Source organism: Lepisosteus oculatus, chromosome 13 (assembly GCF_040954835.1).
Source record: "Lepisosteus oculatus isolate fLepOcu1 chromosome 13, fLepOcu1.hap2, whole genome shotgun sequence".
Classification (NCBI taxonomy): Eukaryota; Metazoa; Chordata; class Actinopteri; order Semionotiformes; family Lepisosteidae; genus Lepisosteus; species Lepisosteus oculatus.
The window spans coordinates 37,034,333-37,106,421 of NC_090708.1; the positions used below are offsets into that span (position 1 = coordinate 37,034,333).

Below are 72,089 nucleotides of genomic sequence, written 5' to 3' on the forward strand. Positions count from 1 at the left end.
ATGTCAAATTACAGCACCATCTAATCTGTCTTACTTTTCACATGCATACATTTTTGAATAACTGAGCTTTTTGTGACGGAAATTGCCTTTCAAACAAAGCAGGAAATTAATGTTGAAAGTAATATCAATGGCACAAGCAGTCCCGATACTCCCATATTCCTGCAGCACATCCCACATCACATGCCAAGGGACACGGTCATATGTCTTCTCCAAATCCACAAAACACACGTACACTGAATTAGCATACTCCTGCGCACCCTCACGCAGATGCACCGGGGAGACAAGTATGTCGACTGTTCCACAGCCACATTGTTACTCCTGGATCTGAGGCTCAACTACTGGGCAGAGTCTCCTTTCCAGTACCCTGGCATAGGCTTTCCCAGGGAGGTTGAGAAGTGTGACCCCCCCTATAGTTGGAACACACCCTCTGGTCCACCTTCTTAAATATAGGGACCACCACCCCAATTTGCCAGTCCAAGGGTACTTTACCCGCCTTCCATGCAACATTGAAGAGGCGCGTTAGCCACACTACCCCAACAGTGTCCAGTGCTTTCAACATCAAATCAAATCAAACAAAATAAAATCAAATCAAAGTTTATTTATCAAACGCACAACAATACAGCGTGCGGCAGAAGTTGCTGGCAATTAAATGTCTTTTCCGCGAGCTCACAAAAAATCACAAGAATCACAACAACACAAAAATACAAACATCACTAAATTGAAGTTATGAAAATAAGGTTACATAATAATAGATGTAATAGAAATTGAATAAAACTCAATATGAGTAGAGCTGCTATGTGTCCATGGTGTATGCAACATATACAAGTAGTGTGCTTATGCTGAATACAGTGAAAACTGTGTGTCCATGTAGCCATTACAGGTGATTTGCTAAAGGAGCTACAGGTTGGCTATTTAGCAGTCTTATGAAGGTAGAAGCTGTTCCGTAGTCTGTTGGACTTGGACCAAATGCTTCAATACCGTTTACCGGACGGTAGGAGGGAAAACAGTTTGTGACTGGGATAACTGGGGTCCTTGAGAATGGACCTGGCCTTCCCAAGACATCTAGCTGAGTAGATATCCTAGATGTTTGGTAGCTCACAGCCAGTAATGAGCTGCGCTGACTTCACCACCCTCTGCAGTACTTTCTGATCCCGGGTGGAGCAGTTCCCATACCAGCCAGTGATGCAACCAGACAGGATGCTCTCAATAGTGCACCTGTAGAAGTTGGCCAGGAAATGTGATGGCATGCCAAACTTCTTTAGCCTACAGAGAAAAAATAGGGGCTGCCGTGCTGTTTTGACCACAGTGTTGGTGTGGTAGTCCAGGTTAAGTCCTCTGAGATGTTAACCTAGGAACTTAAAACTGCTGACCCTCTCCACTGCAGTAATGTAGATAGGTGTGTGATCTCCTCCCTGGTGTTTTCTATAGTCCAGAATAATCTCCTTAGTCTTACTGATGTTCAGAGAGAGGTTGTTCTCCTGGCACCATGTTGCCAGGGTTTCAACCTCCTCCCTGTGCGCAGACTCTTCACCATCTGTGATCAGGCCAATGACTGTTGTATCATCCGCAAATTTAATGATGGAGTTTGAGTTATGCCTGGCAACACAATCATGGGTAAATAAGGAGTAGAGGACAGGGCTAAGCACACAGCCTTGGTGGGCTCCAGTGTTTAGAGTCAGGGTAAAGATATGTTGGTGCCCACCCTCACCACCTGTGGACGTTCTGTCAAGAAGTCCAGGATCCAGTTACAGAGGGAGGTGTTCAGTCCCAGGTCCTGGTCCTTGATGACAAGCTTTGAGGGCACAATGGTATTGAATGCTGAGCTGTAATCAATAAACAGAATTCTCAAATATGTTCCTTTCTTATCCAGGTGTGAGATGGCAGTATGGAGGGCAGTGGCAATAGCATCTTCTGTTGACCTGTTCTGGCGATACGCAAATTGCAGTGGGTCTAGGGTGTCAGGCAGTGAGGAGGTGATGTATGCTTTGACCAACTGCTCAAAGCACTTCATGATAACTGATGTGAGTGCAACAGGGTGGTAGTCATTCAGGCAGCTGACTCTTGGTTTCTTAAGAACAGGGACAATGGTGGTTTTCTTAAATCAGAAAGGAACTATAGACTGAGCTTGAGAGAGATTGAGAGATCTCTGGTCAGATCTCATCCACCCTCGCAGCTTTACCACTACAGAGACCTTTGACCAACATAGTGACTTCAGCAACAGTGATGGGCTCCCCCACACCAGGTATGTCTGTCACTGCCTCCTGATAGGAGGGCATGTCCACCGGGTTGAGGAGTTTCTCAAAGTGTTCCTTCCACTGCTCAACAACTTCCCCAGAAGAGGTCAGTACTTCCCGTCCATGTTTAAAAGCCTGGGCTAGGTCACGCCATCCCCTCCTGAGGCGCAGAACAGTTTGCCAGAACAGCCTCAAGGCCATCTGATAGTCTTTCGGACTTTATTTGGCCCCCCATAGATCGTCACCTTGTTGTGGTGGTGGAGCTAATGTACCTCAGGGATGCGCAGAGCTATATCGTCTGGAGCCTTGTGCTCCTGGTAGGGTCTCCCTTGGCAAACAGGTCCAAGTTGAGAGGTCAGACAAAGAACGGTCCAAAAAAGTCCCTTATGACAGTACAAACTTAGGTCGAATGAACCCTTCCCAGTCCAGGCTTACCTTTGCCCCTGGAGCCAGCCTGGGGGAGGTGTTTGCCGTTGAGCACTGGTGGCCAGGCAGCCCACATAACCCCGCCATGCTCAGCCCAAAAGGGCAATTTGGGGCTGTCTTGTGGCCCCACCACTTGCAAAACAAAGGGTGGGTCAGGTGCGATGCCAGTCTAGTGACAGGCATAAGTGGAAAGGACCTAGACAGACTAGACCCTGGCAATGGAGAGTGACGTTGGGAACGTGGAATGTTGCCTCTCAGGTGGGGAAGGAACATGGTGCAAGAAGTGGAAAAGTACTGACTGGATATAGTAGGTCTCACCTCTACACATAGTAGGAGCTCTGGAACCAAACTTCTCAATCGGGGGTGGTTGCATTCCTATTCTGGAGTTCCTCTGAGAGATAGGCCCCAGGCGGGCTTGGGGATACTCACAAGCCCCTGGCTGGGGGCTGTGTAGTTGGAGTTTTCTCCAGTTGACTAGAGGGTTGCCTCAATGCGGCTGCATATTGCAAGAAAAACTCTATGACTGTTGTTTGTGCATATACACCAAATAACTATTCAGAGTATTCAGCCTGCTTGAAAGGCGCTGAAAGAGTACTGCCTACTGACTCTGTAGTCTTACTGGGGGACTTCAATGCTCACGTCGGGAATGATGAAGATACCTGGAGGGGAGTGATTGGGAGGAACGGCTTGATGGATCTGAACGCGAGTGGTGAGATGTTACTGGACTTTCGTGCTAGTCATGGATTGTCCAGTACAAACACAATGTTCGAAAACAAGTAGGCTCATAAGTGTACCTGGAACCAGAGCACCTTGGGACAAAGGTCAATGATGGAGGCCATATGTTTTAGACACTCAGGTGAAGAGAGGGGCAGGGCTGTCAACTGATCACTCCTTGGTGGCGAGTTGGATTTGGCACATGGGGCGCAGGCCGGACAGACCTGGGAAACTCAAACGAGCAGTTCCGTCCATGATGAGTTCAACTCCTACCTCTGAGAGAATTTCTCCCATGGTCAGAGTGAGGCCGGGGACATTGAGTCTGAATGGACTATGTTCAAGACTTCGGTTTTTGAAGCAGCTGCCAAGAGCTGTTGTCTGCAGGCAGTTGGGGCCTCTTACAGCGGCAACCCTAGGACCCGCTGGTGGACACCAGAAGTGAGGGAAGCTGTCAAGCTGAAGAAGGTGGCCTTCCGGGAATTGCTTTTGGGAGGTTCTCCTGACTCAGCCGAGAGGTACAGGCAAGATAAAAGGACTGCTGCGAAAGGCTTGGACATGGGAGGAGTTTGAAGAGGCCATGGAGAAAGAATGATGACCATAATAATCAATTGTTCCAGGAGTCAAAGATTGGGTCTCAGTGTGGCCCAGGTAAGCTGAACAGATAAGAATCTGTATTTCTATACATTAGGAAATATTAAGAAATAACGACTGTAGTTAATTACAGTCCCAAGCTGAGGAGCCTAGATTGTTTTTCCTCTGATCCATTAGTTATTAGTAACCATACAAGAAAGACTCATTTTTCACTTATATTCTACCCCAATTTTACAGACAGATAATGCCAGATGCGAGAAATATATAACAAAATAAATCATGTAATATTCAAGAAAGCCAAGCAAACCAACACAGTACTAAGAAAAGTGGTGGTGAAAACTGCCATTTTTCTTCACAATGCTTATAAATAGTGGCAGCAATAGTCTCAGAACTGTCAATTGAATCTATTTTTCACAACATCATTTTTAACTCAACTGAGTGAAGTAGTTAAGAGTGCTTCGCTAAGTGTCAAAGGCTTACATCACAATCAAGCTCCTGGGTGTAAATCAGGAAACAGAGGAGCAACAGCATTTCTTTACACAACTGGTTTTAGGCATATGGAACACATGACCTAGCAATGATGTTAGAGCCAAAATTCTGTCTTCTTTCAAGAAATGGTTATATAAAATAACTTGGCTACTAACTAGGAAACTAGTTAAATATGCTGAATACCCTCCTCTAGTTTGTAACCGTTTTCATATTATTATTTAGAATGTCAATCATCTATTTGATAAGAAAAAACATGATGCCAAGTCCATAGGAAAAACATTTTATTGAAAAACAATTTCAGTTTGTAACAGACTTGTGGAATGTGTTCTTTTTTGGCCTGGCCATTTGTAACTGCAAAGTGGAACTAAAAGCTAGAAACTATGACAGACTAAGTAAAAAAGGAAAAAGGGTGTAACTCAAGCATAATACTGTGTTACTTACAAACTGGACAAAAAAGTTAAATAAATATTTATGGTAAACACCTATGGCACAATTATGCAGCAGTCAGTTTGGCAACTTTTTTTTTCTTTTTTAAACAATTTTTTAAAACAGTGCAAAGGGGAACAGAATGACACTGCTTTACAGCAAGCTATAGCTAAAATACATTGCAAAAAATTCAGATTTTATACAAAACATCTCACTTAAGAGTTTATAAAAAACATTTTAATATTTACACAAGCTGGTTACCAAAAATTGTTTTGCTGTGTTTAGTTTTCTTCCCTAAAAAGGTGAATAAGGCTATTTTAACAACCCAGTTTCCACATACAATACACATGTTAACATATTTACATTATTTTTAACTAAATTTAAAATTTAAAAGTCAGGTGACTAGGGATGACCATACAAGCAAGGCATTTATAGTAACAACCTGAAGTTTTAATTTTGTTCCAGGTTTTAAATACGTTAATAGGATTGTCATATTCTGCACCAGTCTTCCATCAACCCAAAAGCAATTCACTCCCAGGTTGCTTTCCATTTACATTTGTTATGGTTTTTCACAGTAACCAAGTCAAAGGAACAAAAAACTGATATTTTGGAAAATATTAACTAAGAGTCACACAACCTTATTTTTTAAGTAAATAATTATCCGTGATTTAAGAATACTTTCTGTGGATGAAAAGAAAAAAATTGCATATTTGCAGCCATGGCAGCCTTTAACAGAGCCACAAATTGTACATGCTAGGGTATTCTTCTTGGGAGAGTTATATATTGATATATGATATTAATTAATAATAAAGGAAAAGTTCAAAAACCTAGATCAATTGCAACAGTGGAATCAATGCTGCTCCCTCTTTCCCACTTGACATACTTGCATATTTCCACAGTAAAAGTAAAGGTTTTAAAATTCAAAGGATGAATTTTGAAATTATATATCAAACAAGAAAATAAACGTGAGGGAAATATTAATGCATTAATTAATTCATTCAACATTTCTACCTTGATTTCAGCTATTTTGAGATCATATGTACTCTGTGAAGGACTGTTCTCAGACTTCCTCCAATCACCAAAGAAAGGCAGCTCAGACTTGAAGAATAACAAAATAGGGTTTTTGAAAAAGATAACCTAGCTTGCATAATGTGCATTTACCAGTATATATTATTTATTTATTATACTCAGTAAATTCTGTGCTCTATACGTAATTCATAAATAAATCTTTTATCTCCCCTTAAATGTACATTTTTTTATCAGAAAAGAAAAAATCTTGCAAGTTATTCCTGTGCTTATGTTGAACAGAGCACCAACAAACTGCTGTGAATCCTACAGCACCAGCACGGCAGGATGCTCACAGAACAGTCACTGAAGTACCTAAGTCTACTTAGCAAAAGTAGACTAGGATTCTTTAAATCATCAGTAAGGCAGTTTTCTTATTGCCTGTACCTACAGTTACATTTGCCATGGCAACACAAAGCCATTTTTTTCCACCATTCAGTGTTGCCTCTGGCTGTCCTTCCATTATGTTTCAGCATTTCTCCCTAGGAGATGCTTGAGAAATCCTGCATCTTTCAATCACAAAGTGTGGCATCCTCCACCTTTTGCCATAGTTGTAGCGGCCCATGTTGCTGCTGGTTGCACTGCATGGTACTGCAACTTCTACTTCTCTCATTTAAGTTTGCAACAGGCTACCACTTCAGAAGGCAGGAATCCTTTTTTGTGGTGAAATTCACAAATGACCTCCTAGTGTAGACTCCATTAATACACTATCGTCAAACACCATCTTCCTCATAACCCTCTGCATGATCTGATACTCTCCATTGCAGTGTGCCCATAGTGTGGAATGATCAACAATATGCAAATATGTGTTTTGTTCACTATTCAATTTTTGTGTGAAGAATACTGAAAAACACAAAACAAACCTCTAGATAACGTCACAGAAGTAAGAATAATGAAAGGAGGTAGTGGGTAAAGAGAAGATGAGGTTCAAACAAATTAAGCAAGACTGAAGAAATTAGTATGAAGTCCAGAGGTAAAGCATAAGGAGCTTGCAGAGCCTCATGTTGCTGTTTATGAATCACTGTTTTAAGTTATATTCCATCAAATGTCCCATGTAGAGAAGTGAATAACAATATTAATCAGAATGTGCTCATTTCTGTCATTATACCTTCCTTGAGCTTACTGAAGAAATCACAGAGATCCACTCATCCTCCCTTCATTTCTGAGGCTGTCTCATTGTTTAAAGTCAGTTATTAGTGCACAACAAGAGCTCAAATAGCTCATCTGGAAAGCTGCTGACCAGGAGTTCTTCAAAGTAATAATCCTCTAAAGAAAAAATACAATGACAACATCACCATGTTTCACCATGTGTCTCAAACCTTGTAATATATGTTTGCCGGACTCTGAGGAGGCATCTCTTGAACTATATACACTGGATGTCCATAGTCTCCGCTCACCTTCTCATAATGGGGACAAAACACACTGTCTGCAGTTCGTAGTGGGATGATGATGTCACTTGGCTCAGAGCCATTGTTGTTTCCCCCTCGCTTAGGTGTTGCCAGTGTACTGAGGGAAAGGGTGGCTGTGTGCTGCGGAGAGTGCTTCCGATGTCTCCGCCTGTACTTCAGCAGGAGGACCACTAATGTGATAATGATGACAATGAAAATGACACAGCCTGAGGTAATTCCTGCAAAAAGTGCTACCTCTGAGCCAATGATACTTGATGATTGTCCTTCCTTATCATTGTTGGGCCCTGTCCTGGGTCCTAGAAAAAACAAAGTAAAGAGCACATGACAAGCAATCATTCTCAGTCTCTCCAAGCCAGCAGAAATAAAATATTACTGTCACCTTGAATTTTAAGTTCAAGGATGTTGAACTTTGCATTCCCAAATTGAAGTAACTGGTGTGTCAATCACCAGGAGTCTGTTCAACTGTTAATTTAGTAACTAAAATAAGGGGGTCCTTTATAGTCCTCACTTGTTTACAAAAAGTACCACTACTTTTCCATCACAGTCATCCACTAAACTGGGAGAATCAGAGATGGCAGTTGGCAACTTGAAGAACTTTTATCTAAGGACAATTTGACTCTGTCCATTGTATAAAAACAGCTAGTACTGTTTTTTTAAATCTATGTGACTTAAGATGTCACAGAGGAGCCATTCAAGAATATTTAAGAAATATATTTTGCACATATTCCAGCAATAGTTTTTATTGCAGGATGACTGCTGGATTTCTGCATCTGGGTAACCTATTTTCATCTTCACAAAATGTTCTGCAAGTCCAGGAAGATCTGTAAAATAAAATTAAGGCTTTTTTTTTCTCTTAGACTGTTGTTGCACAGGAGTTGAACGAACCATAGTGTTAAGACTTGAAGCTCTAAAAAGGGTGTATTAGCATCTGCCTATTTGTTAGGTTACACAATTATTGTAAGAATATTTCACAAGATACTTCAAAAGACTAATTTAATGTGTTCTCACTTAAAGATGTCTGGGAACACAATGCCAAAATAGATTTACAGGCATGCTAGCACAAACTGTGAATGTCAGAGGAATTAAATATTTCAGACAAAAAACAGTCAAGGAATCTTTCTCACTTTTAGCATGCTGAGAGATTTATTTTTATGTTTAAATAAAGCTGTGCTTGAATGAAGTTACTAGTGAAAATTCACTTCTCTGTGTTATTAAAATTTGTAAGCTGCATCAACCAAGTCTCCGATAATTAAGGAGAAGTTTTCCTCAAAATCCACCTTAGAAAGGAAATTAAATCCTATTTGCAGTCTTCTGCTTTGCGCTCTGGCCTTGAAATCAGAAGTGCTTACTTCAGATGTTTTCTGTTCAGGTATTGCACAACCTAATATTTTTTATCAAACAAAACATATTTCATATACCACAGTCACCAGTTGTCAGTTTCAAAGTGTGAACTTCCTTGCTTTTATATGGTCTATGAAATAAGTTGATTTTTCCAAAATCATTTGCTTTCACCTTTTGGCACATGAACAATCTTGGTTGAGAAATTTAGATATCCCTTATGTGGAAGGGTTTTATGATTAAAGTGTCAGGGAGCATGTAAAAGCCAACCCAAAATAAATTATCTAGAGTGGGTATTGCCAAATAACTTTAATGAAAGTGATTCAAAGTAGGTAGATGTATATACACATCTCACACTCATATATACATCATCATCCATAAAGCATTTTAATAATGAATTACATATTTATGCTTAATAACACAAAGACAAAATTAAATAATTAATAAAAGCTTAAACTCTGTACAACTACTCTGTACTAATCTGAATTCATTTTTTAAAATAAATTGGATCCTTAGACCCAGATGTTCACTTATATGTAGATTGTTACAGTATGCAAGAAGTTGTGGAGCTGGTAGCTTCTGATAATTTCCAGAAATACTTTGGTAATACCATCAACACATTATTGTAACATACCATCATCTTGCATTAATCTTCCATTTCTAGCATTAAGCTCAAAGACCAACATTAAGTAATGGGTAACTTCTTAATTCATAGAAAAAATGCTCATACATATTCATACCTTGCTCATACCAGTGTTCCGTTAGTACTTTTGGGCACATGTTGGAGCAATTTAGCCTTTAATATAATAACTACATAAGGTAGTTGACTCTGCTCACTGAACATGCATGCACCAGTTAGTATTTGTATTTTAAGTTAATATACTGCTTGACTACCCTTTTTAATTTTCTTCAATCATAAGGTCAACAGATATGATAAAGTAGCTTGAAAAACAAAAGAAAATCCTTCTTAATCATTCTTAAAATACCTTATTTTAAAAATTGAGAACAGTGTTTCTTTTATTGTGAGGTGACGTAAGTTTCAAATGAGACACTACAGTGAAATAAGTTGGAGAGTGCTCAGTTTTGCAGACAGATTAGGCGGGGAGATGCATCAAAATACACTAAATGTCTCTTAACAAGGTATTTGCAGTTTGCACAAACTACAAACTGAAAATTTCTACATCTGAAGCTAAAGGCAACACCAGATACATATTATCAGTACATCATGAGACAGGAGTTATTTTAAAAATAGCATCACAGGACAGGTTGAAGACAGGAAACATACGGGTGGTACAGGATGGGACAGGCCTGAAACATCAATCCTTGTCACTAATGTTAATTTGAAAAACCCGCTCACCAAGGCATTTGCTTTTTGACAGTTTTCACAATGACATACAGGTGGTTCAGCACTGATTGGAGGAGAGGTACATTCTTTCACTAATAGCATTCCAAGCCAAGCCTTTCTTTTAATAAAATGCAACAATTATTTTTGCAACCTATTACACTGATGTTGCTAGTAATACTTCAGTATTCTGCTCATTCCAACAACAATAAACTTTCCAAATATTATTTCATATTTCTAGCAATGATAAGGAACACATTTTCAGTGTGCCAATGGACATTTTTTCAATCCAACTTAGCTTGCTGAAAATCAAAAAATGATTTAACTTTAAGAAAACTGTGCCTGATTAATTTTTTCACCAGGAATAAACTATTTTATGAAAAATAGCCATCTTTGTAGCCATCTTAAGGCAGCACTGGAATAATAATGATACTGATATACTGATAATAATAAAAAGATCATAATAATAAGAAAAATCATTACCATTACCAGGCTTGTCTTCAGCGTTGTTCGTTACTTCGTTTTCATGGTCTTTTTCACCGTCATGGTGTTTTGGTGGATTTCGAGTTGGGTAATCTTTTGGTGATATGGGTTCGTTAGGATCTAGAAAGAAAACAAACATTTCATATATGAGTTACTTAATAACTCACAGTTAGACAGTATAGGAAATAAATCTGATAATCTGAGCAAAATTTAGTACAATTTTGCAATTTTAGCCCAGAACTGACAGGCATGTCTCATATGCCTTCATAACGTAAATATGCTAATATGATGGCTATTTTGCATTAGTGTACAGGTCAGGCCATCTGCTACAGAAACAGGAAACCTTTCCGTATGACATGTCAATTTCATAAAACAAGCTGACATGCTGCAACATAAAGCTTGTGCTAGTCTTGCAACCAGGTTTCTTCTCAATTATATAAAAGCATTTCAAGATGGAGTAGTTTTATAATAATTATAGGTACTGTAATAAATGATAGCATATTAATAAGAACAAAAATAAAAACCAGCAACCCTCCAAAATCAAAGCAAAAAATTCAAAAGCTTGAACAAAATTCTTACCTTGCCCGACCTTCATTATAATCTTCATGGATTTTGTCTGACACACTCCTCCTTCTTGATTTTCTAGACCTTCCATTGTTCCATTGGATGTAGCTAGAAAAACAAAAGAAGAATGAGCTTCAAAACCTAATGGATAATGTAAAAAACTGGCATTCTTCATTAATGTTTGAAAAAAGTTTTAAACACGCAAACACCTTTGTAGCAAACAACTGTCTGAACAAAGCGCAGCATAATTAAGATTTCTACAAATACACCCGAAACGTTGTGTTTTCTTTATTCTTTTTTTCAGCATGGAATAAACCTATTACTTGTTCCTTTAACTTATAAAGTCCATTTGGTACATGTAATATGTAAAAAAAAAATGACCATTACATGGTAAACAAATGGTTATTAGATTGGATCCTGCAGTTAGACGGCTTCTTAGCCTGTACTATGATGCCTTGGAAAAATATGTTAATCTAATACGTACATTTATACACTGTTTATTTAAGACAATGTACATGATTCTGAAAAGCAGAATACATTTAAATCCAGGTGTATTTCCAAAGTATTGAATATGTAATAATAAAAATAATAAAGTAGCTGCATTCTATAAGTTATATAATTTCCACTTAACTGTACAGATTTAATTATAAGAATATCATTAGACCATTCTCTATTGTCATTAACACCAGCTCTGACAATCACCCTGTTTGTTCCCTTCATGTCTCAGTTTTTGCTGGGAGAGAGACTTACTTCCAGTTGCCCTTGAAAAAGAAAAAGTTCAGTAGAAGCAAAATACCTCCATACCAACAGACCGCAAGAGTGAAAAAACTAGCAATATTCTTGATCTCTGGAACACTGCAAACACCAGGAGAAGAGAAGATTGCAATTTCAAAAGCCGGTATTGGAAAAGGAGTGGAAATACTATCCTCTGGCATTAAGCATTCACCTCACATTGTACCAATCTCTTGATCCAACTGTAAGTGTATATATAACTTTGAAATTTTTAAAAAACTTCAATGCAAGAGTGACGAAAACAGCAACATCCATTTATCACATTTCCACACTGGACATAGATGTCCTGATAACTGTTCTAAATAAAAAGACCCCGTCCCACACCACCTCTACGTTAATTTTCAACCTCAAGATTTATGAGTGTTCTCATTAAAACACTGTACTTTGTCAAACACTACTGATTTACTGCAGTTAAGCAAAGAGTCCCTGTCCTTGGTTAGGCACAACATTCACCATTTTTACTTTAAAAAAACAGGAAAAATGTTCACAAATTGCAACTTGCAATTGCAAAGTTAGAGTACCAAGGTGAGCACTTTTTTCCCAAGTTTACAGTTAAGAGTTTTAATAATTATTATTGCAATTCCAAAAGCAACAGTTACAGAAAAAAGTCACCAGAAATTAATAACTTGGCAGCATTACCAAATTGTTCAGTAGCTTACAGGTAATTTCATGCTATGAAACACTTTTACAATTTATGACTTTTGAGTGAAACAAACAATAGCATTCACTAACAATGGCTTGATGGAAGACAGTTTGAAATTGCTTCTTAGTAAAATGCTACATAATCAATGGTATCATTAATATAGCAGAGACATTTCAATATAAGTGCAATAAAAAGTCTTAAGACTTAAAACACATTAATGAGAAAGTTTATTTTATTTTCAGCAGGCAACCCTAACAGATCCTAGTAAATACCTGTAGGATGTAGATGGTAAACTATCGAGGATAGAGTATGTACAGTGTAAAAACTGAAATGGAACAGTTCCTTCTTATATTTTGGGCAGATACATTTTTAACATGTCTTAATTTGATGGTTGCTATATAAAAAAATAAAAAAAAGCTGGGGTATGCGAAAAGACGAATTCCTAATGCAAGAAATTGTAGAGGGCTAATAAAGAAACATTATTAACATTATTATTACATTATTATATGCATCCCTGCATCCCTAGCGACTGTCGAACAGCATGCATTCACAGTGCTTATAGCCCATCAGGTCAGTAGCAGATCTAATCAGACAGAGAAAAGCGGAATTTGTCCCCGCTATTGGCCTTTATTCACTGGAAAAAGATAAGCAACTGAATCAAGGCTGCAGCTTCAGTCCTACTGAAGTCTTTTCCTTATCACTTTATTGGAAGAAAATATAAACCTGGTCCTCCAGGAGAATCTGCTCAAACCTCTTAAAATAGCAGTGTAATTTCTACCACAATTTCAAATCAAGAATGTCAATGCCCTTTTGTGAATTGCTAGGATAAAGTTTATTGATTGGAATGACCTACAACCATTTTGCATTTATATTCATTTTAAAACCTGGGAGGTCCAAATTAAGCTTGGATTTGCTTCAGTTCATTCATCTAGGATTCCATAGAATACTGCTATAATCTTGTGTTTTTATTTCTGCTGCACGTCAGTAAAGCTTCAAGAAAAAAAAATGTTAGCACTACGAGAAGCAGGACCTGTTTGAGCTTAACATCTTACTGCTCATTCTTAAATTCACTGCAGACTAAGCCCCAAAAAACACATTATACCAAACAATGACAAAGTCCATTTCCTCTTCATTAACCAAATTAGTTATACTGCCAGGAACAGATATTTGAGGTTCCCTTGGTACAGTCCTGTAAAAGGACTTTATAGTTTAAGTCACAGAAATTTAAAAATAATTAAATGACAAATGTAGTATTTCTTCTAAATTTACATCTTGCAATACATTTTTCAGTATTTTGAATTGTTCACAAATGAAACAGAAACAGAATACAGATGTAAAATAATATTTTGAGACTCATATGTCTAGAAATAAACTTTACTTTCACACACTTTAAGAAAGGATCTTCCAGTTTGTTCTGATTGTGGAGATTTACTTATGTAAGCAAAATGAAGCACAGGGGAAAGGAGCATAAAGTTAATTAAATTTCTGTCACTGGAATTGACAATTTCTCCTGAAAAATTAAGCACTAGTCAACACTTCCATGCAGCACATGGAACTTAGGTCAATAGAGATTACTCATAAAGGCACATACTGGGGTACAAGTATAATGTTTGGAAAATCATGGACATTGCATTACAAATAATACTCTTGATAGTCATAGTATATTTGATTAAAAATTCAGGACTTAAAATTCTATTTTGGTGGAAAGAATATCAGTAGATAAGTGTTTCTTAAATATATATTTATAATACTCCTTTAAACGTGTTTTAATCCTTCAGCTATTACAGGGCAAAACTCGGAATGATAGGAATTGCACCCTACCTGTCATTTTCAGTCAGGTTATTGCTTTTATTTACTTTGTTCTGAAATTCTGTAGTGAATGTTACCCAAATTAGTAATTCTAAAGATATTCTATTGTATTTTGCTACTTTCTTAGAAAAATAATTTTAAATCATATTTGTTATTGGCGATTACTAAAAATAGGAAAGTGGTCTTCTTACCATTTAAGAACGTTTTAAAGCAGGCAACAAACTCCACTATAACTGTATCCCATTAACGCTGATCTTTGTCAAGAGCTGTTGTAAAGGCAGTTAATGCTGCTGCCAACTGTCATGAATTAATGAGCAAAGTCTTTAAGGCTCCACAATTGTCTCTTTACAAAAATCAGCCATAAGACGTTGCCCACAGCAACGAGTGTGTGACAAGGACACCAGCTCCTTTCCATGATGGTTTCAACATGTCTGAGATTCAGCACATGACAAGTTTTTCACTGGGAGATTAAATACTGCAGCTAACTCTCCCCACCGTCTTCAAACCCACTGCATTTAAGGATAATAAAACCTTCAACAATCCACTATAACATATTTCTAACATCAACTAAGTGTCAAACATCTGCTTAATGCAATTCAGTACATAGGAAGGAAAAAAAACATTTTCACAAAGCAGTGAGGCATCAGGGGCAGCTACACAGAATTGCTTTATTAATTTCACATGGTTATGGTAAAATGTCAACTACTTTGTTTCTTACTACTAAACAGGATTTCTAGTTCTTTAAGACAAATACAAATGTTATCTACTTTAATGTAAGGTTTATAAATCAAAACTATAAAAAGCAGTAAAGTTTATCGATTAAAAAATGATTCCCTTATTTCCCTGGTAAGACAACTCAGAACAAATTCTTTTTAACAATTCTAACCTGGAAAGCAGTAAAGTACATTTGTTGAAACACTTTGAATGAAGGGGAAAACAGACGTTTTCCTTTGGGGATTTGAACCCACAACTAAAAGGTCTTGAGTCCTAAGTGTTATATTTTTACCCAAGTGTTACATACTATTTTGCCTACAACATTATAAACAATAAAATAATCTATTTTCATAATGAAAGCTACTAAAGCTATTAATAACCTGATAATTGCCCATAAATGAATATGAAGCATAAAAACATTACTGCTGGAGTTCATTCACGAGTTCTGACTTCACTACTGTCGGAATTAATCTGCTTCGAGAGTTCAGAATATAACACAGCAGAATGAGAAAATTTGTTTTATTATCTGCAATTTATGTGACCAAAATTCAAACACCACACCTTTAGGTATACATAACATTGTGGCCACTGAAGCTTATTTGGGTGTGCATGATATAAGAGAAGGGAGTCATTTGTGTAGCCAATGAGCAATTTTCCTGCCTGATTTAATAATACTGTACCTTCATTGCAACCCATTCACAAAACAAAAGAAACAGACTTGTTAATTTAGATCAGATCAATTTACCTTTCATGTACTATACAGTTGGACACTACACTGTCAAAATGAAAACTATGACATTTTCATTAAACCTTTTTCTAGCAAAACACCAGGCACCAAGCCCCAGTTACTTTCAGACATGAAAGCCTAATCTCCCACCACTTGGATAGCAATGAACAGTCATAAATATGGATCACTAAACAAGCAGGCAAGATAAATTTTTAGAATGTACAAACTGATACCAAGTGAAATTTGTAAGTAATGGGATACATCATGCAAGAGAGAAAGATCTTCTAACAATACAGTCCCAATACCAATTTACAACACAGCTAGTCTTGTTACATTATATTTTTCCTTGTAAGAATAAAAAGAAACAGATTTCCTTGTCCACAAATATAGTAGAAACTCTGTACTATTGAGGGTTGGGTGCCTTGAAGTCTCTGCAAATGGTGAATTTGCAAATTTGTATTTTTAATGAAGAAAATAGTGGAAACTTTAAAAATGCATTATTTTCCCACTGTAACTATTACTGCATACACAAACACATTAGATTACTGATTTTATAACTCCCCCTTTATGTATTTATGTTTTCATCCTTAGTAGAGTGTATTTTCTTTACTTCTTACATCTTATAATAATAATAATAATAATAATAATAATTGCTTACACTTACATAGCGCTTTTCTGGACACTCCACTCAAAGCGCTTTACAGGTAATGGGGACTCCCCTCCACCACCACCAATGTGCAGCATCCACCTGGATGATGCGACGGCAGCCATAGTGTGCCAGAACGCTCACCACACATCAGCTATCAGTGGGGAGGAGAGCAGAGTAATGAAGCCAATTCATAGATGGGATTATTAGGAGGCCATGATTGGTGAGGGCCAACTGGAAATTTGGCCAGGATGCCAGGGTTACACCCCTACTCTTTTCGAGTAGCCTGGAAACAGCCTGGGATTTTTAATGACCAGAGAGTCAGGACATCGGTTTTAAGTCTCATCCAAGCGATGGTGCCTGTTTACAGTATAGTATCCCCATCGCTATACTGGGGTATTAAGACCCACAGACTGCAGGGTGAGCGCCCCCTGCTGGCCCCACTAACACCTCTTCCAGCAGCAACCTTAGTTTTTCCTAGGAGGTCTCTCATCCAGGTACTGACCAGGCTCACACCTGCTTAGCTTCAGTGGGTTGCCAGTTGTGAGTTGCAGGGTGAAATATTATTATTATTATTTTTTACATCTTGGTTTTATTACTGTTATAAATGCAGCACTGTTGTACAGTAAAAAGTTAATGATCTAAAACCTCAAATTAGATAAATGCATTTGAATGATTATGGCTTAGGTGTGGGATACTTTGTGCTTACCTTTTCATTACTGAAGTGTACACAAAATAGTGTAAATAATGAAATGTTTAATTCATGAAATTATAATCTCCACACATTAACAAAAAATACATTTCAGATTAATACATATCTGTTTTGAAGAGAGGAAGCAATTAAGTACATGCTTCAATTACTAAGCATTGGAAAATAGTTTTTAATAAGACTGATATTTCTAGAATGCATTTGCACCCACTGCATGTTTTTCAAATATTCTCAACAATAAAGGCTTTAATATAGTTTTTAAAGGGGTAAGTTCTGCTTTGAAGTTACTTCTATATATATTATTTATCAGCAGGTAATAACACATGGTAGAGATCTAAAAGAAAATTGTGAATATTTCTAAAATTGTTCTTTCTCTAAGGAATAAGAGTAACAGGTTCTTAAAATAATGCACCTCCAATTGCCTGTAATTAATCCTTGTGTAGTATCATGGGTTGTGCACGACATCATAGTAAAAGTAGTTATATGCAGTCCCATCACCAATGTCACCATACTATGGACCATATGGACCAGTGTACTTCACTGTGCATATTAGCAATTGAAATTTTAACTGCTAACTAAAAAGGGCAGGGAACTACAAACAAATAAAGGCATGTTATTTTTAGTCTATCTTCACCAAGTCTCTCTCTACAGGTAAGAGGAGTTTTTTTTTAGGGAAAGCAGGAACACTTTGTAATTATTTGACAAAAGGTTTTTGTACACCTTTCCAAAGCCTTAGGCATTATCAAGCTGTTCCTCTTACTTCTATTTTGCAAAAGGATAATCTACAAAATGTAGTTTTAATTCAGTTTAAGATCCAAAGATTTTTTCACCTGTAAAAAATAAATCAAGTGTAAAACCCAAAATTTGCAAAAATTAAGAATTATTTATTTTTTCTTAAGAGAAAAATGAATTGTTCTTTTCTCAAGTTTTTGTTTTTCTTCAGACAGATTTCCACATTTATGAAAATCTGGTACATTTAACTTTATTCTTAAACTTATTCCAGCATTAACAACAACTCTAGACATTAACATTTATTTTAACCAACAACCTCCAGAAGGCAATGTTCTCTTTCAATCTTTCAACCTCGTTTTTGTGCATTGTACATCAAATTATTTATTCTGTAAATAAACACATATCTGCAGTCCTGTACTTTCTATATATTCTCATTACTACTTATTTTTTTATTTTCTTAAACTTCTCTCAAATGAAGCTACTCAAGAGGAGAAAATGGACTAGATATAACTGGCACCCTTAGATTTACAAGAGATTGTCATTTAATTTCTAAAAAAAAAGTCATTTGTACTATGTGGAAATCATCATATCATCCATCTAAAATTAACCAATTTACTTATTTGTGGGGACTATCTCACTTTCTGTGGCTTCATGGATAGTAATACATGTCTATTAATTTGCACATAATATCAGTTCCATGGTAATTGGAATTGTGCCACCATGCAAAACAGATGGCTTGTGCCTACTACACTAGCAAAGCAGCCAAGACAAGCAAAGAAGTTGGAAACCACTGCAAAAACAGCTTTAGGTGACTCCCCACCCACATTAAATTGTTTTAAATGCTTGAAAATAAAAATACTTACATATAATGAAATAGTCATGATTTCTTAAAAATTCCAGGCCCCACAGGTTTGGGCTAAATTCTTGAAATTTGAGAGTAAACTTAACATCTTGATCAGGCTTGACGCAGTTCAGTAGAGGTGTGTCTGCTTTGGTGATGGAACAGCTTTCCACTTGCTCTCTTGGAACCATGTACAATTTATAATACTCCACTTGCTCCCCAGAACCAGAATCCACCCTTGGGCAAACAATGTCCATCTTGTCTCCTATTTGTGGATATAAAACCAATCCTTGTCCAGGAATGAATCTAGGAGGAAGAGAGAAAAAAGGGTTATAACAGGAACAGGTGAAAAGGGAGTCTTCATTTACTTAATCTTCATTTTCAAATACTTAAAGGAATGCCCTCAAAATGTTTGTTATAATTATTTACCTGTTTATATACAGTAATAATAATAATAATAATAAAAAACTTTATTTTATATAGCGCCTTTAAAGGTGGCTTCTCAAAGCGCTTTACAGGATGACAATAACAATAAATAAGAAGACTACAACAATAAATAAGAAGATTTCACAAGATAGGACACAATTACAATTACAACAATAACAATAGAGGAGACAATGGAAGGTGGTACTAAGAAGAGCAGAGGGGTGAAGAATGGAACCAGTTAATTAAAGGCTTTTCTGAAGAAGAAGGTTTTGAGTCTGGATTTGAAGGAGTTTAGAGAAGGTGACTCTCTGATATCCTTGGGCAAAGAGTTCCAGAGCTTGGGGGCATAGCAGGAGAAGGCCCTGTCGCCGATACAATGTAGATGGGCTTGGGGGACAGTAAGGAGGGCAGAATTTGAAGAGCGGAGGTTGCGAGGTGGGGAGTAGGGCGATAAAAGTTCAGACAGGTATTGAGGTGCCAAGCCATGTAAAGCCTTATAGGTGATTACAACCAAGTACAACCAAGAACGAATAAAGCAACTTAAACCTAAAAATAAATGTAAAAAGTTGCCTTATAGGATATCAAAACCAGAGGTCTAACAGAAACAAAGGATATGACATTATACTAGTAAAGCAACAGAAGAAAAAGTACAAGATATATTATGGCAATAACACATCCATTGGTAAATTCTCATGTTTACTTGAAACAATACCTTAATTTCCAGCTACTTTTACAAGCTCTGCTACATCTGAACAAAAATGGGGTATGAAGAATCACAGATGAAAAATAGATACAGAAATAAAAAACTGCAATGCCAGAGGAATTCACAAGAAGAGTAAAATTACAGATTTTTTTTTTAAGAGTTTGATTCACCCGTCAACAGGTGTGAATGGCATTTCAGAACTTAGTGGGTTCAGGAATTTGCTTGGCTTGGGGATGATAAAGTTAAACAAATGATGTATTGTGACACTTGTTCTAAAGCCGGTCAGGAAGTTGAAGGGAAAACTGAGTTTTTCAAAGGGACAAATCATTAAAAAAAAGAAACGGTAAAAAAACATGCAGAGAGTCAGAAGCATACTGATTGAAGCTCGTGATTGTGTAATTGCAAAGTGTACCCCAAGGCAGACGCCTTTAGCCCGGGCTGTGTCTCGCGGCTATGAAAAGAAAGGCTTTAAAAGAAAATGAAATTTAATACAGCCTACATGATCGTACGTAAGCAATTAACATTCACAAAATACGACACCTAAATCTTGCTAATGAGAAAGAACAGAATGGATGTATCAAAGATGTGTGATAATGATACTGCATTTGCTGAGTTTATTGGGTGCATTGCAGATAAACTATTTTGATTTTGATTTGGCGACTAAAAAAGTCATTTGGCTCCTAAATGTTTCATTTTAGGATCCAGTGGCTCCCAAGTAATTATTTTAGTCTGGAGCCCTGCTTAAACCTTACCACCCATGGGATATCTTCCACTATCTGCTTTAATTAAATGAAAATATCTTAACTAAAAGTTTATCCAAATGATTTGGTTGCGGTTTCAGATTGGGTATCGTTACAGCTTTAGGTGACTGAGAAGTGTCTCTTAGGTTTTAAAGTTTGTCACACTCTGAAGAGTAAAAACTTCTTACTTCAAAGCAGAGAGAATGTTTGCTAAGGTCTGGGGGAGTTCCCTGAGCAAAAATCATTGTAAAGTTTACCTTAGTGTACCTAGTTATGTTGTGGATTAATGATTGGCAAAGAGCAGTACAGACACACACAATAGAAGATCATATGAAGGGAGAAAAAGAAGGGGAAGAAACCAGAAGCAAGGAAGGAGAAGAGAGAGGAGTCCAGAGAGTTGGGACTTAAAGCGTGTGCCAGGTTTCATGATCATCCATACCAAACCTGACTGAAGCTAAGTATTTGAACCTTGTTAGAGAGCATGCTATTCTGTGTTTTTAGGGAACTTGGGTTCCTGGGTAAAAGATTCCACAGTTAGAAATTTCTTTCCTGCTTAGGGTGCATTTTATGGATAGGGATATAGGCTCCCATTGATTTTGTGGCATCCGGGGTGCAGAGAGAGAGATTTAACTGTAGGTTGCATTGTATTTAGTTAGAAGGCAGCTCATCTCTTATGTTGCCTCTGTAGGCATTAAGAGTTTAATGCTAAGTAGCAGTCTGGGGTTTTCTGGGTGACCAGAATGTTAGGCCTCTGAAATGCCTTGTTTGTAAATACTGTTTATAATGTACATAAAGTAACTTGTGTATGACCAAGTGTGCATAGATTATTTATCCTCTCAACAAAACTGTGCCATAGCACAAAGAATTCACGTGCCTCCAATTACACCAACTGCTCAGTTATATTGCTAGAAATCACTTACAAGTTGGGGGTTATGAATAATTATTTCACTTATGGACTAAACCGCTTGGTCAAATCCTGATTTTCACCAGTTTTGTTACCCCCCATTTGTAACACTATCCTCGCACACTGTTTGTGGTAATGCTTAACTTCTAATATGTGTTTGTCTGGGACACAAAATGGAAACTCTTCATTTTCATCTTCAGACTTCCACTGTACTGTAACAAAAGGCTAAATATAAAAATTTTCCACAGCATATTTTCATGATAGCTTGTGCTATAAAAATACATCATACTCCCTAAAGCTTTTTCATTGTATAAATCATGGAGAGGTAATCCCTTCACTAGAATATTATATTTAATACATGGGCTACATACGTCTTCTTTCTTCATGGAGGACTATTGGGGAAGTGCCAAATATGACCTATGACATTAAACAACTATAAAACTATCTATACATATCTTGTCTATGAGGCACACAGATTACACAAAAAAAAATATTTTGAAGCTGGGCACTTTATTTTATGTGGGTAGCTTTGTCAGCATGCATAGGCTGCAAAGGAACAAGTAATATATTTATTCCATGCTGAAAAGAGAAGAAAGAAAACACTTCGACTGTGGAGCCTTCTTCAGGTGCCAAACAAGGTATTTCCTGTTTTTTTAAATGTTCATATAAGCTCACTGTCATCTGTTACAGCAATCAGGTTTTTGCAAATCAAAGTAAATGACTACTACTATGTTTAGTGACAATAAAAGAGCCAGATTAAGTTATGATAGGGAAACTATCTGAAGAAAATGTCTTGCTTCAAGAAATTCCACTTAGAAATAAAAGCATAATTTCTAGTTTTGACCTTATCAATAATGTATTTGTGCAGTAGAGCTCAGACATAATTCAGCAATCACTTGCATCTGAGATGAGAGGCATTTAGAAAAAGGTGGAGTAACTAGTACTAAAGCTTTACTTCTACCCACCACAACACACATGGGCATAGATATATGGATTACATCTGTTACAACTAAATAATGTAATGTCAAAATAGTATAATTCCCCACCAAAAAACTAACGTTGGGCAAGTAGTTTACTTTTCTAACCTGTCTCTCTATGTACCATTCTTCAGTACAAGCAGGACTTTTTTTTTCTTAAACCACTGCAATAGTCTCAGTTTACATCCTTTATTAACATTATACAAAATTAACTGCTGACAGGGGGTTGTGGCAAGTAAAATACACACAGAAGGATAAGAAATCCTCTGAAGTTCTCAGGTCTAGTGGTAATGACTTAAACAGATGGCAATATCAAGTGCTGCCACATAACATCTTAAGAACCACACATAAGGTTTCCACTGCTGGAAATCTTAACATTAGTACTCAAAAGTGTCATAGCTCCCCTTGCTTCATCTTTCAAATCTGCAAAAGGCAAGGAGAACAGAAAGGGTTTATACTTAAATAACCTATCAGGCCAACAGCCAGATTTATGGCTCCTAGTAAAAAAGTTTTAATCCACCCTTTGTATAACAGGAATAACCCATTATATTAATTGCCTGAAAAATTCCTGATAGTCAAGCATGTTTTTTGACTTTCATGATATTTATCTATTTTTAAAAATTGAGATGAACATATGCATGTACAATACATATGTATACATAGTATATTAGAACAGCTTGATTCTACAGTTTTTATGTCTCAGAAAAACAGCAGCAACGATGAACCTTTAACCTTTAAAACACTTCAGAATGAAATGTGCACAGGTATACATGGTGAGGTATAAAATATGTTTTTAAAAATAAAATGCCTCCTTGATCTGCCAAAAAATAGGTATAAAGTTCACAACAATGAGAAAAAAGTAGACAAGTAAACTGTCAAAAAGATACAAACCTTTGATGCCTAACGTGGACAAATTAGAAAATGTTCATTAAGGACAGTGTTTAGAACAGCAGTGGTCTGATCTGTGACTAAGGCTTATGTAAAAAAGCATTTAAAAACATTTAAATAACAAATGCATTATTTTGTCTCCAACTTAGAGAAGTCCTTTTACATTCAAGAAATAGTTAGCTTATGTGTAAAAATATCAATGGATAAATCTACATTACCACAGATTTGTAGCTTTCAGTACTGTTTCGGCACTGAATATAAATATTATTTTGCTGACAGTGTACCCATTGAAGCAAATGCAAGGTGATGTTTCCAGAACTGGCAGAACAATCATTAATTCCTTTCCCTAAACTTAAAAAACTTTAAAAAAATAAACATGACAGGTACAATAAGAAGCTACTTATTTGATAAGCAGGGGCAAACAAAGCCTGTTTATCTTTTCAGGTCTTTAATCACGTTAACTCTGGTTTAAACAAAATGTGGAGGGCTACACTAATTCAGACCCCCCTTTTTCATGTCCCCACCATAAATATGCAGCAGTCTGCATCTGAAAGGCTGATGGCTGATGAAGGCGCAGGGCTTGCTGGACATTTATCTCGCTCTGTTTCTTGTTAACAAGAAAATACCTGCTTGAATGGGCCATTACCAATCATTGTCAAATGTAGAAATTAAGGTGCTTGGTTGCAAGTGACCTAATGATTAGAAATGAACTGCAACTGACATACATGGAATGGAGTTGTTTTTTAATTTCTTGCTGAAGATTAAACAAAAATCAACACCTAAAGACAAAGAACTCAAATAACTAAAATAAGAATCTCCATGATTATCTTTATTCCATCGTTTCATTGTAACATAGATAAATGTAAAGTTTGACCTCACCCATAACTGCAGATCTTTTGCTGAATTAAATCAATAAAAATAATCTACCAGGATTTCTTTAGCACACTGGGGTTGCATATCCTGTGTATTAACTCTATGGGCTATACTGTCAACCTATATGGAACAATTACATGCTCCTTCACACCAAGGACTCCAAACACATAAAAAAAGAACTGCAACATTTTTTCTTCAGTTTCCTTATCATAGAAACAGAGGCAACAATGTTTAGCTGCTAGCGTCAGTTTACAAGTTTTATTATGCATTCTGAACACAAAAAATACTTTAGATATAAAAAGGTACAACATAAGAAGCATATTTAATTTGTTATAACTTAATAAAGGTTTGGCAAAACATTTTTAGGCTTAGCTATTTGCTACAAAGAGTTCTGATCAATTTTATTTTTGCCTCTACCCTGGTAAAGTATAAACATTTGATATTTGTTTTTCTTTTTATAAAAGAAATAAAGGATGGGTGAACCAAGAGAAAGTTTTATTTTCAAATAACGTTTTTCTCCCAGTTCCCTGCATTTTCTGTTCCCCCTCAGCGTGTTTCAGTCTGTGGGATAAACAGATAAAAGCTAAAATCCCCCATATGCACCTAATCCCCTGAACATCTAAGGCTAGAGCACAGGTTTAAAAAGGGAAAATGAAAAAAAAAATGTTTGATAAACAATTAGGCCAATATGGAGATTTAATCATATAGTTTGTTAATGAAAGCAAGAAAGCTTTCATTAGGCTACCTTTGCCATTCTACCCAGTAAGCAAGAACTGAAAAGCTTTTCTTGGCTGTCACCTTATCCCAAACCACAGCATGGTATTTTATAGACTAATACTGGCTTTTGAGTTGTGTTCATTTCCCACATAATACCCTACAGCCTCGGGCAAGGCCTTTCTGCCTCTTTCCCCGAATACGTCATCTTGAACATGAACTTATTCTATATGTTGCTATGGAAGCACCCTTTTACCTATCCATACATTGTCAAAAATGGGAGGATTGAACATTTTCCCCTGAAAGCTAGAAAATGGGGGTTTCATTGCAAAACAATCAGATTACGCCATCTAGTTCCTTTAGGCCTTTTTAACTCTGCTTCATTCATTTTGGATCCGCCTTTGTGCCCCGTTCTTAATTTGCATTACATCTACAAAGAAATGGTCTGCAGTGTAATCTCCTTATTAACTGGGGCTGGAGGTCGATTTACTTTTTTTTTTAAAGCAAATTTTGCAAAGCAGGCCCTCTTTGTTTTTGATTGTGAACTACAAAACAGATTACCAGGGAAGTCTTTACAGAGTTCACACATCTGTTAAGTAAAGAGAATTCACAATAAGCATTAAACTGATGGATGGCTCTGGTTTTAATGATTTCATTTACAATAGACGGAACATCTTTAGTCTTTGTCCATTCAGGCGCCCTTTAAACAAAAGAACCGCAGGATTTGTATCCAATTCAAATCCCCCCCAATCCTGATTTTTTAAATATTCTAATAAATGTATGAATCCTTAACATAAAATATTAATCAGAAAGGAAATATGGACTTTCTTTGAGAAATTTGGAATTAAACCATTTCATCACCAGAAGCAAATATATATATATATTAACAATGAGTCTCAGACTCTCATCAGACCTAGTTAAAAGATTTATTAAAATGTTGCTTCCCCATACTTAAAGTGGCTGAATTAGAATTCTGAAGAAGAAATTAATGCAAACCAGGCATTCTAAGGAGGGCTCTAAACAGCAGGGTAGATCATAAAATAATATGCTAAAATAGACATCTCCGCACATACAATTATGATTAAAGAAAGAATATTGATTTTTGCTAACTAAAATAAATCACGATTCTTTCTGGCGTTCATGGATGTAAATGGTTTAAGACAGTCTCTTCGCACTGACGGTTAAAATAAATTCTATGCAACATGAAAATCTGTCCAGTTGCCGGAAGGAAATGTAGATTTTAGATAACTAAAACTGAATGATTAGTTTAATTACAAACGTCGGCGTAAAAAAATCAATTATTTTTTAAGAGTATTTTAAGTGGTTTCTTTGTAATACTTTTTAAAACTTGGTTTGTGACGGAGCCGTTTCTATTCGCGTTATAAACTAGGAACTAGGTGAATGCTAGAACGCAAAACTTTCTTGAACAAGAATAGAGTGATGTTCCTTCCATTGTCCGATGGTAGTTTATGGATCAGTTGGTTGTGATACGACTGCACAGCCTAATTGAATATATTAATCTCAGTCTTTAATTTTCACTGTTCTAAGAGCAAAGAAAAATGTAGACAATCATTACCACTGAATGCCAAGAACTTGCATTTGAAGTATTACCTTTTACTCTGCAGTTCTCCATGTCACATCATACAAAATAACCAAAGGGCACTGCATAGATCAAGAGGCTATTGATTCAGCACCGAATCCTCATTTAGATAACCCACCAAGACCTATGCAATAAAATTAATTCAACTAGTGTGAAAAGCCGATCGGTGCATCTGTACTGTTTGGCACGGCATACACTTGGACTGCAATTAGACTTCAAATTTAAAGATCTACTCCACTTATTAACATATGTTCTATTTTTCCGTGTAAAAAAGTATCAATATGATCATTTTCACAAACGTGTTTCTTTCAGCAGATTATGCTCTGGGGATACATTTGCAGTTTCCCGTGGTATTGGACTTTTTTTTAATCTTCACAAACATGAAACATGGGAAAGGCTTAAGAAAGGCATGTTCACTGCCAATAAACAAGGTCAAACCGCTAAGATAAAGTGATATGTAAAACTTTAGCATTTGTAGGAATTTTTGTTTAAAAAAAAGTGCAACTTTATAATGTCTTCGAAAACTATGGCAAACACGGTCTGATAGTAACTGGCTCATTTGAATTAAAGTTGTCTTTGGTGTAGGCCTTTTTTATTTTGTTCTTTTTGGTTGTTGGTTTAAATGTAATATATATTCAACGAAGATATACATAGATACAATTAATGAAAAAAATACATTTTATAAAGAAAACTAACGTGCCCTTAAAGTGTCTACTGGCGTCCACTGCGTTATCATGTTATCAAGTTATCATGAACTATCCCAGGTCCCAAGCCGACAGCCCAGGCAACGAACTTTTGATTAATAAATTTACTTTAAGATAAAATCACGCTGAATGCATTTTTTGATTTTCTAAGTGATCTTCCATTTAATGCTAGTCTATAAAGACATATATATATATAGTATATCAATACAAATATCGCTTTTTTTCTTTACGGGAAAGATCGGTCTTTATCAAATATAACCAATCTCCTTGAATATTCAACAGAATACGAGCGTTTTACTTGACTTTCCATATATCTTTAGTATGTATAGAGTAAGTCATAAACTCATTGCTTTATATATAAATGGATGATTAACGACAACCAATATTCCGGTAACACAGCGTTCCATAGTACATACCTTGTTAACACGTCCTTTGGGCCTGTACCCTTCTAGCAACCATGATGGAAAAGCATGTGAGGAATATCCAATACGTATTCAAACGGACTTCGGCTCAATAACACAATATGCATTATGCTTTTTTACAAATACATTATTTCCATTGTATGCAGGCTGATAAATGTAGGTTTGTTTTTAATAGAGCAAGCAGAGACCACTGGTATTGACGGTGACTATTAGCTGTATTACATCCTTGATATTCATTTAAAAGCCGTGTTCAAAGTTTGACATTTTTAACCTTTAGACACCCTGAAGTTGAATACTGAGCAAATTACCTTTTTCTCGCTTTACTGTTGTAGGAGGTAGAACTTCTATTTCATTTTGCTTGCTCCTCGAATGACATTCCAAAGATGTCTTATAAGGTTTATAATTGTTATATATATAGTAAATTATATTACGTTGTCTCTGGCTTGTGGTCGCCAGGAGTTACAACTAATGCTTTATAAATGTGATCAAAAGATATGTTGGTGTTAACATACTACTGCCACTGGACAGAAGAAAATATAAATGAAACACATATCTATAGACAAACAACCGGTGTCTAAATATCAAAGGTTATATAGGCCTACATATTTTGAGGACTAGAAGCAGTGATTGTTATCTTTGCAGTTGCTTCTCCATTAGCCACATGACAGAAAAACCGAAAGTAATAATTTGGTATTAACACTCACTGAAAATGATCGAGTCACTAGTTTAAAGAAAATATATCTGCATCCCGATGCAAAACGCCGAACGTTATCCATTATTTTCTCCTTTTCTCCTGTTAAACTTTGAAAATCATGTATTTCTATGCGATACCGACAATCATTTTTTTTTTGGTATAAATCAAACTGCACCATCTTTTTCTTTAATAAAATGAGAGTGTTGTTTCATGCATTTCTAGAAACACAACGTCGATTTCAAAATTGGTTGCTTTAAAAAATAACTTTTTGAATCGAGATGCTTTTTCTATGGGTACATGACTAAACTTACTCTATCGTTTTATTGTGTTTAAATAGGTATGAAAACTGCATGCGCAGTTCTCTTAGACATTTCTTAGTCTTTGTGATGCATGTGACGAAGTGCGCAGACTTATTGGAACTGCAAATACCAATTGTAGATGCATTAAAATAAAATAATTAATTGAACAGCCTTTGATCTGAATGCTTACAGAGTTAAAGTACAGGATGATGTGCCGTCCTACAAATGTGTAATTTATTCTCAAAATTGGTGAACCTTTGTCGTTTCCAAAGGATTATATGAATGAGTCCTGTGTTTGACGATTAACTTCCGAGATTTCATTGTTTCCATCAATCTGAGCATTTATTTGGAGGGTTGACAGTCATCATAACACTACAGACACTGAAATTGGTAATAGTTTTATTCTCATTACAAACGTAAGGTATTTAATGGGTAATATGTAATCTCCTAACACCTATCACGTTCAGGGATTTTAGTTAAAATATGTATATAAAAAGGCTTACTTGGAATTCGTAGTGTTCCAGTAGATGGATTCCAAAACCGCCGTACGGGACAAAACCACCTTGCAGGCAATGATCAAAACTCCAAAACAGTATTTCCAAGTCGAATCCCTCATTATTGCTTTCATGATCGATCACCCTTCCCACTCAGGACGTAAATGATTCTCTTCCGAATAAACTCCTATATTCCTAATCCTTAAAGAGTAGCGAATCCACCAAAGGATCTTTTCTGAATTAGTTCTAAAGTGAACGTGCACGTTTGCAAAGATGAAAATGATCATAAATATAGGACAGATCCTGTTCCAAAACGATGCCCTGAAGTCTCTTCCAGATCATGGGGTGTTAATCCTTTTTACAGATGCGGCCACCCTTAGAACAGGAGACTGAACTGCTGCAGATGTCCTTCAACAACAGAAAGATGTTATATATCCACGTTTTTGTCCAGTGTGCAAAGAAAAATTGACCTAGGTGCAAAGGTTTCCTGGAGCGCAGTAGATATTTGATCCCGTAGATATGTTTCTCCACAAAAAAATAAAAGCAGCTTTTAACAAAACCGCCTTTATTGGCTGGTAACATATGAAGATGGATAGCGTACCCTTGCGACACTGAGGGGGTGGGGAACAGCAGCTCTGTTGTGTGCTACCTCCAATCTTAGCTACAAGTAACTGAAAGTGAGAGTGGTTACTCGGTAGCAATTTCTATCTACGAACTCCGCCCACGTCGTCTCTCATTGGGTCGGTCTTTCTGCTCAGTGGAAAACACTTAAGTCAATCAAACCAAACACACAGCAATTGGTTTAAGCGCAAAGCACCTTAAAATGTAATGGGAAGAATAGAACCAAGACATTATATTACATACAGTACATTTCCCAATTAAGAGTCTTGAAAAGATAACAGATTATTGAATGCGAGTAATGAAATCTAAATGGGTAAAAATCTCAGTAAACTGTTACAATTATGATTGAAACAGGCCATTCAAATTTTTATAATTTCACTAACTATAATCCTAAAACTCGAAAACCTAATATTCCAGTTCAAGGATTTGGATTGATTCTATCAGGAAAAAAATAAGTTTGTCTATATTTCCACTGACAGCTTTCTTATTTGAAATAAGCGGAAGGAACAGTGTTATATTATTAAAGTGCTGAGATCTGGGATAATACATGTTTTTTTTTCCCTATGACTAAACATCAAGTCTTTAATGAAATGAGACTGATAGGAGAAAAGAGCGACTGGTCAAGTCGACGATATAGAATATACGAAACTTCATAAGAAGAAACAACGCTTTAAAACGTTATTCAAATACTTAACTAAATTTCACGTTTTTATTATTACTATTGTTAGGCTGTTTAGAAAACGTGTTCATTCGCTAGCTTACTTTCTGTGGTGTTTACATTGCAATGCATTGTGCACATTAAAAAAACACTTTAATACTTACAATATTAATAATATTTTGATCAATTTATTTCAATAATCGCACATGTTTTTCTCTAAATAGAATACTGTAGTTTTTTAACAAAAAAAAGTTTCACTGTAACAGTAGTCTTTAAAACCGTAAATAGTGCTCTTAGGAAGCTGTTCCAAGTTGTGAGCAAACATTTTTCATTAGACAACAGTGCCCACTAGCGTATTTATACGTGTAAATGAAAAGCAAAAGACTCGAGTTTAGAAAGCAAAAGGAGCAATTGTTTAACGCCTTACAGTTTTAAATTATTACCATTATTAAAAATGGAAGTAAAAGCATACACTCTCTAAAAACGATCCCATAACCCAAAGCAACCATAAGTGCGGGACCCGAATGCTACAAAAAGAGTTTTTATTTTATTTTAGAAATATGAAACCTTATGCTTTAAAATACGAAAATAGACCCAGTTTTCTAACTTGCATCAAGTAAAAACAGTTTTGTTAAAATAACTATACCATGTATAATTTCTTAAAATAGGGTTGTTTATATTTTTACACACTTTCACTGCTTCATAAAATCGGTCGATTCATACATTTTTTACGATGATTGGCATGTGCAAAGATACATTTAGAATTATGTTCTTTAAACGGGAAAAGTAAACAGAATTCGACCCACCATCCATAAATAATGAAATCATTGGATGCTTGTGAAGTATTGTGTATTGCATTTGAATAACACATTAAGCAGTTGGATAAGAACACATAATGGATGAGAAAGGAATGAGTGTTCAGGACGTCTTCCCGAATAAACAATAATTTGCCAACTTGTCTCGTTTTAGCCATTTATCACTCTTCAGTGATATCAGTCTTCTAATGTATTAAGTAAAATAAATGAAAAATAAAACCAATTCTAAAAACGTTCCAGTTTTTAACACAAATCTGAGACGCCGACAAACTTGTAGTATCGTACCTAAACGCTTTACGTAAAACCTAATTTGCCAGTTGTGACTAAAAAAAGAAAATGTGATGTAAGGACAGTTAAGATCTTTTTTTCAGGGAAACAAAAGGAAGTTCCTGAATAGTCCGAAAATATATCCAGGCTGTTTAAAATAAGACGATTGTGATCTGACACGATTCCCAGTTGCTTTTTTTCTTTCCAGTGACAGTTAAAGTCTCTACGACTGTGTGTGATAAATCTAGGTTACATAGTACATAGGGATTTTCGTTCTGTAAATTTTTCGTTCTGTAAATTTTACATTTTCATCGCTAAATTAGAATTAAGAAACTAGCTGAACTAGTTCAGAAATAGTTACAAAAAATGACATAAAACAAAATAGGTAGTTTTATTAAATGATTGTTTTCGGAAGACTTGAATCTGCTTGATTCTCGTATAGAACAAATAGGAAAGTGATTAAAAAACGTTTACCTTTTCTAATACATCATCTGTTATGTCGATCTACATGAGACTCAAATAAATACTTTTTAAATAAGAGTCACAAACTAAGCCCGTACTTTAAACCTCAAACGTTAATTATTATTAATTTTACTGCCCTCACTAATCAAAGAATAATTAAATTGTACGATAACACGATCTAAACTCAAAGATGTGGTGATAGGTGTAAACCAAATAGCAAGATAGGCTTCAAACAATACGTTACGTATGAGTTAATTTTATATATACTGTATATAAACCTGACTGACGTAATATGTCATGTGTTTCATTCGTGTTTGAAGCACTGTTCCAAATGTTTAAAGCACTATTCTAAGATTTTAAGGTTATCTGTGATAAGATTAAAAAATGCTTTTTCATTGCATAATTATAATCGCTATGTGATGCAAATTATACAAAATTTATTTCAGCTACTTTATTATTTATTATTGTCGTCCTTGTGTTTCTAAGAACAACAATAATAATATAATAATAATGTAAGATTTTTATTTTGATCATTTTTATTAACAATTCTGAGCTGGGGTAATCGGGAAAAGAGAACTACTGACTCAGAATCCATCCCTACAAGCAGAATAAATAATACATAAAATATATAATATACACAGTTCTGCAGAAATGTGTGCTCTGTACGCTTTACTTTATTTTGTAATTCATTATCTACCTCCGATAATTCGTTTGGCCGTGGCCCATAAGAAGCGGTGGAGTCCATGTTTAAAGAACACTGTATAAGTTTTCTTCTGTAGCTCTTTGTTTTACAGCTGTTTGATTGCATTCCTTTAAGGTAAGTTAGTCGGCTCCTTTCGCACCTGATCTTAAGTGAAGTTGTTTTGAACATTTATGAGCCAACCCCCTGATAGTCATCTGTATTTTGCTAGAAGAAAAAATGTTTTGTCCCATTTTTTTTCTTTTAGTAGAAATGTCAAAGATAAGAAACCAAGTTGTAAAAATGAAAAAAAGTTTACGTTAATTTCAGTGAAATCTATTGAAGAATTACTTAACCGAAGCAAGCCAAACTGTGACTTTCTAGATATTCACAATTAGTGTTTAATATAAAGTATTCAATAAAAACCACAATGAATCATGTAACTTAATAATATGTTTTACACGCGTTACATTTTAAGAAATTACATTGCAACTCTGTATGGTCAAAGCCTAATAATGTACTTATAAATCAGGATTTGAATGTAGTTAACATACTTCTGTAACTTGAGAATTACGGTTTAATTACTGTTTATTTACCATTTTTGCAGCTACAATTTTGTTTTGAGACAAAATATTACACATTAAAAAATGTCATGCATTTTTATATATTTTTAAATGTATCATGTGAGACGGAATAATAAAATTGTCACAAATCTACCAAATATAACAAAAATGCCCTGTTTCCAAACTATATAAATTACGAAGGCAATAACTTTGTATTCATCACAGTTCGCCTGTCAGTCTACAGACTGAAACAGGTGTACAAGAAACAGTTCGGGGAGAATTCTCGTAATTATGAGCCCTATACATAACGAATAACACTAGGGCGTGTGAAAATTCATAGGTAAAGAGAAAGAAAACAAGCTTGACAGGTGTGCAATACTACAAATATGATCATTTTGCAGTGAATGAAAATAACCTCCATGTTACAAAGAAAGACATTCTCTGAATTCTCTGAATTATTATTAAAAACATATAAAATAATTACAGCATACTGATTTTGGACAGATGGGCTTAATATTGATGTATTCAAGACTGTATTGCTATCTAGACCTTTTATAGAGTACTCTCAAAACTATTGCAGCTTCAGTTCCATTTTAATAGAAATGTCACGACCTCTAACTTCTCAAAGGGTAGAGTTATCAGATCCTCTCTAGCAACATTTAGAAAACGGGATTTTAGAAATAGGATTATAATAACAAACAACAACAATTCATTGTTTCGCGGACCTAGAGCCTAGAGCTTTACAATAGCACACATGTAATACAAACGTGTTATACCCAAACTTAGTGGTGAATCCAATTACATGGTTTCTTTCAAGAAATTGCTGAATGAGTTTATGACCTATTACAATCAAGCTGGCTGGATGGGCCAAATGGTGTCCTCTCGTTTGTAGTGGTGTTCTTCAAAATCTGTGTAAATATATTTTATTTGCCATCGAAATACTTCTGACACAAAATGTTTGTATTGATAAAATAGATGCTTATATATAATACATTCATTTAAAGTAATAGCAGTGTCTTTCAAAAACTATACCATAGAACATACCAACAGAGCGTTTTCCATATTTGTACACGTGCAGTGAGATTTATATAAATTTTGTAGCGCAGATCTCCATGGAATTTTCTACAGCCCTATTCTGCTGTCCAATAAATGAATCTTGTCTCCAAATTGACACATTTATTGTTAAAAAACATTCAAGCAAATTGATGAAAAATAACAAAGACAACTCCAATGCCTGTGAGAGACAATGCTGAATTTACCAACAGTCTTAAGGGCTTGAAAAATAGTTTTTTTTTTCCACAATTTATACATTTCACAAAACTACGCAAGTAGAAGTATGCAAATGTATAATGACATATTATGCATATTTTTAAGTCTTCATCTACTATATCAACTTATATTATGGTTTTAGGTAGTAACTGAACAGAATTGGTGATCACAATAAATAATTAATAAGACAACTATTCCCATCACCTACAACAGCTAATGTGTGAATTTTCCATTTTAAAAAGCACGATTTCTGAACCAGAAATCTTATTCTTTCATTACTCTACTAATGTACATTTGACATATTAAAAAAAAAAATACCTATCAGGAAGCATGTGCAAACAACCCCTCTATTAAAATGTACAATTTACTTCTTCAATTATAACACCAAGTGTAATACATTCATGTTCATGTGTTGGGGAGGTCATTTTTAAGAGGTCTAAAACATTTAAGACTTGAACACTGGTCAGAAATGAGTTTGTCAGACGTTCCTCTGACAATACATAGTTCACACAGAACTCATGGGATATGGAACAAGCTACCGAGTCACGTTGTCAAAGCTGCTACCCTGGCTTCTATCAAAAGCTTACAAGATCCTTGGATCAATTAGCTACTAAACAGGCAAATAGGCCAAAAGACAGACCATTACTCATTTCTAGCCTTTATGTTCTCCATCTGAGGAATCACTTCTGCAGGAGGAATTTCAGTGAACTAATTCAGGTTGCCACATGAAACAGGTGGATCACGCTTCAAGTAATGTTAATAATGGATACTTGTATGTTCTCTTTCATATTGAAGTATATGAATTTACAGGTATACTAGCACACCACAGAAACACTTAAAACACTACAGAAATACACTACTACTGATCCGTGAATCTTAAGCAGATTTTGAAGCAGAAGAATGCATTGTTATCCCCTTTCTTACTTGCACTGCAAAAACATAGAAGTTCAAGTGAGTAACTGTCAGCATGAGTAGGCTTCAAGGGAACAAGTAAAGGTTTATTCCATGCTGAAAAGAGAAGAAAACTTTCCTGTTGAGCCGGCTTCAGGTGTTTTTCTTCTCTTTGCAGCAGAGAATATGCCTTAACTTGTTCCCTTGTAAATACATTTTCTTTCAATTTATCCATTCTGTTTTTCTGGTAATCTGTTATACATTAGAAAATTAGCAAAGAACCACTTTGAACAAAACAGAAATGTGATGTACTGGGGAAAGAGCACACTTTGTAACTACAGGCTATTACACATTCCATGCTGTTGCATGTAACATCAATGATGGCAGTAGTACATGTTTCTGCTTTGGTAAAAAAAAACACGACAAAACAAAACAACTATGCTTTCAGAACTTTTATTTTGTGAACTGAACACACTTCCATACAGAGGAAAATTACCAAAGGTTTAATCAAATAAAAAAAAAATCCATCCTACCCTATTAATCCCACCCCCCTCCCCTCAACCCCCAACCCCCAACCCATCATGCAGTAAATCACTTCCTTACCTGTACCAGGACAGCTTTAGAACCAGTAGAATGCAAAAAGCATTCGATTTTAAGAATGTACTACATATAGAGTAATACATGGGGACACAGAGTCCACTCTTGGACATTAAAAAAGTGATTTCAGAGACAACTGCATTTATGTTTTACATGATTTTACGAAACATTACATCACACAGGGTCAATATTTAGATTACATGGGAAACTTTCTCAGGTCAAGCCATTCACAGACTTGATGTTTAAGTAGTTAATGGGTTTAATGTTCCACATTTAATCATGCCAAACAATGCAATTACTTTGCACATTATAAAATAAATTACATTGTGGTCTGCCCTGTCCTGTACTTCTGCTGGCTGCATTTAATGACCTACATTTTAAAATGTAACATTTGGATTATACTGCTTCATACCTCAATGCAGAGTAATGAAAATTCATAAGTCAGAATCCCCCAATACTACTATCAAAGCAGATAACAGAACCCAAATACACTTTTTAACACTTCATAAGCTTTGCCAAATTAATGTCATTGTACGAACCCCTCCTAGACTTAAACTAATGCCAGTTTTACCATGATTTGATAAATTGCTTGTAAAGATGTCACAAGGTGACAAGTGAAAGTTTCCTATGTTAAAAAAAAAAATTATGATGGCTGGATTATCAATTAAAAGATGCCTCATCTCCTTTCGAAAGATTGTTGAGCACAGCCCACATCGGTATAAGCCAACATTCCAGACTCTCCAGAAAACACTTCAACATGAAGCTACCATACAGTTAAAAGTACAAGTTGCAGTTCATTCTGTTGGTTTTAAAGAGAAGGACAGCTTGGGCCTTGACTTTCCCTTGCCCAAGATTAGTTTTTGCTCTTCTTTTTGCTGACGTTGTCTTTCTTGTTCTAATTTCATCCTCTCTTCATGAATTTTCCTTTGTTCTTCTACAATTTTCAGTTGCTCTTCAGCCTACAATACAAATCCAATATTTCAGTTAGTACACAGATAAGAATACATTTACTATATGACTGCATTCATAATTTTCAAGGAAGCAAATAATGATGCAGTGGAAGAAATATCCTAATGAAAAATACAATACAATTGCTTTAATACAAAACGGTGTAATTCCAGCAACCATATAAAGAGGACAATAAAGTATATAGTTATGATTTACAACACAAATGTGTAATAAGTCAATCTGTGCATGACTGCAGAATTGCTTTTGTCTGATTACGAGAGATTTTTGAAGTTCAAATAAACCACTTAAAAATCTCATAAGTCCAGCTTCATTCTGACATTAAAATTATTCTTTGTATTTTCCACACAATTAACCACTACTCCTGGATATGTTATTACTACAGAAAACATTAAAAAATAGAACAGATTTCATAAAGGACAGCAAAAATCAAACTAGAGAATATCTTACATCTTATCTGTACTGAATACAATATCCAAACATGAGATGCTCTTCTCAGCATGGTAAGAATATACAGTCTAAACATATAAAGCATTTAAACTAATTCCAATCTACCAACAATAACAAACATAATTTGGTTAAACATTGATTTTTTTAAAAAACTAATTCAATCACTGGGAATCCCATTTAAACATTATACAGAACTCTTTCAAGAAGAGTATTATAGGATATGTAGGATCAACAGGGAACTTGTACAAGATTTTAACAGTACACCTCTTATTAAATACTACTAATTTGCAAAGGAAAAAAAGGAACTTCTAATCTTGTTTACTCACACTGCACAAGCTTAATAATAAAACCGTTGCTTAAGAATAAACCCATTTACCCTTTCCAAATTCTCACACAGTATACTGTTGAACTTTATTATATAAACTAAATTTCCAACAATTATTCACTTACCAGTTTAGCTTGAGCATCAGCAATTTTACGGTTATTTTCTTCTAATATTTTCTCCAGTTCTTCTCGTTTTGCTCTTTCTTCCTCCTAAATGGGAGACATGGTGATATGTTAGACAACGCATGGGCTCTCTACGTTTCTGCTGAGCTATGCTCCCTCTCAGATCTTTTGTGCCTCACTCCTACAACAAAGGGTAGCCTGAGAGCCCCCAGTGTTTCTCACATAGTAACGTAAGCTAAAACATATAATTAAGAAAAAAATATCCCGGATAACTATGTTCACGACACCCTCCCAATCAACTCAACCACCAAAAGCTAAACCCTCCCTGATTCAATTTTAAGTTATTTAAAACAATTGTTTTACATTTCTACATGAAAACATCACAATCAACATTGACAACTATAAAATACTTTATATCAAATATTTCAACTGTATAAACATATCAGAAAAAAATGGAAAGAAAAAATTGAATAGTTTGGCTCACCAATTTAGGTATACCTACGCATTCTTTACCTATACTCCTTTTATCAGCATTAAAAGTTGCATATTTACTGTCTTGTCCAGTGTCCTGCAGAGAGAGAGAGTGCTCCTCGGCTGCCAAACGCGCCAGCTTCCTCTTTAAACTGATTTGTACTGTTAGCGTGGCAACACCTGCATCAGCAGCTCAGCCATTTACAAGAAACAACATACAAATGCAAGCTGAGCTGAGGACTGCAGATGCTTATGATAAGAAGGAACAAAAGTATGTAATTCATCATTCCTATGGCAAACAATTAATAAGAAAAATACAATGTACTGTTAGTTATACTTAAATCAATAAATAAAAATAAAGAATGAAAATACAAGATTAATCCAAACTAAGGAGACTGTTGGCCCCACAAATCATATACCGGAAAAAGGTAAAATAGTTGAGTTTTGAAGGGGTGAAAAGGGGGGATTGAACAGTTTTTCTGAAGAAAAAAACTTTGAAAGATGCTTTAAAAAACGTTTTTTTCCTAGGAGTATTTCATCCAGATTTGTTTTTGGAAAAACACAAGGCTGTATGGGGAAGTCATCCACACTAGAAAATTGCTACCATATTTAAGGTCTACCAATTTAGAAAATGTCTGATGGACAATGAAAAAGAAGAGATCAAAATTCCTGGTCTGTTTGGTAACAAGCTGTCATGCAGTATCAGTATCGACAAGACCAGAAGTAAGAAGGGGCCAAAAAGCATTACATAACTATGTTTAATGACATATCAGGACTACGCAATACAGTGAGTTTTACGAGAAAAAAAAAGTTTCTTTGTTCTGTTTTTCTAGCATATCCTTGCTCAAAGCTCCATGAAAAAATTCATTCATCACAAATACAAGGTGTTTCCTGCAGTCATTAAGTCATAAGCATCCTATATGATTTTTAAATATGATTTCCTGAAATCAGCCTGTTATTATACACAAGAGTCAAAACCTACAAACATAAGGTTAATCTACAATTGTAGCACATGAAACTTGACTTTTTTTAAAACAAAAGAAATATTGGTGTAAGTTTATTTTTTCAAAGCCAAGATCTGCTTGAGGAGAAAGTACAAAACAATTTTCGTGGGAATCATTTTTTTTAAACTCCCTTTATAGTTTAGACTCATTCTGATGAGTAAAGCATAAATTACAGTACTGTGGTGTTCTTTTCACAGAATTATTAATTATTTTTTTCCTACAGTGAAAGTAATGTTACACTTTACATTAGGCAGGAACAAAACAGATCATTAACATCTACTAAAAACATAAAATGATCAGAAGGTATTGAAAACTGATTCTTAAGATTTAAGATTAATTTTGACTACATTATTTGAAGTAGGAGAAGTACAGGGTAAAGACGTCTAAAGATCGTGTTACTGGTATTTATATTTTTCGTGTTTAGCAGGAAATTTCCAAATTCCTATTTAACCACTTGGCTCAGCTTCAGACTGGGGAAAGCCTTTTACTACACAATGGCGATTCAAGTGAAGGCAGGGCAAGCAGTTAGATAAAATTTCAAACACCTTGTATTACAAAAAAACAAAAGAATAAAAGGTGGGGAGAGGTTAAGAAATTAAAAGGATGATGTTGGTAACTTTTTCTGCAGCCATGGCAAAAGTTTCATATTTATTTTTTAAAGGGCCAGGATTTTACTTCTTCATTTCTTTAAAACATCCCTTCCAATTAACAGACCCCTGTTCTCAAAAAAGGGAATGTGGATTCCAACCACTAAAGTAGTGGTCAATTATCAACCTCGTGTGACAGTGCATGCTTGCTGTTGCCTCACCAAAGAACTCAGAAGAAGCAAGAGCACATGCTTACACCATCCACCACATACCTCCCTCGCCCCTGAAAGTTTTGCCATGGGCCCTTGCTTGCATTCCCAACGACCAAGCGTTACCTCTCTAGCCTTCTGTGCTGCGAGCTCAGCTTGCCGCTGTCGCTCCAGCTCCTCGAGCAACTGTTTCTCCATGATGCGTTTGGCCTCCTCCACCCTCCGGAGCACCTCACGCTCAATTTCATCTTTCCGCTTTTCCAGCTCCTCCTCCACCCGCTTGGCCACCATCTCTTCCACACGCCGCGCCGTCTCCTCTTCAATGAGCTTTTCTTCAATCTCCTGTTGTCGTCTGAGGTAAAAAACCAAAACATTTAAGAGAGATATAAACAGACTAGACTCCTGGAACTAGGATAAGACTCAGGCAAGTCTTTGCATTAATTTTAAAGCTCAACATTTGGTGAAGAAAACTAAAGTCACATATCTACTTTCACGTTTGCACACTCAGGAAAATTAAAATGTTTATGCAGTTTTTCCTTTGCTATACATCTTCATAACTCACAGCTCATAACTACTTCTCTGCTAGCTTCACAATGGGCATTCAGTACCTCATCTCAAGACTAAGATGCCAGCAGCCATATCATCCTGCAACTCACAACTGGCAACCCATTGAAGCTAAGCAGGTGTAAGCCTGGTCAGTACCTGGATGGGAGACCAACTAAGGTTGCTGCTGGAAGAGGTGTTAATGGGGCCAGCAGGGGGCGCTCACCCTGGGGTTCGGATCAGACGTAAAACCAAGGTCCTGACTCTCTGTGGTCATTAAAAATCCCAGGGCGTTTCTCAAAAAGAGTAGGGGTATAACCCCGGTGTCCTGGCCAAATTTCCCATTGGCCCTTACCAATCATGGCCTCCTAGTAATCCCAATCTATGAATTGGCTTCATTCCTCTCCTCCCCACTGACAGCTGATGGCTGCTGTCGCATCATCCAGGTGGATGCTGCACAGTGGTGGTGGAGGGGAGTCCCCATCACCTGTAAAGCGTTTCCAGAAAGTCCAGAGTGTCCAGAAAAGCACTATATAAGTGTAAGCAATTATTATTACTAAGGATATGTGTCCAACTGCAAATCTAAGTTAATATGTACAAAATGTATAACACAAAATAGATCATCTTAAACCCTGTAAGATGGTGTAGATCTTACAGGGTTTAAGATTTATAGCATAGCATAGCAGGATGCCCTTTATTTTGATGTGTTCTTTAATAGTTTTCTACAGTTCTAGCTCAAACTAAGTTACAGCAACAGAGTAATAAAACAGAAGGTTGTTTTATTCTTACATTATGTAATTTAATGTAAGACCATTATTGCACTAAAGCAATAATGATGAGCATTTTGTTTTTAATTAAAGTGGAACTGCAGTGCTCTCTCTACATTTTGGGGTTATAATGAGTTAGCATTGATGAGTGCATTTCAAACCACAATGAAATTACCAAGTAAACAGTAACTTGTACAACCTCCATCATAAAATACATGAAATTTCAATATGAGTAGTACGCAAAACACAACCCCCCTTCTCACCTTAAAATGTAAACTGCTTCGTATGCAACTACTTCTTACATATCAGGATTTATATATTCAATATTTTTATTTCATTTTATATAATACTTTAGGAAGTTGTGTCGGCCATTCAGAACAAAGTACCAAAACTTCTGGTAACGTGAAACAAGCCCTATTACACTGTAAACATGGGAATTTTGCTATGTTCATTTTAATTGAATTCTTCCTTGCATTTTTATACAAGTCCTTTGGGGCTTCCTGTCATATTCTCCATCTGTGCATACTGTAAGTTTGCTCCCATTTATTTTTGTGCTTATTACTGGCTTGAAAAGTGGTTTCTGCCCTTTCATCCTTTCAAAGTTTCCAAAAAACTCTTTTCTGTGTTTTCTCCTTGTTTCTGTGTATGTACCTTACCTGGGTAAGACCAGTCTGCGGTACACATTATATATATTACACTGTACAACAAACTAATATTACTGCATTGTTTCCTCTTTCCTTTTAAAGGGGTTTATATAAGCTATTTTACTATTTTTACATGTTTAATAACTACATTTTTTACTATCGCATAGATTATGAAAACAACAATAAAAATGAAAACTTCTGATTTTAAGTTATTTAATGCCTTTTCATTAAATCAAAATCTCTCAGAGCAGTTATGGAAGGGAGAGAAGGAGTTGTCATAATGCGCCACAATCCAATAAAAATTAAGTTTAAAGTAGTTTGACTGCTACCACAAATATTGCTACTTGCGACCAAAACAATACTGGATACAAGGTATGGCCCAGCTTTAGCGACATATGCAATAATCACAATACTATTAGCATATATGGACAATTGCAGAACACTGCTTGAGGCCAAACTGCTATTCAGCTTCACTTCCATCCCATCCCATGATCAAAACCCACTGAAGCTAAGCAGGTGTGAGCCTGGTCAGTAACTGGATGGGAGATCTCCTGGGAAAAACTAAGGTTGCTGCAGGAAGAGGTGTTAATGGGGCCAGCAGGGGGCGCTCACCCTGCAGTCTGTGGGTCTTAATACCCCAGTATAGCGACGGGGACACTATACTGTAAACAGGCGCCGTCCTTCGGATGAGACGTAAAACCGATGTCCTGACTCTCTGGTCATTAACAATCCCAGGCTGTTTCCCGAAAAGAGTAAGGGTGTAATAATGGTAAGGGCCTCCTAATAATGGGATTATAAGGAGGCCCTTACCAATCATGGCCTCCTAATAATCCCATCTATGAATTGGCTTCATTACTCTGCTCTCCTCCCCACTGATAGCTGATGTGTGGTGAGCGTTCTGGCACACTATGGCTGCCAAGGCATCATCCAGGTGGATGCTGCACATTGGTGGTGGTAGAGGGGAGTCCCCATTACCTGTAAAGCGCTTTGACTGGAGTGTCCAGAAAAGCGCTATATAAGTGTAAGCAATTATAAATTATTAATTATACACACATATGTTCCCCGTTTATATAATTTCCTGAATGCTGAAACTCAAAGTTTGTTTTAATGTAAAATTTGACTAGCTGGACAAGACAGTAGCAGAATAGAAATTAGGAGATTATTAGGATATGTACCTTTAAAATACGTAAAACCTACATTTCATTTTAACATATCACAATATCTCAAACACCTTTAAACTGTGACATGAACTTTAATGCAGGAATGCATAAAAAACACGTAAAAATGAAAGGATATTGTTTTGACCAACGTAAATTAGTAAACATTCTGCAAGCACTTTAAATATCGATATGTTATGGGCGTTTTAAGTTTCTATAAGATCACAACACACATTTGTGTTATTTTTGTACACTTACAACCAGTGTACAATCTGTGCCACAGATTTCTCATTTCATTGTTTTGAGTGTCCAAAACATGTCTAAAACCTCAGACCCTAAACTGCTGACCACTTCGATTATGTAATTATGCAGCAGAACCTGTTTTTTTTTCCAAATAGAAAAGTGGCTTCATTTGCCCTATGGACAAATAAGCATAATATTATTTTCCAATAAAGACGGCAGCATAGAATATTTTCCCTTTATATCTTTTGTTTTTCTGTTGTTGTTCCTTAATATTTATTTATCTTTTTAAGAGAAATCCACTGTAGCAATATTAATCACGTGTATCTCACATTTTAGTCCTCACCGAGGCGTACTTTAAACGAAATTCTGAGGTACAAATAAGTAACACAGCTTGATCAGACTATAACGAATTTAACAATTTAAAATCCGTTACCTTTTCTTATTCTGTATATAAACGCATATACGGGAATACCATTTCATTTTTTATTTTCACTCTGCCTTTTCTGGTGAGGGTCGTGGTTACAGCAAGCCGAGTAGATCACCCAGACTTCCTGACCCGAGCAACAGATTCCAGCTCCTCATACTATTAAAAATGATGGACCACCAATTTACATTTTATTTAGAACTAATATACAAGGTTTTTCTTGCGACCAATCTGCTATTTTAAAAGAAACCGTATCCAACCACAGCGTAATAGCGACAAGTACCTCACGAAAAACCGGGTTTGTCGATACATCCCGCCTCGGGGCCGTGCAAAATAACCAGTATTTAAACTTGAAATTAATGCCCTTGATACAAGCGAACCTATTTCCACATCTCTTTCCTTATCTTAAATTTTAACAAATCATAAAAAAATAAGCCCAACACATCTAGACTGTCAGATTCGATAAAAATACACCCCAACAGACTTAATCAACGTTAAAATTAGATGACAATTTTGTAAAGTTAAAGGCATTGCATGAACAATAACATAAACAGCAACAGTTCCTACAGCCTCTCTGGGTTTCGCAGCTAAGGTCAGCGTCAGGCAATCTTGCCATTGCTCGCACCGCACGGGTTACAAAGTGCCTACTCACATTTTCCTCTGTCTCTCCAGTTCGGCCTTTTTCTCTTCCTCCTCCTTCTTTTGCTTCTCGTCGAGGTTGCTTCTCTTGCTCACTGTCCGCCCGAAGATGTCGATCCTGTCGGAGGGGGAGGCAGCCCGGTCTCGCTCCCGCTCCCTTTCTCTACGGGTCGCGGCTGTAGCGGAGCGGGAACGTGACCGCGACTCTCTCCGCCGGCTTCTCTTCGCTTCCCGGGACTTCGATCGCTTCTTAGACCTCTCCTTGTCTCTGGACCGAGATCTGGACCGGCTCCGCTTCTTGTTGTGCTTGCTGCTCTTGGAGTGCTTAGAGCGGGACGAGCTGCGACTGCGAGAACGACCCATAATCGCCACCTCAAACTACGACCTTAATAATCAATTCCTTATTTTAAACTCTTTATTCGGCGAATTCGACCTTTACCAGAATTACCTCCAAATTCTTTCAACCAAAATCACGTCCGATTTCCTTGTAAACTTTATTATTATATCAATACGATAAACCCGGCCAGCCAGCAAAATGGCGGCTGTCTCCGTTCTCCCAGGATGCATCTCTCTCGTACTTTTTCGGACGCACTCGGGTAGCCGCCGAAATGACAAGAACACGGTTGCAAGATGGATTCTGCGATTATTCAAAATGTGTATATATATATGAAAAGCAAACTCTCGATATAACTGTCTTAACTCTGTAAAGTGAAAAAATGTCAGTTTTACTAAAGGTTTTGGAAACTTTTCAAAAATGTATCTGAATGTTTATCTTTGCATAGACAGAGAAAATACTTATTTTTTAGAGCCTGTATCGTAAATCAAAACTTTTTAAGTTCTAGCTGCTGAAACTGAGCAAAGTTCTTGCTTTAAGCATATTTTGTTTGCAGATTAAAAATATTTCCATTAAATTATTCTAATAAATGATGACAATGATTCAAATACCACTTCTAAGGGTTTGGTTAAAGTAGACTTAGGTCTTTAGAGGTAAATAGATTGGTGAGAGAGGGACATAGAAAGATCTTATAAATTGTTCTACTCTGATGTGATCAACTTCCTATCAGAAATGCAAAGAGCACTCCTAATTTCCTCTAATCGTATTACGAATGAATGAAGATCCATCAGAAAAACACAGATATGAGTTACAATGACATTTACTATTATTAATAACGGAGGATGCTTTTGGAACATTTAATTGTATTATTGTATGTATATTGTATTTTTAAATACTTTTTCTATAAACAAACATACTTGTGTTAAAATGCTCAGAATATATAAAACTATCACAAAAAGACCATCTTTTATCAGAAATCATTTTATCCTGGTGAGAGACTTGGAAAGACAAAAATGCACACATAAATATGAGAAGAACATGTAGAGTAGAGTACATTGATAGGCACTGGTGCTAACTACCATGCTATAGTGCCACATATACTATAAAATATATTAACTAACTATAGTCTTCTGTATATAAAATATAAATAAGCAATATGATTATTAATATACACGGTGGTGAAATGATGAGCATAGCTGCCTCACAACATTCGGGCCGTGGATTCAATTCTGGACCTGGAATGCTACATGCATGAAGTTTGTATGTTCTCCTTATGTCAGAGCTCTCCTCTCAGGCCAGAAACATACTGGTAGGTTAATTGGGTTCTGTGAAAAGTTACCCTGTTGTGAGTGTATGCTTGCCAGCTCTAGGGCTCTGCATTTAATTCATATATAAACAAGTTCTTTCCTCAGTAGAAAATGTCACATACTTCAGAAGTATCCTGTTCAGTCTGTAGAAATTAAAGTTCCATCCTGGAAAAATAAATTTGTAGTAAATTAAAAAATAGATAACTAATATAACCAAAATGAAAATAAACTTCTTTACACTTTCCTCTGTAATATTCCAAATTTTGGAATATCAATAGCTACAGTGCCTTGCTTTACATTTAGCTTTGATGCCATTTGAGATTGATAAGTGGAAATACAGGCTTATTAGTTTACTGGTGAAACAGTCAAATTAGTTTAAGGTTTCTTTAGAGTCTATCGAGCATGGGTAGTACTCATGAGAAAATGCATGCAGGAAAAGAGACTCATATATCAGTGTAAAAATATCTGTTGTCACTGCCTGACTGCACAGATTTTAAACAATGACCACTTCCTGATGGCTAGGTCAGAACATGTGTGAAAATCTCAAAAAGGGGCTTGCCATTATTTTCTCTACACAGGAAAGATACTCCAAACCCTTTGCCTTCTACAGAGCTGCAGATATTTCTGTTTTTTCTTTGCTTTGAAGAAAACTCATAATATACTTTTGGCATAAGTCTATTGTAATCTGTCTCAGTCCTTATGAACTCAACATTTAAGGCAAGAACCTTCTTGGAAGTGGCTTTGTTTTAAACAGCATTGGGTTTAAATGGTGAGCCTACACACAGAAGAATTCAGTAGATTAAGACATCTTAATCTGGGAGAGACCATGCTCTCTACATTGTGGTTCTCTGTGCTTAACACCTCTAGGCTTCCCAGACTCACAATAAGGAAAGGAACCTACTCTATGTCAAGTTTGAAAATATTATCATTTTATGTTTTGGTCAGTCCATATAGTCCATTCAGTATTTTACATTGTATTTGTCAAGGTTAGGTGATTTAAAGACAGCAAGGGAACAAAGGCAGGACAGCTGCAACTCGGCATATTCCACCAGGAATAAAAATGTCATTTTAAGAGAATTGCAATTTCTTGCACCAGTACAAATTCCTGCATGCTTTTGGGATTTCCTCAGAATCTTGGTGTTCTTTTAGATGAAGCTCCTAAATCATTAATTTTGATCATGCATGGAAATTTAGATGTTTACTTTGCAGAATGCAATGCTTTCCATAAAATGTTTCAGTTTGTAACGTGTTGCATTAGGTTTATCTGACAATATTTTATTCCTCACTTAAAGTAACTTCTTTTTTATTTGCAGGAGGTACCTGTGTACCTTAGTTACATGTCATATTATTGTATTATGGACTGAATGGTCCCATTAGTAAATTAAAAAGGCAAAAGGCTTACCTGGATGCATAAATAAAAATAATAAATAGGAATGTTTTGTCACTTATTTTATCCATCTTTTATTTTGTATTTATAGTCCAAAATACACTTGCATTTTTGATCCCGACAGATTTCTTACTCTTTTATTTCCACTTCTAATTAGATGTGTGCTTTTCCCCATTTCTACAAACATAAGAAATGCCTTGTTTTATTTTTAAGCATCAGCAAGGATGCTAAGTAATCTTAAGAAGAACACAGGCCAGAAAACTGCAAAATTCAGTTAATCAACTTAGCCTCCCTACAGGTATTAAGAGTCATGACAATAAACTCAAAAGCACCCTTTGATTGATTCACTGATTGAACAACCAAATGATTGATTTACAATATCCATCACTTAACCTGACACCTCTAATTCAAATTCAAATTCAAAGTGCTTTACTGGCATGACCAATGAATTACAGGTTTTCAAAACAGATTCAATTAACACAACAATTATAGACATTTATAGTAAACACGTATTATCGAATATTTGCATACAGTACATAACACATTATTACAAGGCACACTCACTCTCTGTTTCTTAAAATGTCACAGGAGATTATAGGAAATTGCTACCAAATTTCCTTACCCCTCCCCCAGTAGCATAGGAAGATCTTTTGACTCTGGCATGTGTGGGAGTTCAGGGATTAGGTTTGTTACTGTAGGGAAGAATTTCTAATCCCTGAGTATTTCTCAAATGCAACAGAAAGTGTATATCTGTCTCTGCTTCTCCCTGCTGGCAATGGGAACATAGCCTGTTCTCACTGGGCACTTAGGTCAGCCTGTGTCATCCAGTTTCTATTTTAAAAATGTTTATTTCATGAGGGTGTCTTTCTGTTTGCTGTTTTTTACCCTCATGAGATACTCAGGTAGTGTGTATTGTCTTTTTAGGGTCCTGTAGCATTCCAGTATCTGCTGTGTGTATGTGTCTCAGTGGCAGTGTTGTTTGGCTTGTGCTTTGATTTGGTTGACTTTGATTTGTGTTTACTTACTGGCTGAGAGGGCTCTTCTCTGGGCTTCCCTATTGGATCAGCAAGGCCTTGTGGTGGTAGATTTCTGGTCACTGCTTTTTATGTGTAAGTAATATTTTAGTGTTCTCTTCTGTACATGTATTATTGGAGGTATTGGCCATATTTAGCTCGCTACACATTGTTTTGGTGTTTTTACAGAGTTCTGTAAAACTCCATGTGCAGAGATTCTATAATAATAAATAATATCTTGAATTAATTATAAAGCACCTTTTTAAACCCAAGGACATTGTACATAATGATAACATACATGACATACTGTAAGATAATCAGACATAGGTCCTAGTAAAAAGGTGAGTTTTAAGTTTAGATTTATAGACAGTGAAATAATCTGCTTATTCAGTTCTTATGGTCACAACAATTTCAGAGTAGCAGTGAAGAAACCCTTTGTTCTGACATGCACTCGTTATTTTTCTATATAAACCAAGTTTATTATCTGACATAAAGAACAGACAGAGACAGAATTTTGGATGTATTGTTGTGAGACTGGACTGCTGTATGTTGGAGTGCAGAGTGGCACTTATCTGTGATACTTATTAATTTATCTTACTGTTTCTCCAATGAACATTTCCCCCCCAAAAAAATGTTGCCTAAAATAGCTATTGTAAATTCTTACTCCTTTTTTGTGTAGTATAAATGACATTTTGAGGAAAATTTGAGGGACACATGTTATTTTTGATTAAACTGACTTGTTTTACCTGGCATAGAATATAGCTTAAAACCATTAGAAGTCATGCTAATATGCTATAACTGTTATGCCGCAGCTGTACATGGGGCACAGCTGTGGGTGTTATTGGCAGAATCCAAGCACAAGTGACCAGAATGTGGCAGAGATGTCAAAAGAGAGCCAACTGGTTGGGCATCAAGCACTCTGGGATTTTGCCAGAGTGCAATAAAATAAAGATATTAAAAAAAAAAACAGAATTGGCATTATGTAATATGAATTTAAATCTGCTGGGTTGATTAGATTGATGCTATTTTTTAAAAATGAATTACATCTCTACTTCAAGCGAATTGGTGTGCAGTTCATTTTAATGTCATTTTTATGTTATTTTGATCCAAACAAACATTTTCCCTTTTCTCTTACCCACACAAAGTAAAAGGGACTGAAAAATATTATTTTTAAACAGTGAAGCAAAATATCAGTGTGAGAGACAATATGTGTATTAAAGTAAGTAGAGTATTTACTGCTGGACACATGACATAAATATCTATGTATGGACCCTTACAGGCGATCCTTTCATATATGACGAAGATGTGCAGGGAAACAACCCCACCCCCCGTTATTGTTTAGGCCTATTCACATTGTTTACACTACTGCTGTTGCCTCTGCTGGGATTCTGTTGTAAGAGAAAATCCACTGTCATACACACTGTCTCCACTGTCAAGATGTTGTTATCATTATTGGAGGGGCTCCAGGCAGAGCTTTGAAAGAAAACAATAGCCATTAAATTTAGAAACTGCTGGGAAAAAGAATACAAATGCACTGTCCATCTCAATACACACTGTTACGCCCAGAAAAGAGTTTCCTGTGAGCCTCAAACACACATTATACTGTAGGTCACATTAACCCCTTATGCATCTGGGTCTCATGGACATAAATAAGGCAGAGAATTTAGTGCACACCCTTATACTAATTCAACTATTCTGTCCATACAAAATTTAAAATAACTTTCTAATGCAAGTGCAAGTTTATTTTAAATGTGTTTGAATGTCTTCAGGTCTCATATATAATTGGATTTGCATAAGTGAACAATATAAGAGCTTTAACTGCATCTCCTACACAACAGGTGAATCAAGAGTTTGTGTTGTGATTAATGTGGGGTCAATACAGTCGAAGACAAAACTCCATGTGCTCTACATTAAAAAAAAATAGGCACTTCAATCCAGATTTTATCCTTTGGCTAATGTTCCTTTCCTATATGTTTTGAATATAGGGTCCTTGAGTATCAGAAACATAAAACATCAGAATAAATAAGTTCCCCCCTAATTTTATAGATGAAGCAATTACTAATTTTTCTGCTGTATAGTGAGGCTGCTGGCTAATAAAGGCATACTTGTGTCACTAAGGTGGGTGCTGCTCTTCAGTGGTTGTTGTCTTTCTATATGATTCTTTGGGATGAGTACAATATAAAATGTAACTATTATTACAATTATTATTAGAAAGCTGCCTTTTCCTGGTGAGGGTCATAGTGGATTGTGGAACTTAAGTATACCCTGGACAGGGCACCAGTCCCTTTTTCATACACACACTGAGTTAGCTAACCTAGTCCAGAATTGAGCCCAGGATGATTAACAATTTTCACAATAATCAAGTCATATACATATGGTGCTATTTTGGTGGAAATTGCTTTTTCCACCCCTTAAAAAGGCAGATTTATAAATTTTATTTAGTGCCTTTTTTATCAGAACTATCTCTGTCTCATAGATTTCAGGAAAGAACCTTGTTGTTGTTACCTATCCTCTTATGGGATCTGAGAAAATGAACTGATATTTTTTCTGTGATTCTTTAGATCGCATATACTGTAGTACATCTTATTACTGAAAAACAGAAGCATGAATGGAGACAGTAACACTTCCAAGGCTATATCCTCTAACCTTCTCACATCTTTAACCTTGACAAAAGGAACTCTTAGACAAGAAAATGTTTCACAGACAGACTTCAGCAGTATTGATCTTTTTAGCTTCTGAATTCTTCGTGAGACTCATGTTGTTTGACAGTTTTCTACCTTTGTCTTACACCACTACACACAATTTTTTGAATTAGCAATATAATTTGTAGATATTTCCAGTAATAAAGCGCATTTCCTGCATTTTATGACTTTATTTCCTAAAATACAATTTTAATACATTTAGAATTGCATTACTCTTTGTAATACAACATACATTGCAATGTTGTTATAGGATTAATGAACTTGAGTAGAATCTGGCTTTAGTAGATGAGTGTAGCAGTTGAGTTCTATAGCTCATCTGAATTGCATGTGGAAAGGAAACATTCTACACTTTTCATTTTACTTTCAATTCATTTGAAATGCAGAGAAAAAAATGTGTGTGCTCAATACGGATCGTATTTCATTATTATAAACCCCAACTCCACCATATGAAGTGGTTTTATTCATGACGTCGAACCTTGATTACCTGCTAGTATTAAACTGATGTTCAATTTTTCCAAAAAGCCAACATTTTTCCAAAGATAATGACAATGATTTAAAAAATGCCTCAGCTGTGCCTAAATAAATAAGGTTATCTTCTTTTCCTAATGCCTTTCAGTTCTCTCCTTATAGTTTTGGAGGATTTATTGTTCTGCCACTGTTAACAAGCAAATCAAATGAATATTTTTTAATCAATTCCATTGAATTGTAGAAATATTGTAGAGAAACCCTAGCTTCTGCCATATACTGTATACAGTTTATACACAATTCTGTACCTAATGATCAAGTATGCAGACAGTTTGAGGATTCTTATCTCCCAAAATTCAGCGAATTACAATATGGCTGGCATTACACAAGTACTATATTTTTTTCTTAATAATTTGATACAAAATGTTATTTGGCATAAAAACTCAAACCACCTAGTAGTTTTTGCTGACAAAAAGTTTGACAGTCTATATGGTTGAATGGTTCCAAAGTGCATAACCCTCATTACAATACAATAGTACATTTAAGAACATAAGAATATAAGACAGGTTACAATGAAAGGAGGCCACTTGACCAATCAATCTGATTTTATTTTTAGATGTTCATTGAATAATGATCAATACATCCATTTCTTGAAATAAGCAAGGCATTCTATTATCACCTTCCACAATATTGCTCAGTAGCTTGTTCAACAACCCTTTTTTGGAAGGTTACAGAATTTCCCTGTTTTCAGTTTTAAACGCACTTTCCCATCGTTGCACTATTATGAGTAGTTTCCATTTGTGTCCTCTGAAAATGTCCTTTGTGAATACATTTTACTGGTATGTAAAATGACAAATGTGAGACCACTGTGCATTGTGAGGGGGCATTTAAAACTGTTTGAGATGTTTAACCATTAATATCTTTAATAAAGGATATGATTAGTTTTAAATCCTCCTGAAGACAGAAACTGTTCATTCAAAAAAAGTTTACAAGCACTGACATGTCCAGACCTGTCACAAAATTCACATCAGTGTGTTTTAGATGTACAGAAAGAGTAAACCTAGGCCAGTTTTTCTTCACATCTTTTGTTTATGCATGTACCCTTTAACAAATTTTGAGGTGATGTGTTAGAAAAAAAAAACATTAGAAGGCCAGTAACGGGAACGGGAACGTTTCCCAGCAAATTTTAAAACAATTTATAGATTAGAATACAAAGTACCCCCCAGACCAAAACATGTGCACGGTGTGTATGCTACTGTATTATGACGATAGCTATATGATAGCTATATGCGGTTTACGCGGTAGTTAGGTGGCCTGACACGTATACCGAAAATCGCGTATGATCAGAACACCATCATTTCCCCCTTAAGCAAGTAAAATCAATCCTAGGTTTATTAGTATGTGTATTGTAACGCTTACGGCCGACAAGCACTGTGTGTAAGAGCCGGCGTACCAGAGCGGGTGACGTCACCGCCCTTCCCTGTGATAGCAGGACCACAGCTACTGGGCTGTGGAGAGATCTCTCTTTAGCTCACGGGGCTAGGTCGCTGCAGAGAGACGCGGAAGTCCCGGGTTCGAGCCTCCAGTCGGGATGGGGCCGACCAGATGCGGCAAGGGCGCCCGCCTGAGTCCCCGTTGCGTTACAGTATTATGAACAGTAATACAGCAAATACAGTACTGTAGAGTATACGAAATAGATCAAATATAAATCAATAACAGATTCCTAAATAATAAACACAGCAGATGCATGGCTCTAACGAATAGCCTTCTCTTTCTCCAATTGTACGAATCGAAAATTCATTATTGCCATACAGTACATACGCGCCAAACTGGTCACTCTTAAAATGTTCAAAAATGTCGATTTTAACTCCAAATCTTTTCTTGGCTTACCTTTCCCTTGAGTACTCATTTCTTTCCTCTTAGTGCTTGCTTTTGATTTACGAGTCATATTAGGGGTAATGCCGCATATTAAAGAAAGCACCGACTTGCTAGAGGCTCTGTGAGTAGTGTAACTGTAGGGTTCATGAAAGTGTGGTTAAACACACTGCCTGCAAGGATAGAAACTGGATGGAGATGGATATTTCTTTTTAAATAGTTAATTTTAACAGTCAAATTACCAACCGCCTCGTTCCCTCTCTTTTCCTGATATCTTTCTTTTTCCTTGTCACACTATTCAGTGTGACCTAACAATAAGGAAATGTATTTGAACATAAAGAGATCTACAAATGAAAACAGATACTTTTAGAAAACTTAAAAATACTTTAAACTGAATAACTGAATAAAACAACAGTAACATATTGCATAAGCTTACAGTAGTTCCCAAAGCGCAGCTCAGGTGCGTGCTGCGCCAGATTTGAAGGGAATTGAAATTTCCCGCATTTATTTTTCCTTAATGTTTTTCGTCGTCAACCGTGTATACACCAATTCACAGTATTCTACTGTATACTGATTCCTGTAAATGTATGCAATGAGTGTGCAGCTTTATCATCCAGGTGAAAAGCCAACTTTAATTTTCTTTATATTGTAGCCCCAGCGCAGGACGCTTTAGCAGCTGCACCGTCCTCTTTTAGCCTTGCGCACGCAAGGCGGGTTGGGAACAGCGCCTGAGGGGCGAGACTTGGGTTACCAGACTGTATATAATGGGACGGAGGCTGTGTGGCGGTCTCTTTCCTTTCGTGTCTGTCAGAAGTGTAGGTGTGTGGAACCCGGAAACAGGAAAGACTCAGGAGGGAAATAATGTACAGGTCGCTACCTTTAGGGGAGAAGTCTGTCCCAGATATTGCTACAAAGCTGCTGTGCATTTATCTGGCCTCTGAGAGGCTTTGCGACAGCACCTGAAGCGCGTACCTGGACTTATTTTGCCAGGCTTTGGGTAGGTTGGGAGGTGTTCAGAGTGTGGGGTATCAGACCCAAGCTGGATGTCCCACTCTGACACATGCCCTACAATTTATGGGACAGTTAAAAGTTTTCAAAGATCTCACCCAATTGGCCATGTTCCCTTCCGAGATGTCAGTGTCCAAAAACTGGAAGACTTCGTTGTACTTCAGAACAATAGGCAGACCCCTGTGGGCATTTTAACATCAGCCCCAAAAGGAAGGTGTGGAAACACTCATCCTCTAAGTTTCTGTGCAACGTTCACAGAGCCTTAGCCTGGAGTGTCGTCCACCAGTGCTTACCAGTGCAAACCTTCTTGTACTGCAGAGGCCTTACCCCCAGCCCTCGCTGTGTTAGGGTGGGCTGTGGTGAGGAGGAGACTGTGACCCATCTCCTGTGGTCCTGCTTTTTTGCTAAGGCTTTCTGGGCCCATTTTGAAGACTAGTTGCAAGCCCTTTCACCCCACTTTTCCTTACTGCTGCTTTCGTTATATACGACATCTCTCCCGTCAAACTTCCTTCTGACTTATTTGACAGGATTTGGGCCATGGTGAACAGTGGGGAAGACGCCCTGTGGAGAGTGAGGAACATGCGTTTGTTCAAAGGCATCGAGGTCCCAGTCAAGGCAGCAGGTAGCCTGGCCCTGTCCATTACCCGAGAGAACTATTACCTCAGAGATCTGTGGAGAGAAGGGAGGGAGGGAGTAGAAAATCTGTGGGAAATAGAGGGCATAGGACAGTACCTCAAGAATCTGTGAAAAACATTGTTAAAGTAAAGAATGGGATTTGCACCGGAACAAGATAAATTGTTGCTATGTAACTGTTACCGTGTCAAAACTTAATGAGATGTGTTAATATATACTGTTTTAAGTATGTACATTAATGTAAAGTTTTCTATTTTATGATTCCCTGTATTTATTTGTGAAAAGAAAATAAAGTTCTTAAATCGGAACCTTGCAGCTGCGTGAGGACAATAAATGTGTTGCCAAAGCACTTAAGAGCTGTGTCAGCATGCTCCATTCTGTACCGAAACCCTGCAGTTGTTACAATATGCATCTTATTTTTAGTTGTATGCACTTTTCCACTGCCTTTATTTAGGTGATGTCACAATTTTGATCTTATATGGTCTTATATATAACAAATTTGAAAAAAGATAGTCCTTTCAAACAACTTTCTTGGAGAAATGGGCATCACTGAAGCTTTAAGCATTGATAATATAAGGACAAAAAGCCTCCAACAAAGGTTTTAACAAAGTAATTCCTTCTGTCTAAAACGAATGTATCCAATTACCTGTCTTCACCAAAATGTTTGATCCCTTTTCCTAATTTATTTCAATGAGTTTAACAGACATGATGGTTTTTCATTTAAAAAACTGTCACTATACCCAAAGTATAATAGATCACGTCTCGGCATTGCAAAAAATAAACTCCTCTCGTCAGTAACAATAAAAACTATTTTACATAGGAGGAAGAAAAATAATAATAATAATAATTGCTTACACTTATATAGTGCTTTTCTGGACACTCCACTCAAAGCGCTTTACAGGTAATGGGGACTCCACTCCACTGGGGCATTAGGACCCACATGGACTGCAGGGTGAGCACCCCCTGCTGTCCCCATTAACACCTCTTCCAGCAGCAACCTTAGTTTTTCCCAGGAGGTCTCCCATCCAGGTACATCCAGATACTTCTCCCATTAAAACAAAATGGGCTGCTCTCGACAAATGCATGCTCACCGCCACGTTCGCAAATCCCCGGCGTCCAATTCAGCCCCGTTGTCATTCCTCGTGAATTAAAAATATGGTTATTCTATGTAACAAAAGTAAAAAGCCTGCGTCTGAAAACTATGGCCTTTATATCTTGTACAAGTCAACATCATTTGCTAAATAAAGAACAATGACAATAAACAGCTACAATTTGTTCCATATTTACAGTATGCTGTCATTTGCACTATTCACATCTTGAAATATGTATTCTTCTGAAGCTTCGATGATCCCTTTTTGTTAGTTAAATTACTTACTGTCAAGGGTACAAGTATATAACCTTCCTTTTAGGTAAGAAAGGCCATAAAGGCCCATGGAGGAATGGGGGGCAAGGGCCACCATTTTTCTCAACCATAACAGTGGAAGTTGAGGCGATGTGGTCAGTATCATACTGGCCTATTACCCCCAGAAGGATTAACCCTTGGTACTCATTTGGAAAGCAGGCTAAGTGGACCTAGGAGCCATATGGAAGGAGCCGTCTGAGCTAGCACAGCTCCAACTTTACATTTACTCTTTGAAATTCAATTAACATGGGGATTTAATGATTGAAAATAAATTTCTTAACTGAGGTATGAGTACTCTTATTGACCAACTAAAAGAGGTTTCTTTTTAAAAAATATTTGCCATGCTCAAGCAGTACATACAGGACAAGGTTCAATGTAAGTTACTGTTAGCAGAATACAGTAGACTCATGTTTCACACAAAATATTTTAAGCAAATTTGTGTTGGCAACAAAAAATACATTAAAATACATTAAAAATCAAACTGGTGTTTTCTTTACTGTGCATCATCATCCTCAATATGGCTCGTAAAATAAAAATAAGTATGAAAGGGAAAGAAAAATCAAGAAAAGTGACTGATTTGAAATTAAAAATCCAGATTTTCCAGATGGCTGTTTGTGAGATCTATGCATCTGCTGTGTTCCCTGCATTTTATTATTATTACTACATTTTATTGGATCTGTTTTGTATACTGTATGCTACTGTATTTGCTGTATTACATCAACATATTAATAAACTTACAATTGATTTTAATTGTTTAAAGGGAAACTGCAGTTACAATTTCTCAAACCTGTTATTGAATCTTGGTAGCAAAACAAATTAAGTGACAGTATAATAATAATTAAGCACATTTGTTAACGATTCGATTTAATCGTTCTCAATTAAAATTGTAAATTTTGTATAAGTACTGTAAGTCACCATGTTGTTACAAACTCCTGGTCTTGCCATGGGCAAGAGCGAGAGTTCCCACGAATTGTGATATGATGCATCTCCTTCCTGCTTGTTAGTCACTGTAATAACTAATGTAACACAATACAAGTGAATTTAGTACTGGTTCTGCAGCAGATATTTTACTGCAGGAAGTTTCCAACGTAATCTGTTTGCAGAGATAACAAGTAAGTTCCGTTTATTGGCAATTGTAAATGTCCAATCAAATGATTCTAATGTGCTCAACTGCATGCAAACCTGTTTATAGAGAGAGGAGTCTTAGTGCTTCTCAGCTTGCAAGCTACTGAACTACATGCCATACAAAATTAGGGTAAATACAATTTGATGGGATGCAGAACTGTTGAAATCTATCTGTCCTGCTAGTATCTTTCCCTACTTAGCAATGGCAGGTAGCCCCCAGCATGTTGTTCTCACAAGCCCCTGCAGTGATGTCACCATCTGTCAAGAGGTGCAACAGTTAATTGTGAGGCATCCCTTCTTTCTCATGTATTTCTAGGAGAACTAGAAAAAGAAATTCAGGTAGCAGTTTATTTTTCATCTACATTAATTGACTGGCTAATACTGATGTTGTGGTAGCAGTGCAGATTCACTGTACTCACAGTCATCTCTGCTCTGATAGAGCAGTCAACTATCAGTATCTGGTTAGACTTAGTTAATATTCAATATGATTCAGATTCTGTTAGCATTATATTTCTGGAAGTCTATAACTGTCCACGAAATCAAGGTAATTAAGGAAGTATGACTCAGCTTTGGCGGGCACAGTGTACAGTGTGGGCATTGAACCTAGGATACTATCTGTGTGGATTTTGTATGTCCCCTTTACCTGTAAAGCACTCTAAGTGGATTGTCCAGAAAAGTATTGTATAAGTGTAAGCAATTATTATTATTATTATTCCGTCTAAGGTTTACCCTGCCTTGAGCTAATTGTTTGCTGTGCTCCAACTCCCGTGTGCAACTCTGAGTTTGAGGAAGAAATTTAGAAAATGGATGAATGATTCAGCATTAAGAACCAAAACAAATTATGTTCTTAAAGATGAAACTATGGACTGAATGTGTACAACTTCCTGTCTTTCCATTAATCAGAAAGTCAATTTCAGGTATGGATCTCAGCCATTCCAATGAAAATTATTATATTTGCACAATAACTATATTCTCTAGAGTTTTCATTGAATCTGTTCTTACATTGACTGCGGTAACCTGGTTTGGTAACCTTAATAACACAGTAAAAACAGACTGTGTAGGACAGTAAAGGTGGCCAGCAAAACCATCAGTGTACAGCAGCTAAAGCTGTCGGACATCTTCTCAAACAGATAGCGTTGGAAGGCCAATATAATCATTGATAGTCATAACCACCCCTTACCACAGTGTATTTGAGCTTCTTCCATCCGGGCATCAGTTTAGACTATGCAGATTCAAGTGCAATAGAAATGTTATCTTTTATTCCTATGGCTATCAACCTGCTCAATTTGGACAATGAATTGTATATTTTACTTAAATTATATATTTATTTTTTTAATCATACATGTATGTCTTATTTGTTAATGTGTTCTTGTGTTTTTTGTGCCACATTTCTTGATTCTCATTGGAATCTAAATACCCATATACAAACCAGTCATATGGCAAAGAAGACACCTGTCTTCTTAATTGTGAACTGTATTTCAGGACTTTGAGAGATAAATAGAAGGGACTGAACCTTAGCTGTCACAACAGTGTTTATTTTTCCTTTCTTAACCATAAAGATATTTGCAACAAGGAAATTCCGACAACCTGAAAGTGAAATATTTCAGTTGCTTAAGTTTAAATGGAAAAGACTTGCCGTATCAAATGATGCTATATTACTCATCCAGTCATTATGATTTGAGATATGACAAGTACTACTACAGAATTTTGTATGTAACATTGCTTGGAAATCAAAAAAGGAAAACAACCTCAGATGCTATCAATCAATGTGTTTATACACTTTTTTTGCCTCAGATTCCTGTTTTGGTTAATATTCAATATGCCATTTTTGTATCATATGTATGACTTATTTTATGTCTAAATCAGATATAGATAAAGCATTGTGCAAATCTATCACAACACTTTAGGATCTGTTGTTCTTCAATGTACAGTGAAGTCCTGTCTCTAAGATGCCCCCTACCCTATACTGACACCTACTGCTCAATAAATATCACTGCAGTTTTCACTGTGCTTTGTTCCTTTCAGCTGATTTTAAGCTGGAGCCTACGTAGTAAGCAACGAGCACAAGGCAGGATACACCCTGGACAGGGCACCAGTCCATCGCAGGGAAAGTGCAAGCCAATCATACATGGGGACAATTTGGAGGCCACAGTAAAGGTTGAAGGGGGAAATTTGGGGATAATTTCCTATTCTTATCGAAAAATGCCCCGGGATCTTTAATGATCACTGAGAGTGAGGGCCTCGGTTTAACATCTCATCCGAAAGAAGGCACCCACTATAGAATAGTGTCCCAGCCACTATACCAGGGCATTAGGACCCACACAGACTACAGGGTGGGCAACCACCACTGGTCCCACTATAATTAATAATAATAATAATTGCTTACACTTATATAGTGCTTTTCTGGACACTCCACTCAAAGCACTTTACAGGTAATGGGGACTCCCCTCCACCACCACCAATGTGCAGCATCCACCTGGATGATGCGATGGCAGCCATAGTGTGATGGGGATTATTAGGAGGCCATGATTGGTAAGGGCCACTGGGAAATTTGGCCAGGATGCTTACGCTCCTACTCTTTTCGAGAAACACCCTGGGATTTTTAATGACCACAGAGAGTCAGGACCTTGGTTTTACATCTCATCCGAAGGATTTCGCCTGTTTACAGTAAAGTGTCCCCGTCACTATACAGGGGCATTAGGACCCACATGGACCCCCTGCTGGCCCCACTAACACCTCTTCCAGCAGCAACCATAGCTTCCCAGGAGGTTTCCCATCCAGGTACTGACCATGCTCAACCCTGCTAAGTTTCAGTAAGAAGCCAGTTAAGAGCTGCAGGGTGATATGGCTGCTGGCAATTTAATAATATCTTCCTTGGAAATTCTAATCCTGGAAGACCCTGGGAGGGATCTAAACCAACACACCAGAGAAATTGTTGTGTGTGGGAAGTGAGCTATGAACTTTCCTTCATGTTTTTACCACATCAGTCATTAAAGGACAGAAATGCTGATGGCTGTTTGTGTTTCAGTCAGAAGCTAAGGTTTTTTTTTTGCTGAGCCTTTCTGACTTTCTTAGACAAGTGGTGTGTTATTTTAAATTCCAGAAGATATTGCTAATGAAGAGAAAATAGTGTGTAAAATGTAATGTATACATAATGGTTTATATGTTGGTTTATAAGTGCTGAACCCTGAATACTACTTCTACTACTAATAATAATAATGATCACCATCATCATCAAAAATGTATTGGGTTAATTTTGAATGTAAATTTTAATGATTTTTCTTGAGCAAACTAATTATAGTCTTATTACATGGTCTTGATTTCTCTAAAATTGATCAGCTGTAAATTTATGCTAATGTAAACACAAAGGGTTATGTTATTAGTTTGTTTTACTAAAAAAGTGATTGAAAAACTAATTAAAATACATTATCCAAACTGTCAATTCATTTTTAAACAATCCCTGATATTGTACCAATAAGACCTTATGTTCTGAAGCGTTTTTTTCAGGACCCTATGCAGACAGCAGTATCTGGAAGGGAGTGAACAGACACGGGGAGGAGATGAGGAACTGGGATGGTAGACAAACAGGGGGGCATGACGAAGGTGCGCAGGTGCTTGGGGGGGTGTGGGCCAGGCAAACAGTCCAAGGGGAGTCCGAAGGGAAATCCAGGCAAAAGTCCAGAGCCGGGTGATCCAAGACATGACAAAGTTAAAAACTGGAGCGAAGGGTCGGGGAGATAAAAAGGGGTAATGGGACCAGGCGCTCCAGGTCCCAGACTCGGCTGGTTCAGGATGCCGACAGGAGACCTAACCCCTCAAGCCACGGACATAGGGTGACTCGGTGGTAGGTGGTCTGTGTTCCAGTACAGAGCCAGTACAGTACAGTCCAGTACAGAGCCCGGAACAGGGTAGGCACCTGGCTTTTGTAGGGAGGCTGGAACATGGAGCAGATGCACAAAATCAACTAAAATGTGAAGGATCCTGTGCAGACGTAGGCACGGGTAATAGATGAGGCAGGCGAACAATCCAAAACGAGAGGCAAGGTCGTGGTCAAAAGGCGTAAGGTAAATAGTAAACCAGGGAGAACTCCGGTAGCAAACAGTCCAAGGCGAGAGGCGAGGTGCAAAGTAGAAAAGGCAGAAGGGGAGTCCAATAACCAGAATAAACGAGGTACAGGAAAAAACGGCAGGTAGAGCTCTCAAGGAGTAGACTTAATACCGAGCAGCAGGAAGCAGGTGAAGATGGTATAAATAGCACTGCGCACCGCACGGTGGAGTGTGTGCAGGTGGTTTAACTCGTGCGGTGGCATTTGTTAATAATCACCCACTGCTGGTGCTGATTAGCTCGCTTAAGAGTTGGTCTTGACTGCCTGGTGGTCATGACAGTACCCCCCCCCTTCACGGGCGGCTCCCGATGCCCAAGAAGGCCGATCGGGATAGTCCCTGTGGAAGTCTCTGATTAGCGTAGGGTCCAAAATATCCTTCTCCTGAACCCAAGATCTTTCTTCAGGGCCATAACCCTCCCAGTCAACCAGATACTGAAGGGTACCGCAGTTCCATCTAGAGTCGAGGATCTTGTGGACTGTATATTCCTGGTGCCCCAGAATGTGACGTGGGGGTGGCGGGCGACGTTGGGGAGCCGCAAGAGGTGAGCGGTAGAAGGGTTTCAGGAGGGAGACGTGGAAAGATGGGTGGATTTTAAGGGTGGGGGGAAGTGCAAGATGGAAGGTAACTGGGGTGATCCGGGAGAGTATCCTGAAGGGGCCGATATACCTAGGCCCGAGCTTCTTGGAAGGCAGATGTAGAGGTTGGTTCCTTGTTGATAGCCAAACAAACTGTCCTCTGCGAAAACGGGGGGCTGGTCTGCGGTGTCGGTTTGCGAATTTGGCCTGGCGCTGGGTTGACGTGGTGAGAGCTGTCCTCACCATTCTCCAGGTCCTCCGCAGCTTGGAAATATATTGACACACCGACGGCACAGCCATGTCCGGAGGGGTGACAGGAATGAGAGTGGGTTGATAACCTAGAGAACAGAGGAAGGGAGAGAGACCTGTGGAGGAGGAGGTAAGAGAATTATGGGTATACTCTACCCAGGGAAGTAGCGATGACCAGTCATCCTCCGAGTTGGAGGTGAAGGCTCTCAAAAAGGTAAGGAGGCTTTGGTTGGTCCGTTCCACCTGACCATTGGCCTCAGGATGATAACCCGAAGTCAGAGATACATGGGTCCCTAAAGCTTGGCAGAACGCCTTCCAAAAGGCCGAGACAAATTGAGGTCCCCTGTCAGGCAACCCATGTATCCTAAAGACCTGTTGCACAAAGAGTGACGCCATTTCCTGGGCTGTGGGCAATGCTGGGAGGGGGACCAAATGGGCTGCCTTGGAAAAACGATCAGAGATCACCAAGATTACCGTATGACCTTGACTGCTAGGAAGGTCCGTAATGAAGTCCACAGCTATGTGGGACCAAGGGCGGTGTGGGATAGGAAGAGGGTGAAGGAGACCGGTCTTCTTGGCACACGGAGTCTTGGTCCTGGCACAGACCGGGCAAGCTCGGACGTACTCTGCAGCATCTGATCGCATTGAAGGCCACCAGAAATCTCTGGTGAGTAGGTCCAGAGTGCGTCTGCACCCGGGATGGCCTGCAAACCGGGAGTCATGCCCCCATTGCAGGACAGCAGAACACAAGTTGTCCGGTACAAAAAGCTTATCCGGGGTGCAGCACAAAGGAACTATAGCTCCATGAGGGCACGTCTGATCTGATCCTCAATAGAGCAGTGGATCGCCCCGAGGATTCTGTTAGATGAAATGATTGGTTCCGGTGTGTAGTCCAGATCCGGGGGATCATGGAGCCGAGAGAGAGCATCAGCCCTCCCGTTCTTAGAGCCAGGCGTATAGGTGATAACAAAATTAAAGCGAGAAAAGTAAAGAAACCAACGGGCCTGACTGGAATTGAAGCGTTTGGCTGACTGAATGTAGGCCAGGTTCTTATGGTCTGTGATAATGACAAAGGGTGATGAGCCCCCTCCAACCAGTGTCACCATTCCTCCAGGGCCAGCTTGATAGCTAGGAGTTCACAATTACGGACATCATAATTAACCTCGGCGGGGGAGAGCTTCCTCGAAAAGAAGGCACAGGGATGTGGAATGTGCTTATCCCTGTGGCACTGGGAGAGGACTGCCCCAATCCCATAAGCTGAGGCGTCAACCTCCACAATGAATGGCTGAGAGGGATCCGGGTGTCGTAGAAGTGGTGCCGAACTGAAGAGTTGTTTTAAGCGTAAAAAAGCCTGGTTAGCCTCCGGGTTCCATTTACCCAAGCCTGGTCGATTGTGGGTTAGTGCTGTGATAGGCGCCACAACGGAGCTAAAGTTCCGGATGAAACGTCTATAGAAGTTGGTAAAACCTAGAAAACGTTGAATTTGCTAGTTACAAGTTACGAGGGGCTGGCCAGTCATTGATGGCAGCCACCTTAGCAGAGTCCATCTCTACACCAAGGGGGGAAATGATGTAACCCAGAAAGTGAATTTTAGAGAGGTGAAAAACGCACTTCTCAAGCTTGGCGTAGGGTTTGTTGTTAATGAGTCTAGTCAGGACCTCCTGGACGTGGTGGACGTGATCCCTAGGGTTGGCAGAAAAGATGAGGATATCATCCAGGTAAGCCAAAACAAAATTCCCAATAATGTCCCTAAAGATGTCATTCATGAATGACTGGAAGACCGCCGGGGCATTAACAAGACCAAAAGGCATCACCTGATATTCATAATGTCCATGGGTGGTCATAAAGGCCATCTTCCACTCATCCCCTTCACGTATTCTGATTAGGTTGTAAGCCCCCTGTAGATCTAACTTCGAGAAGATGGAGGCTCCCCATACGGACTCCAAAGCGGCTGGAATTAAAGGCAGGGGTAACGATGTTTGACCGTAATGGAGTTCAGTCCTCTGTAATCAATACACGGCCGCAAGGAGCCGTCCTTCTTCCCAATGAAGAAAAAACCCGCACAGGCTGGAGAAGAGGAGGGACGAATGAATCCTGATTCCAGAGCCTCCTTAATATAATCTTGTAAAGCCTGATTCTCTGCCTGAATGAGAGGGTAGATCCGTCCTTTGGGTGGAAGCACTCTATAGCACAGTCACAGTTACGGTGAGGTGGAAGCGAAAGAGCCTTCTGCTTATCAAAGGCTTGTTTCAGATGCCTGTATTGGGGCAGGATGGTATAGTGCTCCTCCATAGAGGTTACTGCAGCAGCAACCTTAACCCGGCTGACGACAACAGTTGACATGACAGGAGTGGCTCCAGGCAATGAGCTTGTTCTTGTCCCAGGAGATGTGGGGATCGTGCTTCTTGAGCCAGGGAAGACCCAGGATTACCGGGTAGGCAGGCGAGTCCAGGAGAAGGAGTGAAATTTCCTCAACATGAGTAGCACCAACTGTTAGAGAGAGAGGGACGGTCTGCCAGGTAATCCGTCCAGGTGCAATCGGGGATCCATCCAGAGCTTGAATACAGATCAGGGGTGAGACCGGAGCCAGGGGAATATCCCACTTCTTAGCAAAAGTGGCATCAATAAAGTTCCCCGCTGCCCCCGAGTCAACAAAAACCAAAAGGGGAAGGTGTAAGTCAGTCCAAGAAATTTCAGCTGGGAATAAAGGGCCAGACGAGGTTTGAGAAAAAACGATACTACTGACTCTAACAGTAGGCTGCGGAAGGGTTTGAGAGGGATACGGGGGTCTCAAGGGACAAGCAGAGAGAAGGTGATCAGGTGCAGAGCAATAGAGACACAGTCCCTCCCGACGGCGCCTTTCCTTTTCCTCCGAGGAAAGGGGTGCATGATGCAGAGTGGGCACCGTGGGGGTAGTACCTTCAGGACGGCCAGGACTGCTTCCAGCATGACTTTCTGCTCTCCGCAGCCGAATGCAGGTGTCCAGTTCAACCACCTGAGCGATTGCTGATTCGAGAGAGCGGTTGTGAAGTGGCGAGAGCACCAGGTGGTTCTTTAGATCTTCAGAGAGACCCTTAGAAAAAAGGCAAATCAGGGCTTCAGGGTTCCAGTCAGACTCCATGGCGAGGGGCTTGGAATTCAGCCACATAATCATTCAGAGATCTGTAGCGGCGAGGCTTATTAATAAGAAAGAATTAAGTGTTCTGAGCCTTCCCAAATGAGGCCCCATTTCTCTGTTCATCTCTGTGGTGCAGCCACAGAGAGACTATTCATGCAGGCTGATTTAAGGTTCCTGATAAGGACAGCTCCCAAAGGGGGATGCACTTAGCTAAGCCTGGCTATCATGATCAATGGTCATCCATTGGCGCCTATCTGTCTAGGGAGTGCCAGATGGACATCTGGACTGCATTCCTAAGTGTCAGGAGTAAGTGACTCATATCTCACCTTGATCAACCAATCAGGGACTGGTAGGGCCGAGTAACCCACGTGGGACTCTGATGCCCATGGAACTTTCAGCCAATCAATGAGCTGAAGTTCCTCCAGGTAAAAACAGGCAACACAGAGATTCAGTGAGATTCAGTTAGATTCTGGAGAGGATTCTGTGGACTGTTCTAAAGGGAATTCAAAGGAGAATTCCAGGGCAGGACGGCCCAGGAGCAGAAGGCTCCCAAGGGCAGGACATTCTCGCAGCGCGCCTCCTGACCATCCTGAGACAACCACGGAACTGCCAGTGTGTCCGAGTGCCAGAACTTTCCTTTGTTCTAAGAGTCTAGAGTGGAGGTTGCCAGAGAGTAACCAGCAGCAGGCCTTGTGAACAGGTCGGAACTGTGGACAGCTGAATCACTATTCAGAACTAGCTCTTCATCAGGAACGAACCGGTCCTCTTCCTGACTTGCTGGGACCCACAGTCATCTTTTCTCCTGTGCACAAACTTTGCTAGTTAAAGCCAACACTAACTAGCCGGTCAGTGAGCATCAGCAGCGCACCGTCGCAAGCCGCACAGCACAGCCTGGCTCCGAGCCAGAGAGCGCGGATTGGACAGCAACAGCCTGCAACTGTTTCTTTGTGCCGCAGGAGATCTGAATCCCCAGAGATTGGATGAGTATTCAACTTCAATGCATTGCAGCTCGAGAATTCAATCGTTATCCAAACCAGTTGATATCAATTTAATTCCTAAGAGTTATGTACTTGTTTTGAGTATCTAATGTAGAAGTTATAACCAAGTTCATTTACGAAACGGTATAAATGAATGATATACTGAACATATGTCCTCTTGATATGTGTAACACTTTGTAACTGACTGAATATATATCTTTTGTATTCTGATAACCCTCTCGATAAGATCTGTTAATTTTACATGCATATTCTATGTATTAATAAATGTATCCTCGTGTATTAGTACCTGTGTGTGTGTGTTGTTTGAGTTATGTCGCATGGTTGGACTCTAAAGCCATCAAAAGAATCAACTTTGTGATTTACTGCTACAATTAATAATTGTCTCAGTAAATGCCCAAACCCTACAGAACTGGTGCCTTCAGAGAGCCACTACATTTACACTATGGCAACGTTACATATTTGGCGTCCCTGAGCCGGTTTTCTTACAGATCCATCACCCTGACGAAGCGAGGCGAGCCGGAGATGAGTCAGGTCCGGGTTGACTGGAGAAAAATGTGCCTGGAGCCGGTCAGCAAAAAGCTGGAAATCAGCAAACTGAAAATCTCCCCTAGCAAGCAACACAGCTGCCCAGTCCAGAGCCTTGCCGGTGAGCAAGGAAAGGGCAAAACCGATCTGCTCCCGGGGAGAAAAAAAATGCTCAGGATGCCACTGGAAAGCCAAGGAGCATTGCGAAATAAAACCCCTACAGCCCGCGGCGTTGCCATCATATCTTTCCGGGAGAACAAACAGTGAGGTTACGGGAGTGGTGGGCGGGGTCACAGGGATCGGAGCAGTGGTCTGTGCTGGAGGCGAAGGGACAGGGGAGGGCGGAAGGCTAGCAACGTGGTTGGAGAGAATGTGGAGCGAAGATTGAAGCTGGGTGAGAGCTTGGGAATGGTGATTGGAAAGTGAGCGAAAGGCTTGTGCGTCCACGGGATCCATCTGGGGCTTGGTATTCTGTTAGGAATCCCTGGTTAAAGTTTTAAATGGAGGTCCCCACTGCCTTATTCACTACACTAACTTGCTCCCCTGCTCCTTCTCCTGCACTCGCCGCCTGCCATGTGGCGCAACCACAGTGGCCGGGCAGCCCAGACTGTCTCACAGACACAGGAAATAGCCATGTTGCACATGCTGCAGACACTGCTGGTTCTCCTTGTCATGTCACCAGGGCTCAGAACTGCATCAATTGGCATTGCAGCAAATATAATCACCTTGCCAAGGTCCGCCCCCAGTGATCAACCTCATCTTCTCTGCAGCACCCACCGTAATTTACTCAGTGAAAGCAACGTATAGAGCTTTTAAGATGTGCACTGTTGAGCTGGGTGGAATGTGTATTCCACTGCAGCTGGACACTAGAGCTGCGGTTTCTGTCTTGAATATTTCATCAATGGAGCAGTTTTTCTCACACTGGCCTCTCTCAACACCTTCCACCTTCATGTGTGGTTATGGGAATTATAAAATCATTATAGTGGGTGTACTCAGCTTACCAGTGTGCTATGGCCCCAGGACTCTCTCAGTCATCAATTTCCACTCACCTTTAGTTCACTCTGCTCGACAACCGCAGCTCGGCCATTCTTACTGTTAGCTCACTATGGCAGTGCCGGTAGCCTACAGCACCTCATGGTCTCTGCTGCATCACCGCTTTTAACCATAAGATCCTGCTTGACAACCTGGTGGGCGCGGTCATCTAGTCACTGTGCCGCATTCTGCTGGCCCTCTGTGATGATGTCACTGCTGATCTGCATGATGGTTTTGGCTTTCTTAGTCACCCTCTGTTTGTAAAGGATGCTTAAGTTGATTTGATTATTCCTGATTATTTTACCACTTATACTCACTAATTTACCCAGCCTATTACAATTACCGGTCAATCGCTCATTCTCCACCACCGGTCTGAGAGACTCCATCACAGTTTCAAATCAAAGTTCACTCCAGGATGTGAAAATGTAGTGACATTCCAGCTGTCCTGCTCCTTCCATAACACATTTGGATCCTGATCCGAACACTCTCAAGCCCGACCTCATCCTGATGCTCCACACACTACTTTAGACTGCAGTCTCTCTCCAAGAGCTCCAGCAAGCCTCAGAATAGGACCCAGTGCTCTACAAGCCTTTAAACGCTCAGGCTGGCCATCCAATGTCCCTGGTGAACTGGGCCCTTTACAAGACAATGCAAGACAATGTAGCAATGTGTAGGTCAGGACCCTATGCAGACGGCATAATCTGGAAGTAAATGAAACAGACACAGGTAGGAGACGGCGAGGAACTGGGCAGGTTGACAAACAGGGAGTAATCCAAACAAGAATAAGACAAGACAAGGTTTAAAAACCAGAACAGGATCCTGTGCAGGGACAGGGAATAAAAGTGGGTTAATGAGGCCTGGCGCTCTGAGCCCCGGATACAGATGGTCAGGATGCCGTGGTGAAGCCTATGCCATCGGGTCACTCCAGGACCTGCTGGTAGGCGGGCTTCAGGGCGTCCGTCTTCCAATGCTGAGCCCAGGATAGTAAGATCGTCTGATTTAAATAAAGAGGCAGGTGCACAAAATCAACCACAAAGTGCAAGAGCCGGAGCACCCTTAGGAGGAGGGTTTACGATCATGACAGACAAGCTATCATTCTGGAACAACTCCTGTGTTGCACTGTTGCCCCAGCCAGTCTCCAAACACGTGTTCTGCAGATGACACATGAGGGCCACTTGGGCTTTGTTAAAGTCCAGCAACGGTGCTGGGATCTGGTGTGGTGGCCAGCTAATGACCAAGACAAAGAGGCACTGGTCAGAAACCTTAAGGCTTGTCTCCTTAGCAGGAAAACAAGAGGACCTTCTCTGCCTCCTCTCCAGCCCCCAGATGGACCAACCACGCCCTGGGATAATCTCCAATTGGACATCTGTGGGGAGCTACATGAGGTCCAGCCCCTGCGTTGGTTCCTCATAGTGGCCTATGACCTACATTCAAAATGGCCAGCAGTAGTCTCCACAGGATCAGTTCAACTAAGGCAGTCATAGTGTTGACTGTATTAAGACAGTAAGCAAAGACTGATCAATCAGATAATTTTAAAATTTAGATTAGTTTAGGCTCCTGGTAGAGTGAGGATCCTACCCTTGAATTACTGCTATATTTAAACACAGTTTGTTAAATTAATTGATTTAACAGTCAGAACTTATTCTTAGATCACTATAATTTGGGTTAATATGCTTAAGGTTTTTATTTAATGGAAATGTCAAATTTGCTCAATACACATAATAATGTATTATAATAAACCGAACTAGTACTATTTAGAGGGATTTTTAAATGTTTTATTTGTAAAAGGAACAAAAAATAATCAAATGTCTTTTATGCAGAAACAAAAAGACATTTGAACATAGTGAACACTATTAGATACAGTACAGTGACCAGTACAGTGAACAATATTAGATACAGGAAACATACTTAAATAAATGTGTGTTAACTTATTTTAGTATAACGATAAGGTAAATAAGGCTCAAAAATGTTTATTAACAAATTAATGTAAAGAGAAGGGATAGTTTGAAGAGCAGCCTTTACCTTTCTGTTGAAAAATGTGTACATGTGTGCAGTTCTAGAAAACACATTATTATCCTTATCACAAGTTCAAATGAAGACGTATAAGAGGGACCTCAGCCGCCTTTGCTGAGGGAGGTCTCCTTTAGCTCAGCCGGCTGTTCTCTGTTGCTTGACACCAGAGAGCTGGGTTCGTGCCCAGGTAGTGAGGGATGAACTAGCAGGGTGGAGCGACAAGGACAGGAGCCCGTACAGAACCCTGATGGTCACACATATAGAACCTGTGTATTTTCTACACTTGTACTTATTATTATAATTATTATATTATTTTAATACAAAGTTAAGCTTGCACATCAGCACATAGCAGGGGGCACATAACCACGGTGTATTACCAATGTTTAAATTTCAACCATAATATCGACAACATTAATAAACGCATACGTTGAGAAAATTTCGAACCCAGCATATTTTTCGGTTATATACCACAATGCATTGCTAGTATTAGTTGGTCACCATTTTGGACACGTTTTTCAATCATAGAAGATTGAAGTATTTATCCGCAAATATCCCAGCAATCCTATTTTGACGAGTAGGTATAATTAATAATAATACTATCTGAATACATACAGATCTTACTTAATATTATTTTGATTAAAATAGTACGTGAATAAGCAAAGAATGGCACATAAAAATAGTGTGAATGGGGAAGATGACACAAAATCGTTTTGCCGTTTCTCTAATTATTTTATTCTATGTTGTACTTTCAAACTTTGGGTACTTTTTAATTAGGATATACTTTATTGGTCAACTGCTATGATGCAAGCCAAATTTTATACGTTTATTTCAGCTTTGAGCTTAGTAAACCTTAATAGTTTTTGAGATTATGCTAAAGAAGATATTAATCATCATTTATATGGGTAGTAATATTATATAATTTTCTCCTAGCTGCGGTGCTGAAGTCCCACCCTACATCGACAGAAAAAGAAATAAAGGAGCACGCAGTGCGTTACTTGAAGAATACATATGCAAGGCAGGGGGCCAGGAGATCTGGACACTGAAAATAATATGTTTCTGGTTCTATGTGTTAGGACAATTAGACAGGGTTTGCAAATGGTGGACAAAAATCGTCTTAACTTCCATTGTAATATTTTTTTTCTTGGAAATATAGAAGTTGTACATTTAAAAATGTATATTTGAATCAAAATGTGGTTTTGAGTAAGTGTTAATGTAAATAGTTTGTGATTGTCATTACTATACTGTATATTGCCATGTTACCAGAATTTGTAGCTGAAGTTTAAGACTAGTTGTGTTTTTTATGATTATTGCCCATATGTTGATTGTTGATTGATTGTATACAATGTGAATGTGTATTTTCAGAATAAATTTCTAAACCAAATCATTGGCTTAATTTACTAGTTTCTACACCTGTAAAACCTATCTTTGATGTATAATAGACCTCTAACCATATACTGTATGTATAATAGTCCTCTAAAGTTATCCGTATAATAGATATCTAACCATATACGTATAATAGACCTCTAACCATATACGTATAATAGACGTCTAAAGTTATCCGTATAATAGACGTCTAAAGTTGTCCGGAACTCCAAACATATATGTTTAATAGTCCTCTAAATTTATCTGTATAATAGAACTCCAACCATTTATGTATAATGAACATCTAATCATAGACGTATAATTGATGTATAACAATAGACGTCTATTAGAATTT

The 72,089-nt window shown here is 37.9% G+C and overlaps 2 protein-coding genes across 3 annotated transcripts; both read right to left on the reverse strand.

Annotated features, from left to right (window-relative positions):
• Window positions 1–4,718: 4,718 nt before the first annotated feature.
• efnb2a (ephrin-B2a) lies at window positions 4,719–29,792 on the reverse strand. 2 transcript variants are annotated; one of them, XM_015361839.2, is made up of 5 exons: window positions 29,142–29,792; window positions 18,717–19,000; window positions 11,097–11,189; window positions 10,524–10,637; window positions 4,719–7,650 (listed from the first exon to the last, which is right to left on the reverse strand). In XM_015361839.2, the coding sequence occupies exons 1-5, from the start codon at window positions 29,264–29,266 to the stop codon at window positions 7,259–7,261; spliced, it is 1,008 nt and encodes a 335-aa protein (XP_015217325.1). In that variant the 5' UTR covers window positions 29,267–29,792; the 3' UTR covers window positions 4,719–7,258. The 2 variants fall into 2 exon arrangements, with proteins under 2 accessions (XP_015217325.1, XP_015217324.1); XM_015361838.2 differs by having other exon boundaries at window positions 10,518–10,637.
• A 6,002-nt stretch (window positions 29,793–35,794) lies between these two features.
• Window positions 35,795–45,077, reverse strand: arglu1a (arginine and glutamate rich 1a). The gene is made up of 4 exons (XM_006638079.3): window positions 44,519–45,077; window positions 40,215–40,440; window positions 37,821–37,904; window positions 35,795–36,913 (listed from the first exon to the last, which is right to left on the reverse strand). Exons 1-4 carry the CDS (start codon window positions 44,866–44,868, stop codon window positions 36,749–36,751), a joined length of 825 nt encoding a protein of 274 aa, XP_006638142.1. The 5' UTR covers window positions 44,869–45,077; the 3' UTR covers window positions 35,795–36,748.
• Between the last annotated feature and the right edge of the window lie 27,012 nt (window positions 45,078–72,089).

Bases quoted from the DNA above. Each gene is read 5' to 3' on its own strand.
- efnb2a (XM_015361838.2), bottom strand. From the start codon at position 29,266: ATGAAAGCAATAATGAGGGATTCGACTTGGAAATACTGTTTTGGAGTT. The intron at 11,190-18,716 runs GTAAGTATTTTT...TTGTTTTTCTAG, and splicing joins TCATGACTATTTCATTATAT to CTACATCCAATGGAACAATG. The intron at 10,638-11,096 runs GTAAGAATTTTG...TTTTCTTTCTAG, and splicing joins TATAATGAAGGTCGGGCAAG to ATCCTAACGAACCCATATCA.
- arglu1a (XM_006638079.3), bottom strand. From the start codon at position 44,868: ATGGGTCGTTCTCGCAGTCGCAGCTCGTCCCGCTCTAAGCACTCCAAG. The intron at 40,441-44,518 runs GTGAGTAGGCAC...TTTTTACCTCAG, and splicing joins CTGGAGAGACAGAGGAAAAT to ACGACAACAGGAGATTGAAG. The intron at 37,905-40,214 runs GTAACGCTTGGT...TCTCCCATTTAG, and splicing joins CAGCACAGAAGGCTAGAGAG to GAGGAAGAAAGAGCAAAACG.